Source organism: Lacerta agilis, chromosome 1 (genome assembly GCF_009819535.1).
Source record: "Lacerta agilis isolate rLacAgi1 chromosome 1, rLacAgi1.pri, whole genome shotgun sequence".
Classification (NCBI taxonomy): domain Eukaryota; kingdom Metazoa; phylum Chordata; class Lepidosauria; order Squamata; family Lacertidae; genus Lacerta; species Lacerta agilis.
This window is the reverse complement of record NC_046312.1, coordinates 941737-1013825: the sequence shown is the minus strand read 5'-3', so window position 1 is coordinate 1013825 and position 72089 is coordinate 941737.

Here is a 72089-nt window from a genome sequence, read left to right as displayed (position 1 = left end):
CCCACCCTGTGGAACGCGCTTCCATCAGATGTCAAGGAAATAAGCAGCTATCCTATGTATTTTTAAAAGACATCTGAAGGCAGCCCTGTTTAGGGGAGTTTTTAATATTTAATGCTGTGTTAATGCTGGGGAAACTCAGCCAGAAGGGCGGGGTATTATTATTATTATTAATAATAATAATAATAATAATAATAATGGATTGGCCAAATTCCTGGGGGAGAGGGCTCTTGATGGCTACCAGCCAGGATGGCTCTGCTCTCGCCTCCACACTCAGAGGCAGCAATGCTTCAGTTACTGGAAGCCAAAGGAGGGGAGAAGGGTCCTGTGATCGAATCCTGCTTATGGGCTTTGGAGTATCTGCTCAGCCACTGTGAGAACAGGATGACGGACTAGATGGGCCACTGGCCTGATCCAGCAGGCTTGTCTTACGTTCTTATGGAACTCCCTCCCACAGGAGACAGTGGTGGCCACCAACCGGGATGGCTTTGAAAGAGGGTGAGACAAATCAGGGAGAAGGAGAGGACTATTAATGAACACTAGCTAGGATGGCTACGGCCTGCCTTGACTCTTGGAAGCAGCAGCAATGCTTCTGAATACCAGTTGCTGGAAGCCACAAGAGAGGAGAGTTGCTCTTGTGCTCGGATCCTGCTTGTGGGCTTCCCATAATGGTCCTCTGGTTGGCCACTGTGAGAAGAAGAGGCTGGCTTAGAAGGCCCACAGGCCCAATCCAGCAGGCAATTCTGATATTCTCATGTTCTTGGATTCAAACATGAGACCTCATTTCTGCATGCAGATCTCCCTTACAAATCCATTAATGCGGATTGTGAATTAACAAGAAGTGCTGGGCTGATCTGAACAAAAGATTTGGAAGATAACTAATGGTCGCTGTGCACAGATCCCACCGAAGAACAGGTCCCATCACCCTATACAATTCCTGGGGCTGGATGAGGGCTGCTTTCCTGGATCAGAGCGGTGGGGAGATGTGAATAAATAAATAAATCAATACATTAAAAAAGAAAGAAAGAAATGGCCCTCCCCACCCCCAACTTTCCTTCTGGCCTCCATATCAGCTGTCACCTCTCAAGGGAATCTTCTTGCCTGTCCCTGCATTGTTGTTGTTCAGTCGTTCAGTCGTGTCCAACTCTTCATGACCCCATGGACCGGAGCATGCCAGGCATGCCTATCCTTCACTGCCTCTCGCAGTTCCTGCATTAACTGTCCCTAATCGATGCAAATGCCAAGAGGACGTCTTTTTTCCTGGCAGGCAGCCTGTCAAAGCAAGAGCAGCGTTTGCCCTCAGTGGAGTGACAGCCTGGCTTCCCCAATCCGTCTTTCTCCTTTGCAAATGGAGACTCTTCTACCAAAGACAAAAAAACTTTCCCCATGTCAGCCTGGACAAAAGCAGGATGAATTGGAAATAATTGGTGCATCACTGTAGCTGTTCAGCAGAACGAATGGCTTCTGCCTAATTAGTCTTTCCCTGAAGCTGGCCTCAAAGCCTCCTTGTTCTGCTTGAACTCAAGGTGGTTCTTGAAAGAGGAATGCCTTAGAATCGTACAAATGTGGTGTTAGAAGGGGCCTTGAGGATCATCTAGTTTAACCCCAACTTGAAGAGCTGCAGGCAGGTACCTGAGGCACTTCCCAAAGTCATGCTTCCCTTTTTCTGAGCAATGAGATGCTCACAGTAGCATCCAGAGGGCTGTTTTCTTAAGATGCAATGCTAGTTCCAGGTTTGGGCCAAGATGTTCTGAGAGGGCCTCTTAGTAAGAGGAGACAACAAGATATCATCATCATCATCTTCTTCTTCTTCTTCTTCTTCTTCTTCTTCTTCTTCTTCTTCTATTAAATTTATACACCATCTTTCATCTGAAGGGTGAGAGAAGCTTGAGACAAGCTTGCACAATGATGCATGACATGGGGAAAGTGTTTTCTCCCTGTTTTCTCACTGAGAGCCAGTGTGGTGTAGTGGTTAAGTGCGGTGGACTCATAATCTGGTGAACCGGGTTCGCGTCTCCACTCCTCCACATGCAGCTGCTGGGTGACCTTGGGCTAGTCACACTTCTCTGAAGTCTCTCAGCCCCACTCACCTCACAGAGTGTTTGTTGTGGGGGAGGAAGGGAAAGGAGAATGTTAGCCGCTTTGAGACTCCTTCGGGTAGTGAAAAGTGGGATATCAAATCCAAACTCTACTTCTTCTTCCTCTTCTTCTCTCATAAACCAGAACTCATGGACACCCAATGAAGTTGAAGGTTGGAAGGTTAGAACAGATAAAAGGAAGGACTTCTTCACACAGCACAGAGTTAAATTATGGAACTCATTCCATAGACTCAGAATTATAGAGCTGGAAGGGACCCTGAGGGTCAACTAGTCCAACCTGCTGCAATGCAGGAATCCCAGCTAAAGCATCCCTGACAGATGGCCATCCAGCCTCTGCTTGAAAACCTCCAAGGAAGGAGGGTCCACCATCTCCCAAGGGAGACGGTTCCACTGTCGAAAAGCTCTTGCTATCAGAAAGCTCTTCCGTACGTTTAGTCAGAATCTCCTTCCTTGTAACTTGAAGCCACTGGTCCGTGTCCTCCCCTCCAGAGCAGCAGAAAACAAGCTTGCTCCATCTTCCGTGTGACAGCCCTTGAGATATTGGAAGGTGGCAATCGTGTCTCCTCTTTTCCAGACTAAACATACCCAGCTCCTTCATCCAGGAAGCAGTGATGGCCACAAACTTGGAGGTCTTTAAAAGAGGTTTGGGCAGATTCTTGGGGGAGGAGAGGGCTATTGATGGCCAGGGGCGGAGCAAGGGGGCAGGGTGGGGCGGTCCGCCCTGTGTTCCAGGGGAGGGGGGTGACACTTTGGCCACCCTCTTGTAACCCCGCCCTGCCGGACGGGCCCCCGGATGGGAGCATGCCACCTTTCCCCCCTTCCAGTGGCTTTTTTTCTGTGCGAGGGGTGGGCCAGCGAGGAGGGTGTCATGCCAGCGACAAGCATGACACCCCCTCCTCGCTGGCCCGCCCCTCGCGCTGAAAGAAGTGGCAGAAAGGGGAGAAAAAAGGAAGCAAAACGGGCATGTTCCAGAGCCTGCTATGCTTCCCTTTTTCCCCCCTGTGGAGGCAGGAGCCACTTCCCGGCATCCCCGGGGGCAGGGCATCGTGCTGTGCACGTGCGTCATGATGTCATGACGCACGCACATGCTGCGATGCCCCGCCCCCAGGGGTGCCTCTTGGCTTACCGCCCCGGGCAGCCAACGGGCTAGAAACGCCCCTGTTGCTGGCTACCAGGCAGGGTGCTCTGCCTCCACAGCCAGAGGGAGCTATGCTTCTGAATGCCGGTTGGGACCATCTTTAGCTCTGTAAAATGCTTGGTTAGCATGCTTGCATTATTAATTATAATCATTATCATCTTCATCACCATTTCCTTTCTCAGGAAAGGCCAAGCAGCTTCCCTTTATTTCACTGCACTGGATTTATGGCACAGTGTAAAGGCTTTCCTTTGTGGAGGACGGCCGTTATCACTCCTCCAAGGCAGCTTGTGACAAGGATCTCATTCTCCCTTGAAAGTCCAGACCGTGTTCCCATTGGATGGAGCCAAAAGCTGCTCTTAACTCCGGGCCAAGTCAGCAGGGAGCGCGCAAGGAAAAAGTTGTCCATTTCTGCCGCTACGGCTCCCTGGTGGGTTGCAAAGCCGGCCGCCTGTAATTTACCGAGCAAATCCTTGTCCTTTGCCTCTTGTCCTCGTGTAATTCACGCTCCGCTGCTCTGTCGGCCAAAGAGAATGTGAAATACATAAATTGCGCTATGCAAGCCCTCAGCCGAGGCACAACACAATGCCTTCCCCGTGCAGTATAAATAAATGTACACAGAGGAACGTTGCATAAGTGGCAGTGATAAAATATTGGAGGCGCCCGAGAGAATTCCTCTGCAAATCCTTCTTCACGCAGCGCATAGGTAAACTGAGGAACTGGCACCCACAGGAAGCATGGATGGCTTCGAGAGAGGATTGGACAAAAACATGAAGGAGGAGAAGACCATCAATGGCTACTGTGTCCAGTTCTGGGCCCCACAGTTCAAGAAGGATACTGACAATCTGGAACGTGTCCAGAGGAGGGCAACCAAAATGGTCCAAGGCCTGGAAATGATGCCTTATGAGGAACAGCTTGGGGAGCTGGGTATGTTTAGCCTGGAGAAGAGAAGGTTAAGGGGGGATATGATAGCCATGTTCAAATATATAAAAGGATGTCATCTAGAGGAGGGAGAAAGGTTGTTTTCTGCTGCTCCAGAGAAGCGGACACAGGGCAATGGATTCAAATTACAAGAAAGAAGATTCCACCTAAACATTAGGAAGAACTTCCTGACAGTAAGAGCTGTTGGACAGTGGAATTTGCTGCCAAGGAGTGTGGTGGAGTCTCCTTCTTTGGAGGTCTTTAAGCAGAGGCTTGACAGCCATCTGTCAGGAATGCTTTGATGGTGTTTCCTGCTTGGCGGGGGGTTGGACTGGATGGCCCTTGGGGTCTCTTCCAACTCTAGGATTCTAGGATTCTACTAGCCATGATGGCTACAATCTGCCTCCACGCTCAGATGCTTCTCCATACCAGTTGCTGGAAACAACAGGAGGGAAGAGGACTGTTGTGCTCCAATCCTGCTTGCTGGTTTCCCATAACTGGCATCTGGTTGGCCACTGTGAGAACAGGGTGCTGGATTAGATGGGCCAGTGGCTTGATCCAGCAGGTTCTTATTTTCTTTTGCACATCCCTTGGGAGGATTTGGTGCTGTGCAATTCTCTGCGCTTCCTTTTTGATGAGGATGGTCATGGGTGGTTATCACATGCCCACAGGAGCCCCAGGCAGGCAGGCTGAGTGGCCCTTGGTGGGATGATGAGACCTGGGTGTGCACAGTGGGCTTCATAGAATCAGAATAGTAGAGTTGGAAGCGACCCCAAGGGCCATCTAGTCCAACCCTCTACAATGCAGGAATCACAGCTCAAAAATCCCTGACTGATGGCTGTCCAACCTCTGTTTAAAAACCTCCAATGAGGGAAAAGTCCATGACCTTCTGGGGTAGTGCTCAACCCCCACCTGCTGCTAAGTCCTCAACACCCAGCTGGGTCTCAGAACTGCAGGATGTATACAAATAACGCAACCGTGAAAGTATTCAATCATACACACACACACACACACACACACACACACACACACACTACCGGAGGGGTTATAATCCATAACATGTACAAATGTCTCAAAAGAGGCAATTAAGATTCCAAAAGTGCAATGTTCAATGTGCAAAAAGTTCAGTGCGATAAGGTGCTCAAGTCTCTTAGGCTTCCACGTCTGTTTTCCGACGGGCGGCTAGCTTGCATTGTCCTCAACACCCAGCTGGGTCTCAGAACTGGGCTGCACCCAGGAATCCATTCCAGCCTCCCGTGCAAAAGTTCAGAAAACCCATGCAGCCCAATGACAATATCTTCCTCTGCCTCCGTCTTTTCCATCTGCCAGACCAATCTGATTTCTTTTTTTGATAGAGTTACAAGATTGGTGGATCAGGGAAATGCTGTGGACATAGTATATCTTGATTTCAGTAAGGCTTTTGACAAAGTCCCCCATGATATTATCACAAGGAAGCTGGTAAAATGTGAGTTGAACGAGGTAACTGTTAGGTGGATTTGTAGCTGGTTGACTGACCGAACCCAAAGAGGACTCATGAATGGTTCCTCTTCATCCTGGGGGAAAGTGACAAGAGGGGTGCCGCAGGGTTCTGTCCTGGGCCCATTGTTGTTCAACGTCTTTATAAAAGACTTGGATGGAGGAATTGAGGGGATCCTCATCAAATTTGCAGATGACACCAAACTGGGAGGGGCAGAAGACAGAATCAGGATTCAAAATGACCTTCACAGATTGGAGAACTCCATGCAAGCTGCAATGCTTCAAGAGAAGTTGTGCATGGCATGGAGAAAACCTTTTCTCTGCGTGTCTTAATGATAGAACTCATTGGGGACATCCAGTGAAGCTGAAAGTTGGAAGATTCAGGACAGATAAAAGAAAGTCCTTCTTCAGGTGGTGCAGTGTTCAACTGTGGAACTCGACTTTGCAGGAGGCAGTGGTGGCCACCACCTTAGATGCCTTTAAAAGAGGATTAGACAAATCCTTGCAGGAGGAGAGGGCTATGGATGCATAGAAGGAACATGCTGTTGGGCCCTCGAATCCTGCTTGTGGGTTTCCCACAGATACCTCTGTACAGTTCTGCCACTGCAATGGGTTAGTGCAGCTTGCTGTGAACCAGAAGGTTGGTGGTTTGAGCCCACCGAGGGATGGCTGTGAGCAGGATTCCTTCATTGCGGGGGTTGGACTTGATGTCCCTTGGGGTCCTTTCCAGCTCTACAGTCCTATGATTCCATGAGGCACCTGCCTCACGACAGCTCTGGCCTACTCTTCAACGCACCCAACATCAGAAAGAAAATGACGTGCATGGTATGATGCCTCAGTATTTTGAGCTGCTTTGTTAAGCAGTCAAGTAAGAGCCAACTCCGACCCTGCTAAGTTCTCCCTTTCAAGACTGGCCTTGAGCATGGGTTTGCTAGTAAAGGTCAATAATATCGATGCAACTTCGCTGTTATTTTATGTTCTGCCTTGACATGTTTGATGGAGATGGATTGCGTTCGTTCAGCTCTCCCCAAACGATTTCCTCTGTTCTCCGCAGTGTGGGATGCTCAACGGCGATCATGGTTCTGGAAAAAGTTCCACAGAGTGGATGGATTTCCCCCTTTCCTTCCAAGTTTCAGCAGTGCTCATTTTTAATTCCGGTGAGAATGTCAGAGTCACACTGATCTCTTAAATGGGAGGTAAGATTTCAAAGCTGCCATGAGTGACTCTGGATACAAATTACAAGGGCAAGATTTCATTTCCCTTAAATCAAATTATGTGGGCAGTCAAAGGCTAACGTGTTATTCCCCTGAAATTTAGAAATTAAGATCATAATAATAATAAAAAACCCTTAAAAGAACATTTTGCTCTATTGGAGAAACAGAACAGAGAGTAGAACGCCTCCATGGAAGCTAATATAACCACCAGCGCGTGCGTTTAAAACAAAATTCTGTAACTATCTTGAGTTCCTGTGCCATTATATGCATTCAGACTCCATCGAGAAGATTTCTAAGAAGATTAAAGGTGGTGGGGTGGAGAGACTTGGATACTATAAATTTATCTAAAACTTTCAAACATTCACATGACAAGCGATGTTGGGTTAACTGGGGTGGTCTCCTCCTGTGACTTTGGGAACGTGGAGTCTGTTGACAGTGGAGCGGTCTCCCTTGGAAGGTAGCAGATCCTCCTTCCTTGGAGGTTTTTAAGCAGAGGCTGGGTGGCCATCTGTCTTGGATGCTTAGCTGGGATTCTTGCATTGCAGGGGGTTGGACTAGATGACCCTCAGGATCCCTCCCAACTCTATGATCCCGTACTGCTTTTTGGCCCAGTTTCAATGCAGAGGCAAAGATCAGATTCCTCAAAGAGCTCTACTTAAGCAAATAGGTTGAAGCTGTTCATGTCAGGTCGAAGGCAAATATTTATATGTAAAAGTTATTTTTATCCTGCCTTTTAGAAACTGCAATGTCAGCAATAAAAGCATAAAACATCATTAAAAACAGTACGCAAGAATCATTAAAAGGACTTGCTGGTCAGAAACAGCTGAATTGATCAGTTGGCACAGAAAAGTCTTTGAGAAATGCCTCGAAGTTAGCAGCAAGGAATCTCTGCTGGAAGAGTGGGTATACTGGCCAGTGGAATAGTGAGGTCAAGTGGTACCCGGTGCGGAAAATTTCTTGTCACTCCCCCCCCCCACACACATTGGAATTATTATTTTTCCTCTGCAAAAATGGTTGGACTTTATTCCTTTTTTTTTTGTTGTGCGGGGAGCCAGAGTTAGAGTTGTTGAGCTTTTTTGGAGAGCATAAGTTATTTATTGAGCTTTTTTTTAAACGGAGATTGCGTGCCTTGTGATGAGGAGTCCGCCTGCCGCCCTACAGCTGTGGGAAGTCTGGTTGCACCCAAGCCAAAGTGTCCTCTCACAGAAGTTGAGTGCAGCACAGCATTTTGTCACCCCGGTCGGAGGTGACACCCAAGGCGGAACGCACCTACCACACCCACCTTGCTCCACCCCTGATCCCGGCCACAGGATGGGGTGACAACACTTAATGTTCAGCTGGGTCTCTGCAGCATGGGGGACAAGGACCAGGACTTCTCATAAGAACACAAGAGCCCTGCTCGGTCAGACCAAGTCCCATCTAGTCCCGCATCCTGTTCTCACAGAGGCCAACCAGGTGCTGCAGTGGGAAGCAAGCAAGCAGGATTCAAGCACACCTGTGGTTTCCAGAAACAGGAGTTCGGAAGCATTACTGCCTCCAACTGTGGAGGAAGAGCACAGCCATCTTGGCTGGTAGCCGCCAACAGCCCTCTCCTCCTCAATGAATTTGTCCAATTCTTCTTTTAAAGCCACTAATTGTAACATCTTGAACTTGGCCCGGGAGCAACTCAGCAGTCAGTGCGGGTCTCTGAGCACAGTCAAGGCCTCCCTCCTGTCAGCAATTGTGCTGCAGCATTCTGCGCCAACTGCAACTTCTGGATCAGGCACAAGGGAAGCTCCATCTAGAGAACATTGCAGCAATCCAGTTTTAGAACCATAGACTCATAGAATGGTGGAGTTGGAAGGGACCCCAGGGGGTCATCTAGTCCAACCCCTGCAATGCAGGAATCTCAGCTAAAGCATCCCCAACAGATGGCCAGCCAACCCCTGCTTAGAAACCTCCAAGGAAGAAAGGAAGAAAGGAAGAAGAAGAAGAAGAAGAAGAAGAAGAAGAAGAAGAAGAAGAAGAAGAAGAAGAAGAAGAGAGTTTGGATTTGATATCCCACTTTATCACTACCCTAAGGAGTCCACCACTCTTAACCACTACACCACAATGGCTCTCCACTACCTCCCAAGGGAGACCATTCCATTATTATTATTATTATTATTATTATTATTATTATTATTATATTATTATTATTATTTTATTTGTACCCCGCCCATCTGGCTAGGTCCCAATGCAAGAACTACTGTCTCCAGGATTTCCCAGTCCAGGAATGGTTGTAGTTGTTGGGCCATGAATTAGACATAATGTTCTTAACTTGAAGCTTCCAAGCAGGGGCAGAGCAAGGGGGGGTGTGGTATGCAGGGCCAGATTTAGGTTTGATGCGGCCCTCAGCTACTGAAGGTAATGGGGCCCTTTATATGTTCAGCTGTCCTTTGAATATATGTTCTATGGTAATTTATGGACCTAATAGGTATGTCAAGCCATTTGTGCATTTTGCCATTTGCACCAGTCCATGCAGAATGTAGGCACCCTATATATAGAAAGGAGCAAACCAGTGATATTTGAAGGAGCAGGGTAGCAGGCGGGGCCCATGACTTACATCATAGGAGCCTACACAACACAAAACACTGTTGCTGGATGTAGGTTTTATTTTATTTGTTTTTTATCTTATATTTTGGAAATGTACATCCAGATTTTTTCCTTTATTTTTTTTGCCCCCCCCCCATAGAGTGGGGCCCTAAGCTATAGCTTGTTTAGCTTATACATAAATCTGGCACTGGCGATGGGGGCAGGACGCCCTGGGTGTCACCACTGAGGGGGTGACAAAATGCCAGGTGGCACTCACCGTGCGGCCTGCAGCGCACCTGAGCCACACGTCTCTCCTGGGAGTGTTGTGGTGGCTTGGGCACCCGCAGGCTTCGCGTTGCCCCAAATGGTCTGCCCTCCACCTCCCTCTGAGCTGTAGAGCGGCTGAGTGGGAGGAGGCAGGAAGACTCCTCGGAGGCCCCACGGAGTGTCCTGCTCCAGCTGGCACCACCCCTGGGCACAGGGCACGTGTGCCACCCCAGGCGCCCGATCGGCTTGCTCCACCGCTGCTTCCAAGCAACGCTGGATTGAGTGGGGCACCTGCCTGAACGCCAGAGAAGACATGGACACTGGCCCCTTCCACTGTCAAACTGCAGAACTCCCTCCCACGGGAGACAGAGATGGCCACCAACCAGGATGAACGCTCTGCTCTGCCTCCACAGTTGGAGGAAGTAATGCTTCTGATTGCCAGTGGCTGGAAACCACAGCAGGGGAGAGGGCTCTTGGGATTGAATCCTGCTTGCTGGTCTCCTGAAGACTGCTGTTCATCTACTGTGAGATCAGGATGCTGGGATAGACGGCCATTGGCCTGATCCAGCAAGCTGTTCTTATGCAAAAACACAGAGCCACCTGACACATTTCCTCAAGCACACCAGCTCTGCGCTTCACCCAAGAGCTTTGCCAGATGTCACAGAGAGTAACAAATGACAATTTCTGTCCGTGGTAAGAAGTGACAAAGAGATGCATCACCAGAACTCATGCAACTGTCACAAAGCCCAGTGATATAATGCTGATATAATATTCCCAGCTCTGCTGTGATGTGGTCTGGCTGCAGAACATCACTGTGTGGGGAGGAGGGAGGGAAGGGGGGGGGAGAGAGGAATCTCTTTCAAAACAAACACGCAGCCTTGAAATTAGGTGGCGCTTTCAGGAGCTGGTTTCTTTTTCCATCCTACCTGGACAGAGGTGGGAGAGGAGGGCAGATTCTGGAGTGTGGTGAACTGGTTGCAAGACTGCACCCTGAAGAAGGATCTTTGGCATTCCAGGGGTGGTTTGGAACTGAGCTTATGAAATCAGATTTCACATTTCTCTGAGCACTGCAAAGCGGTCCTTGGCTCAATAATGATCATAATCAAAATGTGTTTAAAATGCACATGTTAGAGGGAAAGGGTTGGAATGCATATTTGGAGAGAAATGTGTTCAGAAACCTGCACTTGAGTGAGGATTTCCATGCAGATTAATTCATGGACTTGTGAGCAAGCAGCAAATGAAAGGATGCAGACCGGCAGCAGAGTGGTCTGTCCATCTGTGCAAGAAGAGCATTAAAGTATGTGCCACAAATATTTTCCCCAAGGGTCTGAGTGGATAACAAAAATAAAGCTGGCCCTACATTATTAGGGCTATTTAAAAAAAACAACACAAAGCTAACAGATGAATAAACAACTGAATATACGAACATACGGGAGCCTTTGGATCAGGCCATTGGCCCATCTAGTCCAGCATCCTGTTCTCACAGTGGCCAACCAGATGCCTCAATGGGAAGCCAGCAAGCAGGATCCGAAAGCATTGCTGAATCTGACCTTGCAGAAAGAGCATTGGTAGCCTTCTCTTCCATTATATTCTCTGGTTCTCTTAAAAGAGTTCATGTATCCAGCATAATTGCTAAGTTTAAGAAGGATATTGACAGGCTGGAAGGTGTGCAGAGGAGGGCGACCAAGGGGATCAAGGGTCTGGAAAACCAGGCCTGATGAGGAATGGTTGAAGGAGCTGGGTGTGTTTAGCCTGGAAAAGAGGAGACTGGGAAGAAATATGAGAGTCATCTCCAGATGTCGTGAGGGCTGTCCCATGGAAGAGGGAGAAAGCTTGTTTTCTCCTGCTCTGGAGGGTAGGACTCGAACTCAGGGCTTCAATTTCAAGAAAGGAGATTCCGACTAAACATCAGGAAAAACTTTCTGACGGTAAAAGCCATTTGTCAGTGGAACAGACATCCCTTGGGAGGTTGTGAACACTCCTTCATTGGAGACTTTTCAGCAGAGGTTGGATGGTCACCTGTCAAGGATGCTTGAACTGAGATTCCTGCATGGCAGGGGTTGGACTAGAGGACCCTTGGGGACCCTCCCAATCTACAATTTTATGCAAGTCAGAGGCCGTGCATTCCTCCTCTGCTGATTCCAACTCAGCATCCCCTTCAAAGCCGAGAGTTTTGGCCTCGATACTGATGGCTAAAGGGAAATGGGATCCAAGGCAACCGCAAAGATCCAATCTCTGAGCAGAGGCGCTGAGTGCCACCTGTTCCACTGGCTATTTTTAGCCTCGTCCTGCCCTCCCGGCTTAAAATGAAGCTGACGTGAGGAGTGCCTGGCAGGGAGAAGATTCCAGGGCTTGAATTTCAGGTGTGCATTAGCCCAATCATCCCCACCTTGCCCCAGGAGCCGGAGAGGAGGGGCGCTCTGTCTGTCACCGCCACCGCTGCTGCTGCTGATTTCCCTCTTGCACAGGTGATGGATAAATAAAAGGTGGCAGCGTGTCACAAGCAATGACTGCGATGTGGGAGCCGCCGCAAACAGAGCGCAGGAAAGGCCCCCACGAGAGCATCCGTGACAGTCCGAGGAGGGAGGCAGCCGTGGAGCAGAGGTCAGGCGGAAGGAACTGGTCCCCTCTTGGGAAACAGGTGGAAGCAGCCTGACTATTCCGGCAGGCGACTGGCCCACCGGTTGGCATCCATCTGTCTCGAGAGACACTGGAGTGCGCCTCGGGGGGTGAAGTCAAAATGCTTTGTTATCAGCAATGAAGTGACTTCCTGGGGTGCAGACCTGGGCAGTGCGGGTGGAGGTCCTGAGCAGCCAAGGCAAGAAGACCCCCCACCCCACCCCGGCCTCACTGATGTCATTCAGTGGCTTAGCTCCCTTCTTTTCTTTCTTTTAATTTGATTTTTATTGATTCATTTTGTTTAACAACAAAAAGGAAGCATCCTAATCCAACTGTTATAAGTTACTAAATGAAATTTAACATCCCCACATTATCTTGTCTATGTCTTCTTATTGTATCTTGATAGAAGGAAAGGAAGGAAGGAAGGAAGGAAGGAAGGCAGGAAGGAAGGAAGGAAGGAATAAATAACTAAATAAATAAACAACCATACATAGATGTGGGAATGTTTAGGAGTGTGGATGAGTATATATTATTTATATATATCATCCCAGCTTGTGTGAGCAAGCTCCAAACTTAGCAGAGTCACATTCCCTTTTAAAACACAGCAGAAAACGGTTGCATAGGCTTGGTAATGCCTCTATAAGAATTATACTATTCCCTGGTATATTCCCCTTGTTCCCTCTTAAAAGTAAAGATACAATACAACACTGATTATTAGATATAAAAGTGGTTTACTCACGGACATCCAAGAGTCACAGTACAGGCTTCAAGGAGGCAGACAAACTTAGATAATGTATTTACCATGCAGTGAAGCTGATTCCATAAGGGAACAGGCTTCACCTCTGCTTCTCTCAGCTGCAGGCTGCGAGAGCATCCTGCTTCTTCAAGAGACAAGGCAAAATGGACAGTCTTCTTTGGGATCTTCTCCCAGGTAAGACCACACCTACTTCTGGTTCATGCAACTCAGTCCAGGTAAACAGGAAGTTAAGCCTGGAGGACTGAGTTACCTTCATGTCCTCTCTGCGGTGTTGGGTTGGCTGCTCTGTGTTTACATCCCACAATAGATACATACATCCATATACAAACATATACATACATACATACTACATACATACATACATACATATACCTGCTCCCACTTAACAATATTCACCTGTTACTTAACTCATATTTCACAAAAATTTATTCCACAAATCAGACTCCTGTCTATCCCTTTGCATCTCCCTCTCTATACAGCAATGTAAACCAAACAATGCAACCTTCCTTTATTATTCTCTAAACATCCTTGACACATTATACATCCATTGTTTTCCGACTCTTCCTTTAGCACTCGAAGAAGCTGGCATGGAAGAAAAGTTGTTATTATACTTTTGGGGCCTAGCTCCCCTTCAGTGATTGTGGGTTTTCTGGACACATTGAACTGGGAAATTCTTTGCAGCCCTAATCAATGGAGATATTATTATTATTATATTATTATTATTATTATAGTATTATATTATTTCTATATCGCCCTTCCATCTGATCACATAAAACCAAAAAAATGTATAACATAGTACTGAAAACATAGATTAGATTAAAATGCTTTGGCTTATATTTATGAAGTTGACATATTCCACGCATAAATATAAATATGTTGGCATCTGTCTGTCCATAGAGACAATGGGGTGAAGCCAAACCTCTGTGTTAGCAGCCGCAAAGAGACTTGGGAACATTTGTTAACTTTGGCACCTCTACAGCTGCCACATAATATGCGCCCCACATTGTGTAAGAACTTGAATGTTTAGTGTGGCAGCGCCTACACTTTGGAACTCCCTGCTATTGAGATCAAGCAGGCGCCTTCGCTGTTCTCCTTTGGCACCTGCTAAAAACATTCCTGTTTAGACAAGCCAAGCCAACCCAGATTGCTTTAAACGGTTGAGGTAACTTTAATCTCTTTTCGTATTTAACTTTGCATGTTTTAAAGTAGAGTGTGGATTTTTTCTTGATTTTACTGTTTTATCTGTTGGAAACTGTTTGGAGGTTCTTTTTCCAAGCAAGCATCATATAAATTTTATGAAACAAAAAAAAATATCTCTTTCCTATTATTATTATATTATTATTATATTATTATTATTATTATTATTACTATTTAATTCTCTGGAGACCCTCCAAAACACATTAGGAAAACCTGTACACACCACTTTTATATGTGGAAGTGGAATGTTTGGTTCTGGGGTCTGCAAGTCTAGGATTGTCCTGGTCTATTTTCTGTTTTAAAGTCGTGTTTCCCTTAGGAGGGAAAAAGAGAAAGTCAGCATGAAGGTTGGAGAAAGAAGGTGAAAGGATGAAGGAAGTGTGGAGTGCTAGTTTCTTGTGGTTTCTCATTAGCCTGCTTGTGATAACTTTGCCCTCCTATAAAACGCTGTTCAGAGAACTGAGCTTCTCCTGTGCCTGTGCCTTGTCTTCAGAAAGAGGAGTCTTGAACAAACCTTCACCTTAACCAGAAGGCGAAAGCCTGATTTCCTTCCAACGTAACACCTATTCTGCCTTGGTCAGACCGCACCTGGAATACTGTGTCCAATACTGGGCACACAGTTTAAGAAGGATGTTGAGAAGCTGGAAGGTGTGCAGAGGAGGTGACCAAGATGACCAAGGGTCTGGAAAACCAAGCTATGAGAACGGTTTGAAGGAGCCGAGTATGGTTTAGCCTGGGAAAAAGGAGACTGGGAGGAGATATGAGAGTCGTCTCCAAATACGTGAGGGCTGTCCCTGGAAGAAGGAGCAAGCTGTTTTCTGCCACCCTGGAGAGTAGGACTCGAACCCATGGCTTCAAATAACAAGTGAGATTCCAGCTGAACCTTAGGAGAACTTTCAGATGTCAGGAGCTGTTCAACAGGGGAACATATTCTTTCAGAAGGTGAATTTCTTAAACACAGGTAGGATGGCCATCTGTCAGGGATTGTTTAGCCATGATTCTGCATTATGGGGGGGGGGTTTGGACTAGATCAGGACCCTCCTAACTCTACGGTTCTACGATTCTATGGGGAAATGTGGCCACCTTTATACTATTCATGCTTTCTGTATTTCCTCCTCTTTTATTCTCATTTCTGTTAAGGGTCTTCTATCTCACTCTCTTGATCTCCACTGGAAAGGAGAGGAGGAGGAGGAGGAGGGTGAGGAGGAGGATGGGATCAATCACAGGCTGCAAAATCCAGAGTTAAGAGGCAGCATGAACGCACAGAGCAGGTTTTTGGAGGTGACCCCGAATCTCACCGAGGCCCATTTGCAAAACCCAAGCAGGAAGCTGGAAAAGCGCACAACGCGCCCTGCTTGGCTCTATAAATCATTTACCTCATTTTGCTCCATTGATTGTTTAAGGCAGGGTGCCTGTGACAAATCCACGCAGGGAAGAGCTAATTCACTCCTCTCCTCAAAGGCCTGAAACCTGAGTGACACGCCGGTCGAAACATCCTCCAGTTAGCATTAATAAACTCCAAAAGTTCCCGGGGAAGATCAATCCACTTTTGTGCCTGTTCTGAAGCCTGTTTATGAGTCAGTAAATAGCAAGGCTGGCTCTCTTCAGCCTGCCAAGTAGCCCCAGGCTCGAAGCCTCCAAAAGAGTCTGTATCCACAGGTAATCTTTGAAAAGCAACAGCAGCGCAGGGGCATGGGAAGAGGATTTGCAGAGCAGAAAGTGGAGGGGGCGGATTAATGAGTGGGCACAGCCAAGGCCAGCGGGCACATGCTCCGACTGCAGAAGCATGGGGGGGACCCTTCAGGCTCCAGATCTCCGGGAATCTGGGCTGCAGACTCTTTCGGAATGTGCAGACTCCGCATTCGGGGGCTGACAATGTGCTCCGAGTTGTGGGATGTAAAGCACAGGAGCAGTCAAACACAACATTGCTAGAGTAGACATAGAGGGGGAACTCCAGGCCAGCCAGTCGGAATTGCTGTTTCTCCTGGGCTGGGATGGACTTCCTCTGTGTAACTGGAGATGGGTGAGGTCTCACCTGGGCAGGTTAACACAAAGCCACAGGGACCAGACGCCATCTTCCTCTTTTGGACCATGCTCTCAAAGATGTGAGATCGCTACGATGTTCTATTGGCTTCCAGCCAAGAGAGGACAAAGGGGCTTTTTACTGCATGGAGATAGTCTTCATATGTATACCTCTTTCTAAGCTTTAAGTCTGCCTTCTGGATCCTTTGTGAACAGATGCGTAAGTAAACCTCTTTTTACACTTTATAGAAGACTGTGTAGTGTCCTTATTTTGAGAGGGATTATAAGGGGAAAATACCAGGACATTTATAAAGAGACGCTAGCGAGTCTGAGCAAGCTATCCGCTGTGTGTGTTTAAAAAGCGGAATGTTAACCTCTGCTGATATTGTTGAACTTGTAACACAAGTGGAATAGGATATCTTAAACAATATTCCTCGTTCCTGCCTCCATAAACATTCCCACACGCGTTTCATAAGAAAGCCAGCTGAACTCAGACGAAACAGCTGAGGAGTTGGGGGTTGTTAGCCCGGAGAAGAGAAAACAAGAGGAAATATGACAGAGCCTTCTTCAAATAGCTGAAGGGTGCTGTTTATGCGGAATGTACTACCACCTTACTGTACCAAAGGTGTCATGGGCTTTGAAGACACTCGAACTCAGAAACACAAGGGAGAAATGTGCTAAGAGCAATGGCCAGCACTTGGCAAACCCTCACCGTGATCAACTCCCACCTGGAAACCAATGTCCCCACTGTTGAAGGACGTGTGGACTCCAGAATTGCCTCCACAGTCACTTACGGATCTTTGTTAAGATTGGTTCATGGATGGCAATTTTACTCAGCTACGAGGGATCGCCAAAGAAGACACAGGAAGGTGGAGGACACTTGTTTCAGAGGGGAGAACCTGAACAAGTTACAAGGAAGAGATTCCAACATTTGTTAGTTAGTTAGTTAGTTTAGTTTATTAAACTTCTATTACTGCCCTAAACACAGGGAAGAACTTTTGAGGGTGAGAGCTGTTTGATGGTGGCAATAGATGACCTTGGAAGTGGTGGAGCTCCTTCCTTGAGGTCTTTATGCAAAGGCTGGACGGCCACCTTCTAGGGATATTCTTTAGTTGTGATTCTCTATTGCATTGTACAGATGGACCTCGGGGTCCCTTCCAACTCTAGAATTCTATAATTTTAACGAATGTGCAACTCCGCCCTGCCAAAGCTCAAGATCAGAGTCACTGCAAATCCAACCCTCTCCACCTATTGAATAACCCTCAGGCCACTCATAGCTGGTCAGAGATATTAGTGCTCCACAGGAACTCATTACCTGTAGTTTGAAAACAGAGGAAGGCTGCCTTGCCTCTCCATCCCATCACCACAGTGCATCTCTGAGCTACCTGGATTCTGCATGGAAGAGGGGCACGGAAGCATTTCCAAGACATTAGAAATCCCAAGTACATAATCACTCGTTGGCGTAAATGTCTTTGGGAAGAGGCCACGACACACCCATACACTCTAAAGCTGTCTGGAGGTTTCACTCTGTGTTCCTATGCCTTCTCTTCTTCAAAAGCTACAGAACATCGACTTGGCTTCCCATTTGGATTTGCTTTCCTCCCTCCCCCTTTGCTGTCCAACTGCAGTTTAGTCCCTTTCCTCCCCCCCCCCCTTCATGAGGGTTTGTTTCTCGAGGTATCGACCGGCTCCTCCGATGCCTTTTCTCGCTCTCTGCTGAGCTCCCTCTGCTCCGACATCATTGTATTTCATTACGCGCTTTTAGCTCTGCGGGTCTTCAAAGTGTCCTCTCTTGCTCCAGTGCCGGCCTTGATCACTTCCCCTTCGGGGGCTTTAGCCCTCATAATGGAAGGCACTCAAGCAAGCTCTCCGCTCCGCCTGCAGGCACCAAGGTTAAAAGGCAAGCCGTGCAGGAGGGAGAGGCGGGCAAACGCGCTTCTCGGGGGAAAATAAACTTCCCAAGGAAAGTTTGGGAAAACCAAACGCGACAAGTTTGTTTTCCAAAAGTTGGAACTGGAGCTCACCAAGCTCAGCAAGATGGTCCATTGGAGGGCTCCTGAGAAACCACCTGGCCGTGCTACCTGGTGGAGACTGTAATAATTGCTGGTGGAGCTGCAGGAAGCAGAGAGGAGGAATAAACGGATAGTTTGCCAAATGGAGAGAGGTAGCAAGCGGAAGGCTACCAAAATTTGTATGACGACCTGTGTTCAAATGATCTAGAGTTGGATGTGAGCAGGGAGGATGATGTGGGAATGCTGAGGGTGGCAGGAGAGGATATTGTTTATTAATACCCTGCCTATCTTGTGCTAGCAAGTTCCTTCACTTATCAGAGTGCATTCCCCTTCTTATGCAGCAGACAGCTGGTTGCAAACTGGTATGTGTTTCTTAAGACAATAAGCAATTCAGTCTGGCTTGTCCAGATTGAGAAATGTTCTAATATTCCTGGTAAGATCCCTGTGGTGTGAGAGCCAGTGTGGTGTAGTGGTTAAGAGCGGTAGAGTAGACTCGTAATGGGGAACCGGGTTCGCGTCTCCACTCCTCCACATCCAAATGCTGGGTGACCTTGAGCTAGTCACATTTCTCTGAAGTCTCTCAGCCCCACTCACCTCAGAGTGTTTGTTGTGGGGGAGGAAGGGAAAGGAGAATGTTAGCCGCTTGGAGACTCCTTCGGGTAGTGAAAAGCGGGATATCAAATCCAAACTTTCTTCTCTTCTTCTTTGATCCCTCCTAAAAGAAGATACCCCACAGTCTTATTCATAAGTAACAAAAAGTAGTTTTACTCACGTGATCCCCAAAGGCAGGCTTAAGGCTTATAGTTACAAACATGTACAAACAGCTTTACCCCATATGGGAGACAACCTGGGGAACTGCTGTGGCAGCCAGAAGTACAGTCCAGGTGATGCAGGAGAGCAGGCAGGACAAGCAGGAAGGTTGAAAGAGAGAGAGGTAGCAGTGTGACTTGGCCTTTTACCAGTCTGGAAAGGTCAAGCCCACCTTCTATCATAGCAAGAGGAAGGATGCTCCAAGCCAGGAGGAACAGGAAGTTTCAACTAGCTGGACCAAACATCCCCTTGCATGTCCATCTAGCAAAACAAGGAATGTTGTACTTGACTGCTCCCAGTGGATTACATCCCACAGATGACACTAAATTATTCAGAGTCAGGGGAGGAATGGAGGGGAGCTGAAGGACCCTGAGGAGAGTACTAGCAGGATGAAGTTGACATGGAGACCTCAAAAGTCAGAAAGGGGCAGTGTGGCGTAGTGGTTGCAGTGTTGGACTAGGACCCAATAGACCAGGGTTCAAATCTCTAACCTGGCCATGGAGGTCACTGGGTGACCTTTGGCCTGTCACTGCCTCTCAGTGTAGCCTACCTCACAGGGTGGCTGTGGGGATTAAATGAGGAGGGGAGACCCAGGTACGCCACCTTGAGTTCCTTGGAGGAAAATGTGGGATATAAATGCAATGAACAAAAACACAAATAAAGTGTCTGGTCCTGGGGAGCAGCTCAGGGCCCGAGGGATGGAAATCCAGCTCCCAGAGAGGACCAGTGAACTGTTCTGGGAGTAGGACACCTGATACCCTTACTCTGTCACCTCCTGTTGGCAGTAAGGGCCTCCCTCTTCTGTGGAGGTGAGTGAGAATAAGTCTGACATGGAGCTGGCTCTGATTCCCCTCTGTCTCCCAGGACACAGAGATGCCAGCACAGGTGTGGGGAAATCCAGCCAGAGCAGTGCCTGGCCAGACTCTGGCTGCTTGGTGTGACCACCCAACTCTTCAAAAGGAAGGTGTAGGGACATCTCGTCAACTAAAGTAGCCCTGACAGATGGCCATCCAACCTCTGCTCTCAAACCTCCAAGGAGTCTGCCAACTTCTGAGGGAACCTCTTCCACTGTCAAACAGTTCTTAAATCAGAAAGTTCACAGGACTGGTTCACATTTTGAATTTTAGAAGAAGACAGTTGTACCATCCCCATCACTCTTTGCTTATTATAGAGCACCCTCAACAGATGCCTGGTGCCTGAGGACACGTAATGATGGTGCCAGGCAAGCTTCTCTGGGGAGAGCATTTCACAGACGGGGAGCCACCACAGAAAAGGAGACAAATTTTTCTCTTTTCAATTTCTCCAGGCCTTGCATAATTTTATAAACGTCTATCATTTCGCCTGTTACCTAAACTAAAAAGTCCTAAATGGTGCAGCCTTTTAAAAAGCCAGACGTTATTGTGGTCTGTGTTAGTCTTCTTTTCTTTTTTGCATTTCCGCGGGGACAGCCTTCATTTGCTTCTCTGAAACTGGAATCCTCCCTCCCTCCCTCCCTCCCCCTCCCTCCCTCCCTCCCTTCTCCATGTGGTGCTGACTCAAGCACTGCCTCCGGACTGGCCGCCCTCCCTGCTCTCCCACTAATAATGCGACGGTGTCCTCTGACCTTTTGGATGTAATACTTGCTGCCTGTCCAAAGGCCAGTTGAGTGCTTTACTGCACCGCTGAGTGTTCCTGTGTAAGCTTTAACAGCTGACATTTATGAAACTGCTGCTGAACTGTGCTGATGAAGCCTGCCCTGAGATAGACCGGAGTTCGGCACCAGCCAGCCCTTCCGAGCACAACAGAGCAGCACGGAGGTGACCTTTCAGGGGTGCGGGGGACCAAACGAGGCCTCCTGCTCAAGAGACTTCCCCACCTCCTCTGCTTAACCTTTCATCAGTTTTGATCAGGGTTCCTCTGTCCAGTCCAAAGGTGCGAACATGCCGTAACAGGCACACATTAGTTCTGGATCTACAGAGTCTTTTTCAAGGTTCAAAGTGACAGGCGATGTGGGGAAATTGTAGCTCAGTGGAGTCATAATCAGCATATGCATGTCTGCATAGAATGGCATGGTCTGTTATGGAGAACATCTTCCAATGCTCATGGACGTGCAATGTTTTATTATGTTTTTAATATATGTTGGAAGTCACTTAGAATGGCTGGGCAACCCAGTCAGATAGTTGGGGTACAAATCATAAAACGATGATGATGATGATGCTTCATGAGCAAAGAACTGAAAACAAAACTGCCAAAATCATAATGCCATGATACAAATCGATGGAGTGACCGCATTTGGAAGACTGTACAGTGGTAATACCCTCTGGTGAGAACAAGATCGTTCCAGAGGCTCATTGCAACATGAAAAAGCCCACAGCCTGAAGTGCCATATCTGTGCATACGCAGCACGATTTGACGCTTGTGCGCATAGCACAAAGAGTGATTTACACTACTTGCGCATGCACGAGCGGCGAAACCCAAAGTAACCCTTTCCGGTACTTCTGGGTCACCGGCGGGATGCAACCTGAAAAAACGTAACCTGAAGCAAATGTAACAGAGGTATGACTGTACAGTTCTGGTCACCTCACCTCACAATGATACTGTAGAGTTGGAAAATATCAGAAAGGGGCAAGCAAAATAATCACAGGGATGAGAAGTTTAGAAGAGGAGAGCAACTTGATGAAAGTTAAAAAAAAATGCATGGCATAGAGAAAATGGATAGAGAAAAACTTTCTCATTCTCATGGCACTGGAAATCATGGCCATCCCATGAAATTAAATGTTGGAAGTCTCACAACAGATAAAAATAAATCTGTCTTCCCACAGTGCATAGTCAAATGGTGGAACTCCCGTTTCTCTTTCTCAAATCTTCTCCCTCACAACCTGGTCTGGCATCCAAAGACGACTTCTTCTTCTTCTTCTTCTTTCTTCTTCTTTCTCTTCTTTTCTTCTCTTCTTCTTCTTCTTCTTCTTTTTTTTTCCTTCTCTTTTTTCTTTCTTCTTCTTTCTTTCTCTTTTCTCTCGCTTTTTCTTTTCTTCTTCTCTTCTTCTTTTTCTTTCTCTTGCTTTTCTTTCTTCTCTTTCTCTCTTTCTCTTCTTCTTTTCTGTGTCTTCTTTCTCTTTCTTTTTCGTCTTCGTCTCTCTTTTCTTGTTCTCTCTCATTTCTTCTTCTCTTCTCTTTCTTTTTCTCCTTCTTTCTTTTCTTCTTTTCTTTCTTCTTTTCTCTTTTTCTCTCTCTTCTTCTTTCTTTTCTCTTCTCTTCTTCTTTTTTTTCTCTTCTGTCTTTCTTCTTCTCTTCTTCTTCTTCTTCTTCTTCTCTCTTCTTCTTCTCTTCTCTTCTCTCTTCTCTCTCTCTCTTCTCTCTTCTTCTCTCCATGACCAAGTATTTGTTTGCAACTATCCCACCTGGCCTCTCCTTCCCTCTTTCCCACTTGAATTTCATTTTCCAGCTTCACTTGGAAGCAATTACACTTGCAACAATTTAGTCTCTGGACTTGTTACAACAGTTCACAGCAGGGTCCTAATTCTGGACCCTGGACTGGGCTGCCTAACAGGTTTGTGCTGTGGTTTTTTAATTTGTTCAACAGGTGCTTGGAGGAAGATTAGAGCATGCTGTGCAGCAAAACCCCAAACTGAGTCTAGCCAGCCCCCAAGGCGGGATGCAAATGTGCCTGCGTGCCTACTTCTCAATTTCATGTCACCAGTTTGACTTAGGAGTGACCACTGATTCTCACCTCTCGCAATACAAGGGAAGCTTTCTCTAGATGAAGCTTGCTTGCTATCAGTTGCAAATATATGCCCACCTGTTCTTAATGCCCAGACATGGGAGTGGAGGGGAAATCAATAGCTTGGCTCCTAATACATGTGAAAAGGACCTCAGAATTGTAGTCTATCACAACGTGAACAGCAGCAGAAAAAGGCTATAAAATTATAGGCAACATCAATAGAACCAGTGCTCCATAAAAGATGAGAAGAGTCCCCTGCAGGGTTAGACCAGTGGTCCATCTAGTCCAGAATCCTGTTTTCACAGTGGCCAACCAGATGCTTTTTTGTTTTTAACCAGCAGGCAGGATCTGAACACAACAACACACAACAACAACAACCACCACCAACAAAAAATTATTATTTATTTCCCCAGCCACTCTGGGGCGCTCCCAATTGAATATTAAAAACAGATAAAATATCAACATTAAAACTTCCCTAAACGGGCTACCTTCAGATGTCTTTGAAAAAGACACATAGTGTGTTATTTCCTTGACATCTGATGGGAGGGTGTTCACAGGGCAGGCGTCACCACTGAGAAGGCCCTCTGCATGGTTTTCTGAAACCTCACTTCTTGCAGTGAGGGAACTGCCAGAAGGCCCTCGGCGCTGGACCCCAGTGTCTGGGCTGAGCAATAGGAGTGGAGACGCTTTTTCAGGTATACTGGGTCGAGGCCATTTTGGGCTTTCAAGGTCAGCACCAACACTTTGAATTGTGCTTGGAAACATACTGGGAGCCAATGTAGGTCTTCAGGATCGGTGTTATGTGGTCTTGGTGGCCACTCCTAGTCTAGCTGCCGCATTCTGGATTAGTTGCAGTTTCCGGTCACCTTCAAAGGTAGCCCCACGTAGAGTATAATGGCAGTAGTCCAGCGGGAGAGGAGCATGTACCACTCTGGCAAGACATTCTGCAGGCAGAGCCTTCTCCCCTCCTGCGGTTCCAGCAACTGGCATTCAGAAGCATTACTGCCTGTGACCGTGAAGGAAGCACATAGCCATCATGGCTAGTAGCCTTCGTAGGAATTGTAGGACTTGTCCGCCACAAATGTTCCGATCTGCTTTTAAAGGCATCTAGGCTGGTGGCAATCGCTGCCGTCCTGGAGGCGCCATCATTATAAGTCCTTTCTTTTATCAGTCCTGAATCTTCCAACAAGATGGGGGTGTGTCTACAAGCAGAAACTGGACAGGCATCAGTTCTGGGTGTCCTTCATTGAAGCGGAGGGAGGTGGAGTTGGACTTCATGGCCTTGAGGTGCCCTCAAGCTCTGCAATGCTCTGATAACTGCTCGCTCCTGCTGTCCTCGTCTAGAGCGAATCCTCTCTCCTTGCTACCACAGAGTTGGTGAAAAGACATTGCCAGGACTATGTCCTGTTGTGGGAAGGCCAAAGTTTGTGTTATCACACACACACACACACACACACACTTTTCTTTTTTCTTTTTAGATCAGGCTTGGAAACTAAATGGAGAGATGAAAATTAATTTTGTGGTCACATGGACTGGCAGAATATAAGGATGGTATAACATGGAATAAAGTTCCCTCGGAGTTTCTTTAATTTTTATGCATTTAGATGTAAATAAAAATTTCATTTTCCAGCAATTAATTAATCAGGAAATTTGCACCAGCCCGCTTCCCCCACTAGAATTGTTCTAAAGGTGCTGCTTCTTGAAGCAGGCATGAGCTGTGGCTTCATCAAGGACTTAATAATAGCTGCGATGCCTTCATCTGATACAAGCAGCAAAGGCTCTGCCTCCCCCCACCCCCCAGGGAGGCTAGAGTTTATCAGAGAACGCAATTTTCTAATCAGAGAATGCAAATGCCTTGGAGCTTTTGCATACACAAGGACATGCAGCGCCCTTTCTCCTTCCCCCCTCCCTCACTTTTTAATCTGTTGCAACAGAGTAGAGGAGAAATGCGGAATTGAAATGTCCACCTGCAGTTCACTTCCCAAGATTGGCTGGGCCAGAGATTTCTCCTGGTCTCCTGGTCTTACTGTCAGAACTTTCTTCCTGATGTTTAGCTGGAATCTCTTTCCTTGTCATTGGATCCACGTACCTTGCCTTTGCCTTCCATTCCAGAGCCATAGAACACAAGCTTCCTCTTCATCCTGGAGAGAAATGACTAGTGAGGTGCCACAGGGTTCTGTCTTGGGGCCAGTCTTATTCAACATCTCATCAATGACTTGGATGATGGGCTTGAGGGCATCCTGATCAAGTTTGCAGATGACACCAAATTGGGAGGGGTGGCTACTACCCCAGAGGACAGAATCACACTTCAAAATGACTTAACAGATTAGAAACTGGGCCAGAGCAAACAAGATGAATTTTACAGGAGAAATGTAAAGAACTACACTTGGGCAAAAAAAATGAAGGCACAAATACAGGATGGGTGACACCTGGCTAGAGAGCAGTACATGTGAAAAGGATCTAGGAGTCTTGGTAGACCACATGTGAAAAGGATCTAGGAGTCTTGGTAGACCACAAACTTGACATGAGTCAACAGTGTGATGCAGCAGCTAAAAAAGCCAATGCAATTCTGGGCTGCATCAATAGGAGTACAGCATCTAGATCAAGGGAGGTAATAGTACCACTATATTCTGCTCTGGTCAGACCTCCCCTGGAATACTGTGTCCAGTTCTGGGCACCACAGTTCAAGAAGGATACTGACAAGCGGGAACGTGTCCAGAGGAGGGCAACCAAAATGGTCAAGGCCTGGAAACGATGCCTTATGAGGAACGGCTTAGGGAGCTGGGTATGTTTAAGCCTGGAGAAGACAAGGTTAAGGGGTGATATGATAGCCATGTTCAAATATATAAAAGGATGTCATATAAGGAGGGAGAAAGGTTGTTTTCTGCTGCTCCAGAGAAGCGGACACGGAGCAATGGATTCAAACCACAGAAAAAAGATTCCACCTAAACATTAGGAATAACTTCCTGACAGTGAGAGCTGTTCGGCAGTGGAATTTGCTACCAAGGAGTGTGTGTGGAGTCTCCTTCTTTGGAGGTCTTTAAGCAGAGGCTTGACAGCCATCTGTCAGGAATGCTTTGATTGTGTTTCCTGCTTGGCAGGGGGTTGGACTGGATGGCCCTTGTGGTCTCTTCCAACTCTAGGATTCTATGATTCTATGATTCCATCTTCCATGGGACAGCCCTTCATCTATTTGAAGATGGTTATATCTGTCAGGATATGTCCTACACACAGTAGGACATTGGCAAGACACATGCCCAACTGGCATGTTCCCTCCCTCCTGGGCGATCATTCGGGAGCTTCATAAGCATTCCTGAGCCCAAACATCACAGCGACTGATGCCAAGAAACATCAGCACACTTAGGGATCCGCAAAGGTTTGCGCAGTTGCGCAACAAAACTCAGCAACGCAGCATCTTGGCTAATCTACTTTATTTACATATAAACACGCACGGAGCACTGCAACATGGCTCCCTCTCTCTCTATCATCAGCAGCAAAGAAAGAGAACAAAGGACAAAAGTCCCACTTCAGGGAACACAGTAGACAACATCCTGCCTTCATCGCATCCCATTCCTGTGGAATCAAAACACATACCCAGCCATGCCATAGGCAATAAACCCATGACTGCACACGGGAATGATCTCCAACAACAGCAGCACCTCTCAGTCTCCTCTTTCCCAGGCTAAACATGCCCAAGCTAAGCATACTGAATCCCCTCAACCATTCATCATAAGGCTTGGGTTCCAGGTGCTTGATCATGTTGGTTGCCCTCCTCGGCATACCTTCCATCTTGTCAATAATTCCTTCAGCTGTGGTGCCCATAGCTGGATATAGGACTCCAGGCGTGGTCTGACCAAGGCAGAGCAGAGTGGTGCTGTTACTTCCCTTGATGCTAGACTGTGGGATTCATATTAAGCTTGTGGTCTACCCCTAGATCCTTTTCACATGGATTGCTTGCATTGAAAACAAACTTTTCATGGGTAGTGGGATGCAGTGGGCTTGTTGCTCTGGTCTTGCCAGGTGTCCAAGGAGTGTTTGTGAGTCTCTATTTCTTTGTTCTACAAACCGGCTGGATTCAGCACTCAGCAGTATCTACACTTGGAGTTTTATGATCAGGGGTTGGTTCTGGGGGACTCCTCCTTGACCCGATGGCCATTGACCTATGCAGTTCCTCAGGGCTCTATCTTGTCCAGCCTTGGTATTTGACATATACATGAAACTGCTGACATGACAGCCATCTTCAACTACAGCGGTACCTTGTTATCAAACTTAATCCATTCCAGGAGTCCGTTCAACTCCTGGAACCATTTGGAAACCAAGGCGTGGCTTCCGATTGGCTTCAGGAGCTCCCTGCACTCAATCGGAAGCCGTGGAAGCCACTTCAGACATTCGGCTTCCGAAAAACGTTCACAAACTTGAACACTCACATCAGGGTTTGCGGCGTTCGGGAGCTGATTTGTTCAGGAGCCAAGCCATTTGAGAATTATGGTATCACTGTATCTGAAGGGCTGTTGCATGGAAGATGGAGCAAATTTAATTAATAATAATACTAATCAAAAACAATTAGCTTCTATTGCAAAATGTTATTTGTAGTTGGTGAGCTTTTATATGTGACTCAGACAGTTCTACTGGGGCATTTTGACCACTCAAAGAGTCTTCCTATTGTCCACTTACAGCTATGGAATAACTGAGTTGGGGTCCCTAAGCAAAGACCCAGTCCTGCCTTTCCATCTCATTATGAGATTGTAACAGCTACTTAATCAATCTGCATGACCCCCAACAGTCAGTGGCTCCACTTCAAACACCTGAAGGTGCAGGAGAAAACAAGGGATGCAGTTCATGCGCCACACATATATATTACAATGTCTGGCGATAGCGTGTTAAAAAAAGGGGCCAAGGAACGGCTCTGGGAATGGAGCTTCCAAGTTCTCCATGTGTTAAATTGCAGAAAATCCTCCCTCCCTCTGTGATGATAGCTGAATTCATAGAGCAAGGACAGCACTTTAGTTCCTAGCATGAATATAGGGAGGGAAAGGTCACTTCTCCACTTTCAGTGATAATTGGTTGTCTGGGAAAAGAGTTTGCAATGTTAGGCTCTTCCTCCCTCCAGCGATGCATGCTGTGTTGTTCTTGGGAGAGAAGCCATCCCTAGCAGAAAAAAAAGAATATTAAATTCATAGAATGGTAGCAAGGGGTATCAAGTAAAATGCCCTCAATGCAAAATTCATGGCTAAACAATCCCTGACAGATGGCCATCCAACCTGTGTTTAAAAATCTCCAAGGGAGGAGAGTCAACAACGTCCCAAGGGAGACCGTTCCCCTGTTGAACAGCTCTTATTGTCAGAAAGTTATTTGAAAGCTTTAGTTGGAATCTCCTTTCTTGAAGATGGAAACCATTGGTTCAGGTTTCCCTCTGGAGCAGGAGAAAACATTCCCTTCTCCCTGTGACACTGACAGCCCTTGAGATACTTGAAGATGGCTGTCATATCTCTTATCCAGGCTAAAAATACCCAGCTCCTTCAACCGTTCCTCATAAGGCCTGGTCTCCAGACCCTTGATCATCTTGGTTGCCCTCCTCTGCACACGTTCCAGCTTGTCAACATCCTTCTTAACTTTTGGTGCCCAGAATTGGACACAGTATTCCAGGTGGGGTCTGACATAAAACAGAATAGAGTGGGACTATTGCTTCCCTTCAGGGACCCAGGTGGCGCTGTGGGTTAAAACACAGAGTCTAGGGCTTGCTGATCAGAAGGTTGGCGGTTCGAATCCCTGCCACGGGGTGAGCTCCCGTTGCTCGGTCCCAGCTCCTGCCCACCTAGCAGTTCGAAAGCACGTCAAAGTGCAAGTAGATAAATAGGGACCGCTCCAGCGGGAAGAGTGAGATGAGCGCCGCAACCCCAGAGTCGGACACGACTGGACCTGATGGTCAGGGGCCCCTTTACCTTTTTATTGCTTCCCTTTACCTGCACACTAAACTTCTGGGGATGCAGCTTGGAAGACCCCTAGATCCTTTTTACATGTGCTGTCATGAAGCCAGATTTATAATTTTATCTTTTTTGTAATGAAGTGTATACCATCTGAGTTTTGTATTATTCCTTGCAAGTACTTCCAAAAAGTACTCAAAATTCCAAAAACACCTCAAAGGTTCTTAACTATTTTGCAGGGAATGAAAATGAGGTGAGGTTTTTTTGAGACAAGCAGGGAGATTTACACCCATCCTTCACCCATGCTGCCAAACAGAAGTTTCTACTCCAGAATCTATGAATTCTTAACATCAGCAGAGTGTAAGATGAATAAGAACAGTCATCCACCTGCTTCGAAAGAAAACCTTCCTCAGACAAATAAACCCCTTTCTCTGAAAATGGGACTTTTGTTCAGATTGGTTAATGCAGCCTGCATGAAAGTTGGTTATAATGGAAAATTAATTTCAAGCTTATTGAACTGAATGACTGTTATATTTTTGTCTTGTAAGAATGAAGGATATTAATAGTGAGCAATGAACAAAGGGAAGCAAGAGGTGTCAGGGAAACAGAATCATTTGTGCTCTAACAAGGAAGTGGGGGAAAAACAAAGGCTGATGCTCATTTCTCCCCAAAAAAACATTCACATTTAATCTCATGCAGCTCATGAATTCAAACAAACAAACAAACAAACACAACACAACACAACACAACACAACACAACACGGGCAGTAACAGTATCAATCTATTCCATCTTGGTCAGACCACCACAGTTTAAGGATGTTGACAAGCTGGAAGGTATGAGGTGGTGGGCAACCAAGATGATCAAGGGTCTGGAAACCAAGCCTTAGGAGGAAGGGTTGCGGGAGTTGGGCGACTGAGAGGAGATAGGATAGCCATCTTCAGATATCTAAAGGCTATCACATGGGAGATGGAGCAAGCTTGATTTCTCCTTCTCTGGAGGGGAGGGCTCGAAACAATGGATTAAAATGATAAAAAGGGAGATTCTGACTCAACTTTCGGAAGAACTTTCTGATGGCAGGAGCTGTTCACAGCAAAAATGGACCTTCTTGGACGGTTCTTCATTGGGAAGATTTTGAGCAGAGGTTGGATGGTCATCTGTCCAACTCTACAATTCTATGATTCTATGAAATGTATGGAGAGTTGGGTGTATGTGCTGTGGAAGCTCAGTCTGGTGGTTCAGCTCACCACAGAAAACAGCTGTTTAGCAGAGTTGTCTCCACTAGGCCAACAGCAACACACACACACACACACACACACACACACACACACACACACACACTATTGGCAGATGTTACAAGCAGTCTTCTCTCTCTGAGCCCAGAGAGGGTTCCTTGCTTCAAAATCCTTGCTATGTTAAAGTCCACAGCCAAGCCTCTGAGTACTGAAGTCTGGCTATTTTGAACTCCTTCCTCAGGTGATTTCTTCAAAACGTCTTCACTTGATTCCGCGGTTCCAACAGATAGCCTTCAACAATTCCTGCAACCCCCTACCAAAACCCACACAGTATTTGGAACAAGAGCCCTTCTGTACACAAAGTTGCTTGCCAAATCTTCCCAGTAACATAGGGGGAAAAAGACTCACAAGATGCCTACAGGTGCATTGTGTGAAGTGAGTCCTATCTGCTGACTCAGGGGAAATTAACCCATTACCTACATTCCTTAGCATGGTGTGTAGGTGTGTATATTCTGGAGGCCAAAAATTTTGGAGTTTGATCCAGCAGGGCTCCCCTTATGTCCTTATAGTCACACACCTTTGTCTTGTCAGATAAGTTCCCCTCCCTTTCCTTTGGATTACTGAAATGCGCTCTACGCGGGGCTACCTTTGAAGGTGACCCGGAAACTACAACTAATCCAGATGCGACAGCTAGACTGGTGACTGGGAGTTGCCACTGGGGACCACATAACACTGGTGCTGAGAGATCTACAATGGCTCCCAGTATGTTTCCAAGCACAATTCAAAGTGTTGGTGTTGACCTTTAAAGCCCTAAATGGCCTCGGTCCTGTATACCTGAAGGAGCGTCTTCACCCCCATCGTCCAGCCCGGACACAGATCCAGCGCCGAGGGCCTTCTGTCGGTTCCCTCACTGAGAGAGGTGAGGTTACAGGGAACCAGACAGAGGGCCTTCTTGGTAGTGGTGCCCTCCCTGTGGAACACCCTTCCATCAGATGTCAAGGAAATAAGCAGCTATGCTATTTTTAAGAGACATCTGAAGGCAGCCCTGTTTAGGGACGTTTTAAAATATCTAACGCTGTATTGTTTTAACATTCGTTTGGGAGCTGCCCAGAGTGGCTTAGGAAGCTCAGCCAGATGGGTGGGGCACAAATAAATTATTATTATTATTATTATTATTATTATTATTGCCTTTCTCATAAGCTTCCCCATCCCCAGAACACATGGGGTTCTAGCTCAATTCATGGAGGATAGATGCTATCGATGGTTACTTGCTACAATGTCTCTGCTCTGTTTCCACATTCAGAGGCAGCCGTGCTTCTGAATACCAGTTGCTGGAAACCTCAGGAGGGGAGAGTGATGCTCTTGTGCTTGGATCCTGCTTGCAGTTTTGCCATAATGGGCACCTGGTGAGTCACTGTGAGAACAGGATGCTGGACCGGATGGCCTGACCCAGCGGACTCTTCTTACATTCTTACACTGCATCTTGACTCTTCTCCCTCACTGTCTGATGCAGCATCAAGCAGCCTTCAGCCGAATTTGATCCGGACCTCGTGGGCTGCCCACCTTGCCCTGAAGCCAGCTGCGTGACTCACCCATACAGCAGATGCTTTCCTACCAGAGAAGACGCCACAAAAGGTCCAGAGTAGGTGTAACTTCAAGAAGCTGTCGCCCCTTGCACCGATTAGCCATGAAAATAGGGTGGAAATAATTAAACGGGCAGAGTTGCTTCTCACTGGAATGACATCGGATGCTCTGATTAGCTACTTTGCTTCATTCTGCAAACTCCTTAATAGGCTTAGGAAGCTCCAGGGGAAAGAGGGGGCTTATCTTAGCAGAGATAGTGATTTAGCCCAGAGGGAGGATCAACTGACTCGTTTTGCGTATGAACCCCCAGACCAGTCAAGGCTGAGTCCCAGGAGCAGAGTGCCTGCCTATTTCCCCCAAAATTGTGGATTTGAAGATAGTGATGTGAGAGAATCCTGACCAAAAAATGAAAGGGAGCAGAAAGAAGGTTTGGGGTCATTTATTCATCCCAAAAACAGGACCAGGAATTGGTTTGGGGAATAGGATTGGTGTTCGCTGTTGCTGTTGCTTTCAGTCTGGATCATGCCCCCCCTGCATTGGAATGTGTGAGGTCAATTCAGATGAAAAAAACCAGAGATTTGGACCGGACATCAGGGAGAACTTTCTGATAATAAGAGCTTTTCGATAGTGGAACGGTCCCCCTCAGAAGGTGGTGGACTCTCGGGAAATGATTTATAAGGAAATGAAGAAGAAGTTTAAAATAACCTTTGTTTTTTAGAAAAACTCAGAAGCTTTCCTATTAGGTATTTTAGGAGTGGATCTACCAAAATGAACAAAATAATTTATTTATGTATGCATCTATGGCTGCACGGACATTATTAGCACAACATTGGAAAGAAGAAGGTGTCACATCTAAAGAAGATTGGCAAGATAAACTAATGGACTGTGTTGAAATGGCAAAATTGACAATGAAACTAAGAGGTAGAGATGACAATGGATTTAAGGAAGAATGGAAGATGTTTATTGCATATATAGAGAGGCATTGTACACAGGTTAATACATCAGCAGGGTTTTAGAATTACTTGTGATTTTGTTATGATTGGATAACAAGTAACTTAAATAAGATTTTAAACTGAGCAATGGACATGCAGTACATTGATAAATAATGGAACCAAGGAAGGGACTAGAGGGAAGTCAATTTGTTTTGCTTTGTTTTGTTTCTGTGTTGTTGTTATTGTTTATTTTTGGGAAAAAATAATAAATTGTTATTATATAAAAAAGGAAGGTTGTGGACTCTCCTTCCTTAGAGGTTTCTTAGTAGAGGTTAAATGGTCACCTGTCAGGGATTCTTGAACTGTGATTCCTGCACTGCAGAGGGTTGGACTGGATGACCCTTGGCGTCCCTTCCAACTCTACAATTCTATGATTCAATGAATCATGTGAATTCAATGAAGTTGGAAGCTTTCTTCATGGGAGAGTTGCTCCATCCCTTTGAGATCTGCAACATCCTTTGTAAGCTGAGGTGACCAGAACTGGACACAGTATTCCAGTTATGGTCTTCCCAAATACCCCCGGAGAAGCTGTCCTGTCCCCTCTTCACGGAAACCACCCGCGGACCAGGTGAGGTTTGCAACAGTTAACTCAGCTCATAGGAGCAACCAGCTCCCAGAATTGTCAGGTCAAATACAACTTAGCTTTGCTTATCAGTCTCCAGAGTGCTTTGGTAAACAGCCTTTGGCAGTTGCCTCCAGGATGAAGAGATAGAGGCAGGCTCCACTGGAGAGAAGGCAAAAAAAAAAATGTCAGAAAGATGCAGAAAGCTTAATCTGGCTGTTGTAGCTCCTCTGCACAGATGAGGGCAGAAATTCAACAGGGCTTGCATTACTGGGGCAGGCTGGGTGCACTTATTCATACTACTGAGCTCCAGTTTTAAGACGGTTATGGGGGACGGTATAAGAACCTAACAAGAGCCTGCTCTATCAGGCCAGTGGCCCATCAAGTCCAGCTTCCTGATCTCACAGGGGCCAGCCAGATATCCGTAGTTCTCAGGGCAGTTCACAAAGTAAAATTACAAAATAAAAAAAAGCAGGATCCAAGCACAAGAGCAGCAATTACGCCTCCTGGGGTTTCCAGCAACTGGTATTGAGAAGCATTCAGCCTCCAGCTGTGGATGCAGAGTAGAGCCTTCCTGCCTAGTATCATTTGATTATTATTTATTAAATTTGTATACTGCCCTGTACCCACCGGTCTCAGGGCAGTACACAAGAACCATCCATAGTCGTCCACAGCCCTCTTCTCCTCCATGACTTGTCCAACCTGCTGCCTGAAATGGTACAGGAGAGCAATCCTGAAGCCATTTGGACTCTCCCAAATTGACCTCAATATATTTCTCTGCAAGGAAATGGGAAAAGCCTCCCCTTTGTCTTTTTGCTTAAAAATCCTGTTTTAAGGGCATATTTGTGTATGAATAGAGTGAGCCTGTGACCTGGATTCAGGGACTAAAAGTATTTAGCGTCTCAGAAGGAATGGCCAGGCTGCCCAGGTAAAGCAATCAGTGACCATTCTCAGGTATCCTGGCAGACAGGATTTCTGCTGCAGACCTGCCTCCTTCTGTGATGTATGCATGATGTTTTTTGGGGTGGTCTTGAGCTGCAAGGTGGGCAATTTCAAATGTCTATATAAGAGCCTGCACACCAATGTTCTGGGTTCCTCCTGCGTGTGGTGAGTGAGGACCCTGTTGCAACAGTTTAACAAAGGCCAGGCTTACGAGCTGCTTTGCTTCTCAATATTCCCTGGTTGGCCTCTGTTATTTTCTCCTGCCGAGAGGGAACCCACTAAAGGCTCTTGGATACCCCATAAGGGAAAAGGGACAGATTTTGTTTACCGTGGTGGCCACCCCTGCCTCCTGTGAGAGGCAGTTCCACAGTTTAACTATGCTCTGTGTGAATAAGTAAGTTACTTCTCCAACCCTGTGGCTGTGCGTGTGGAATTTAGCACCGCAGAGTTGGCTGGAAAGAGGTTTGTGCTTTTGTCTGTGGGCTCCTGGTCTCAAGGCAGAGGGGGCAAGCTAGCAGCGGAGCTCCCCTGCTTTGCTCGTGTGTCTTGCCGGACGCGCCTGGCTTTGCCCCTCTGGCGCTAGTGGAACGGCTCCCTCGCCTGCTCTTGCATAATTTGCTAGATTCCTGCGCTTTGCCTGTTTATTGAATGTTTATAGCACAGGATGCCTTTGTGCTGATGGAAGCTGGCAGCTCTTTGCTCGCAGGTGCACTTCCCCCCATGAAAGATGTGGAAGGGAGAGGGAGAGGGAGAGAGGGAAAGGGAAGGGGGGTCTGGCAAGAGGTGAAGCGAAAAACATCAACAACAACAACACCCCCATCAAAACATTCTCCATTGCAATTAAGATCTCAGGCAGCCAAAATACAAGAAAACAACAGAAACAACAAGCAAACAACAGCGACAGAGGCATCGCTGGCTCCTGTCCTTATCTAGACCCCGAAGTAATGAAAGGAGGGGGAGGGGGGGAGGGAAGCAAGAGGAATAATTAAAAGAGCAACAGGAATAATTCATGCCGGCAATTTTGTTTGTGGTTATGGCTGAGACAAAAAATGGGAGGTGGGAGTTCAGATTGGTCTATATTTTAATACCAGCCTACCTAATTTGCACAGCCCAAACCAATACACAAATCGAAATGCAGGGCTGTCCATCAAAATTCATATTTAGTTACTGCGGGGGGGGGATAACACCCAAGTTATGGCTCCCTAAGGGACAGGGATATCCTGGCAATTTCTATTCAGCATGGTGGGACTTGATTTCTTATTTACTGCTCCCTGCATTGTCTGGAGAAATATGATTTTAGGTTGGGTGTTGTTATGTAATATGTTTAGGTTCTTTAGCTGGATAGATTACTTATTTTTCTTTTTGGTTATTGTTTACGTGTCTTTATGGTTCCATAGTAATTTTAGAACTAATAGAAATAAATGGAAAAAAGAAGTTTGCACTTCTTTGAATTTTGCAATGGAAACCCACCCACCCCCCCCGCCAAGTGTTAGGAAATGCATATATTCAAGGGGGGGTTGCATTAAAAAGCCATCCATTAGTGAAATTAACATGCAAAAGTCACATAATATTTGGGGGGATTGCTTGCAAAAATGTGTACATTGAAGAAATACTCAATAAGGTTTGATGGATTTTCATGGGAAGCTCTTTGAAAAATTCAGACTGGTGGAGGAATGTGGGAGCTGAACTTATGATTTGGAAACTGAGTGGAAACAGAATTCACAGACTTGTCCATCATCCCTTGCCTTGGATAAGAGGTTCTGGGCCTCCCTCCTCCCTGCACCCCTTGCAACCATCTCAGTTCAGAATGTCCTCATTCATCTGCTATGTTTTTCTGAAAATTGGATTTCATTATGCTCTGAAATGAGAGCCAGTGTAGTGTAGTGGTTAAGAGCGGTGGACTCGTAATCTGGGGCACCGGGTTCGCGTCTCCGCTCCTCCCCATGCAGCTGCTGGGTGACCTTGGGCTAGTCACACTTCTCTGAAGTCTCTCAGCCCCTCTAACCTCACAGAGTGTTTCTTGTGGGGAAGGAAGGGAACGGAGAATGCTAGTCGCTTTGAGACTCCTTTGGGTAGTGAAAAGCGGGATATCAAATCCAAACTCCTCCTCCTCCTCCTCCTCCTCCTCCTTCTCGGGGCAGGGGGTTGGACTGGATGACCCTTGTGGTCTCTTCCAACTCTATGATTCTATGATTCCTCCTCCTCTTCTTCTTCTTCTTCTTCTTCTTCTTCTTCTTCTTCTTCTTCTTCTTCTTCTTTTTCTTCAACTTTTGCTATGAGCTGCCTTAAACATTTTATTAGAAAAGTGGGGCTGGAATTGTTTTCAATAATGAATGCACATCTGTTTTTAACTTGGACTTGGGAATGGAGGAGGACCCCTAAATCAGCCTGATTCATCTCACCATTTGGCCCTCACACACACCAAAACATTCCTCTTCTGAGAGTACTGTATTGGCCCAAATAGAAGCCGCATCCGAACATAAGCCACACCTTTAAGATTCAAGGGGGGGGGGTAAGAGAAAAGGACAATATCCGAATATAAGCCGCTCCTTTAAAATTCCACAGGCACCCACACTCATCCTCATATTACTATATCTTTATTCATAACCCACCTTTCCTCCTAACAGAATTCTAGGTGGCTTACATATAAAACCAAAAACACCTAAAAACAAAGAAAAAGCAATCATTAAAATACAATTAAACGCAGAATCGAAACTACATAGACATATAAAATCTGCTTTAAACATACCAAGAATTACAATAAAAACAGCACGACACTAGCTTTTTTATTATAATTATTAAAAGCAGTCAATTCCCCAAACCCGGTTGGAACAAGAAAGCCTTCAACTTCCAGTTATTCTTAATAAAATTTGTATTATAAAAAAGAAGAGAGATTCTGACTAAACATCAGGAAGAACTTTCTGATAGCAAGAGCTTTCGTTCAGATTCCTGCACTGTAGGCGGTTGGGCTAGCTGTCCCTTAGGAAGCTCATCTAACTCCACAATTCTGTGAATTTCCCCCCACCATTGCAATTTATCATCTTCATTTTATCTGGTCAAAACAAAAACAAAAGAAAAAAATCTTTCCAGTAGCACCTTAGAGACCAACTAAGTATTTTATTAAAAATTCTTTTAACAAATCCTCTACATGTAATTCCCACTTTCTCAGTCCTCTTCACTGAGCTTTACAGTTATGAACCTGCGATCACGTCATGGACCAGAATCTCATATCTCTTTCTCAAATGGGACTTGTGGGACTGTGACTTCCACAGATGTGAATCCTAGAATCCTAGAGTTGGAAGAGACCACAAGGGCCATCCAGTCCAACCCCCTGCCAAGCAGGAAACACCATCAAAGCATTCCTGACAGACGGCTGTCAAGCCTCCGCTTCAAGACCCCCAAAGAAGGAGACTCCACCACACTCCTTGGCAGCAAATTCCACTGTCGAACAGCTCTTACTGTCAGGAAGTTCTTCCTAATGTTTAGGTGGAATCTTCTTTCCTGTAGTTTGAATCCATTGCCCCGTGTCCGCTTCTCTGGAGCAGCAGAAAACAACCTTTCACGCTCCTCTATATGACATCCTTTGATATATTTGAACATGGCTATCATATCACCCCTTAACCTTCTCTTCTCCAGGCTAAACATACCCATCTCCCTAAGCCGTTCCTCAAGATTTTGCAGCTGCTCGGGGGGGGGGGCGCTCTGGGCAGGAAGGGACCTGTGGCATGGAGGCTGGCACACTTGGTGCAGGTTGTCAATAACTCCTGTTTCCAAAGGTACGATAACTTCACTGCAAATTAGGCATGTCAGCCGAAAGAGAAAAGTGGGGGAGAAAGAAAGGAAGAGCCCCGGAGCTACAAAGCAGCATAAATTTGCCACCTTTATTTACGAGAGCTCTTTTCATCAATAATGCTAATAGCTTGATTTACAGCCAGCTTCCTGGCTCCGAGTGCTGATAAATCAGGGAGCTTAAAGAGCTTTTTGTGAGTCAGCTCTTAAGGGCAGAACCAAGAAATGCACGAGACCCACATTCGATTCCCATCTATTTTCATTGCAGCTCTTTCATTGTAATCCAGTCTAGGAATCAGAGAGAGAGAGTGAACCCAATCCGAAAGGCAAGAGAAACAGAGAAGGAGAGTCAGGTATTTTTGTTCAAACCATACAGCTCTGTTCGGTTTCATTTCCCCCCCCCCCCATTGTATAATTTCTCATAGAATCATACATTTGGAAGGGACCCCAACGGTCATCTACTCCAACCCCCTGTAAGGCAGGAATCACAGCTAAAGAATCTCTGGCCCGTGGCCGTCCAACCTCTGGGGTCTGGCCAAGGCAGAACAGAGTAGGCCTATCACTTCCCTAACAACTGCTTCCCTTGTTCATTTCTGTTTGCTAAAATAATAAGGCAATGTGCTAAAAACAGCTCAGTTCCAAACCTTTCTGAATGCCTCTGAAAGAGCTCATTCACACTTCTTTTTCACAAGGTGAAGCCTGTGTCAAAATGGAAATAACCCTGTTCAGGCACCAGCAGAAGGATAACATAAAGCATGTATCTGATGGGACTGTGGGACTTTGCCCCCCTTCACAAACCCACCACTTCAATCACCTTGCAACTTGCAGAACAGAGCTTTCCAAACTTTTCATTTTGGTGACACGCTTTCTAGACATGCATCGCTTCGTGACACAGAAATTCAGTTTCCTAGCAAACTGGAGGTTAAACTAACCCCTTTCCAGCACTGGGAGGGGTGTAGGAAGCATTTGCACAACACACCTGCACACTGCAGCCAGCACACTAATGTGTCGCAACACACAGTTTGGAAAGCTCTGTTCTAGGAGCTGATTGTCTGAAGCTGATTCACCTCTGGTTTTTGCTTAAAAGCATCCTGTTCTCACAGTGGCCAGCCAAATGCATGTGAGAAACTTAGGTCCAGGCTATCTGAGAGAAGACCATATTCCCTCGTATGAATCTTCCCAGATCTTGAGCTCTTCATGTTCTTCTCTTGGTCCTGCCACCCTCCCAGGCATGCTTGGTGAGGACACAGGAGAGAGTCTTCTCGGTGGTGGCCTCTCCCAAGCAACTTTGGAACTCCTTCCCTAGAGAAGCCAGATGGGCTCCCTCCTTGCTGCCCTTCTGCTGGCAGGTGAAAACCGTCTTATTCCAAAAGGCTTTGGGGAACCGACTGTTTTTAATGAAAGGGCAGGTGCTGTGCTCTTTTTAGCTGTATGTTTTAAATAGGTGTGTGTGTGTGTGTGTGTGTGTGTGTCCATTCTTGTTTGGGCAATATGGGCTCCCTAAGTTCTTGTATGGGCTGGCCCACAAGAGTTTTCTGCCTGAGGCAAAGGGTAAGTTTGTTTCTCTGTTCCATCTCCAGAGTCTAGATTTCAGCCCTGGGATAATATTCCTCCAGCACAGCTGAAGGTAGCAAACTAGCTAAGGAGGCCCAAATCCTGCTAGTTTAGGGGACTCAGGAAATGATTTTTTTTTGGGGGGGGGGACTACTGCCACCCCCTGAAGAAGCTGCCTCACTCTGAGAAATGGTAGGGCCAGCACTGGAGGGCTTTCTGTTTCAGCTGAGCCTTCTTGGAGCTCAAACTCTGGACTGCTCTCGGATTGCTCTTTGACCCTGACTCCTGACTCATCCCTCGCAGTCCCATTCTGAGCACTGACATCCCTCAAAGCCCCTGAGACTGAGCTCAGGATACTGCCCTGGCCCTCTTTGCCATATACTCCATCCTGTCTGAATTGTTTCACTCTCGTGACACTCTTCTCTGCAATTGTAGCTGATGAGACTAGACGACCCTTTGAGCCCTTTCTGCAGTTCTATGATAGCATTCCCTGGCTCCACCCAAAGGCTTCGTCCGATGGGCTAGCAATTTCAAGCGAAAAACAAAACCCTTCAGGGTGGGAAAGAAAGGAAGAAAGTGCAAAGAGACAGGGATGACTCAGGACGCGCCAGGGTGCCCCATCAACAGCCAGCTGTAAATATCAGTGTTGTCTGCAGCCCAGGCACAGGAGGGAAAATGAAGTCATTTTCCCGTAGGTTCTGCAGGAGCTCCTCGGTGTGTGTGTGTGTGTGTGTGTGTGTGTGTGTTTCTTCTCCCCCTGCTTTCTTTTCTTACTCTGAGACAAGAAGTAATTTGACACCATTTCAGAAATGACCTAGTTCTTCTCCACTGGGGTGATGCAGTCCCTCTGCGCCCGGCCCTTGGCAATTACGCCCTGCTCCTCCAAGGGTTAATAGGGGGCTCTGGCGATTCTGCAGACTGGAGGCTGCAAGGTGTTGTCCTTCAGTCTTCCTGAAGGGCAAATGGAGAGGCATCAGGAGACTGGCAGGGGAGCGAGCGAGGAGGCTGAGCAGGGGGAGATGGAAACGGCGGGCAGTCCAGCAAGCAAACCTCCTCTCCGCCTCCCCTCTTTGGAGCTGGAATATCAAGCCCAGTGTGTCACCCAGGGGGTGCAGGGACCCCCAGATCACAGCCAGCTGTCATTTTTCTTCAGATTCAGTGGCAGGTAGGGGGTGCTGATCTGCACCCACAGCACATCTGGACTGAAGGCTGGGGATGGCGATGCGGATGGCAGAGCAGGGCCAGCTGAGTTCCTCAGCCAGCCAGCCAGCCTCAGTCACGTGGGGGAAGCCTCCAAGGGATGGGACGATTTGAGCACAGCTGTCCTTACCACTGACCTACTTTGGCACTAAAGCATTGAGTTAATAAAACTGAGCGGAATCTCTGTTTGGAGGCTGCCAGGGACAGAAGCATCTCTCTGCAGAATGGGAGATCACAGCTTTTCCTGGAAATATCTATTCCAACAGCCAAAGGGAATGTCGGCTCACCTTAGGATATACGCCATGCCCTGGGAACTTCCAGGTTGGACTACTACAATGCACTTTATGTGGGGCTGCCCTTGAGTGCAACTTGGGAACGTCAGGTGGTTCAAAACGCAGCAGATGGGGTTCTGTTTTCCTCTTATATAACTCTCATTTTACAATAGTTGTATTGGCTGGCTGTCCAATTCTGGGTCCAATTCAAGGTGCTCCCATTGGTATTTACGGCTGTAAATGACTCAGCCCCCCAATATTTGAAAGACTTCCTCCTTCTCTACAGAGCTTCTCAGGTGCTGAGATTGATCACTGAGACCCTCTCAGTAGCTCCTGTTCCCTTAGAGGCTCAGGGGTGTGTGTGGTTTTTAAGGGTGTAGCCTTAATGGGTGCAGTTTTCCAAAATTTAGGAGCTTGAGTGGACTCGGAAAGTCATTAACCGACATATTAAACTGTTGGGTTTTTTTTAACCCACTCAGCTGAGTATATCAGCTTGGCAGGTGAATCTCTCTCTCTCTCTCTCTCTCTCTCTCTCTCTCTCTCTCTCTCTCACACACACACACACACACACATGTCATCCTGACATTTCAGCCCCTGCCAAATCTATTGATGTGCCCACATCAAGTCTTACTCTGAGTGATTTTAGTTAGAAGCCTTATTTCCACTTAGCATATGGTAAATCGAAGTTGACAGGCAACTCGGCTGCCTACTAAGTCGACGAGGGATTTGAACTCAGCGCTAATGGTTCTGATTCCAACATTTCACCCGCCAGATCACATTGGACTGAGGATCCTATTTCATAGCCAGATAGAGACTCTTATTCCAAGAAAGGTTGATGGCCGGGTCGGGCAGAAACTGGTCCAAAGTCCTTGTGTGCTTCATTTAAACATCTTACCTCTGTTTGGAAATGGAGAGAGAAGGACCTCTTGCCTAGACTCTGCTGAGCTGTTTGAAGGCTGCCTCATTCTAGCCTACGAGGATGTGCTGGAGCCACAATTCTTCCACCTTTGGCATGGCGTTCCTTCCCTATTTCTTGCAAACGCTGCATCTGGATGGTGCTGAGGCAGACCTCAGACTGCTCCAGGCAGCTCTCAAATAACTCAGTTTGAAGTTTCCATCAATATGAGCAGAGACATTTAAAATATTCCTGTATCTTTGTTGTCAATACTGAGTGGCAAAAGGATAAGCAGAGTGGGTGTGTGGGTGGGGAGAGATTACAGTATCTTGGGGGACAAGAATCATACTTATGAATGTCAAAGGACTTGGGTAATCAGTGTATCCCCAGAGAGACTGGAGACAGACAGGTAGGGACTGCATGGGTTGGAGGCCAGGCACATCTTGTAGGAATGTGAGAACAGGATCAGGCCAATGGTCCATCTAGTCCAGCATCCTCTTCTCACAGTGGAAACCCACAGGGAAACCTGAGTGCAACAGCAATTCTCCCCTCCTGTGGTTTCCAGCTACTGGTATGCAGAAGCATTTGTTGCCTCCAAAGGTGGAGGCACAGCATAGACACCATGGCTAGCAGCCATTGACAGCTCTCTCCTCCAAGAACCTCCTCTCTGTTAAAGGTCACAGTCCATCACATTTTTGCTGCATGAGAATACTCACGTGTAGGCACCTGGTTAGAAGCTTCCATCCATTTAGCAGAGTTCCTGGAAGCAGTGGTCAGCAGTTGAAGCTACACTTTGAGATGAAACACTCACAGACCCTGCACAACTCAGTCAAGTGATTTATTGCTTGACCGGTCATAAACGCATCACGGTAGCACTATTTACAATCATTATACCAATAGCTGTAACGGCACACTTAAGTTTCAGTCCCTCTTTCTCTTTAGCAATGACGTAGGCAGACACAGTCGCTATCGGCGGTCATGACGCAGCAGTTTGCAGACAGCATTTGTTGGTCAGTTGTCTGCAAAAAGTGAAAGTTCTCCTTTTATCGGCACTTCCAGCTGAAGCTGCACAGAGTGCCATGCCCACTTACATATGTCTGTTCTGCAATCTTCCCCCTGTTTCTGGATGAACGACTCCCTAGCACTCTCCTCCTGCGGTTTCCAGCAAATGTTATTCAGATACATGGCTGCCTCTAACTTTGAAGGACAGGGCATGGCCACCAGTCGCCCTCTCCTCCTCCATGCACCTGTCTAATCCTCTCTTAAAGCCATCTGGTTTGGTGGCCAGCAATGGCTCCTGGAAGAGTGAATTCTGTAGTTTAGCTATGCACTGTGGTATGCGAGAGACTCTTGTGGCATGCGTAGCCAGGTGTGCTCCTTGGGTAAAGTAAAAGAGGAGGCCTCCCGCCACAGTTAATGAACCACCCAGTTAATTAAGCATGTTGTTCAGTCGTTCAGTCATGTCCGACTCTTCGTGACCCCATGGACCAGAGCACGCCAGGCACTCCTGTCTTCCACTGCCTCCTGCAGTTTGGCCAAATTCATGTTGGTTGCTTCGAGAACACTGTCCAGCCATCTTGTCCCCTTCTCCTTGTGCCCTCCATCTTTCCCAACATCAGGGTCTTTTCCAGGGAGTCTTCTCTTCTCATGAGGTGGCCAAAGTATTGGAGCCTCATCTTCAGGATCTGTCCTTCCAGTGAGCACTCAGGCCTGATTTCTTTAAGGATGGATGTTTGATCTTTTTGCAGTCCATGGGAGGCTCAAGAGTCTCCTCCAGCACATAACATTAAGCATAAATTGTATAAATAAATTGTATAAATCAATAAGAAGTTGTGACCAAATTTCATCTATCATCTATCTATCTATCATCTATCTATCTATCTATCTATCTATCTATCTATCTATCTATCTATCTCTATATCTCTATCATCTTCCTTCCTTCCTTCCTTCCTTCCTTCCTTCCTTCCTTCCTTCCTTTCTTTCTTTCTTTCTTTCTTTCTTTCTTTCTTTCTTTCTTTCTTTCCAATATTGATGCCTGCCTTTTTGTCAACCACAAAATATGCTCATTTTCCTCTAGAGCAGGCATGTCCAACAGGTAGATTGTGACCTATCGGTAGATCACTGGACGTCTTGTGGTAGATCACTGGCTCCCCCCCAAAGAAGCTCAACAACTTTGGCTCTCCTAAAAAAAAGCTCAACATTTTTGCCTTGTACCCCCCAAAAGCAGGGCTTTCCTCCTCCGTCAAACAAGCTCAACTTCTTTTACCTGAACCCCTAAAAATGGGCCTTCCTCCTTCCTAAAAGAAGCTCAACAACTTTGACCTGAACCCCCAAAAAGGGGGTAGATCACTGCCAGTTCTTAACTCTGTGAGTAGATCGCAGTCTCTTGGAAGTTGGCCACCCCTGCCCTAGAGGACCCCATTTCTGCTATCCATGGTGCTGAATCACACATATCTTGTCTATTCTCATTGCACCGTTTCCTATCCATTCAAAACCTATGACAAAACCACCCGAACAGAAATTGCCTTTTTGTGCCTTGAAGTGCCTAAACATATATTATCACAGCACTCTTTAATTATGACCTTGAACCAGGATCATTTCCCAGAAGCTGCAGATGGCCAGCTGAGCTTGGCAGGCAGCAATTTGCCTGCAGGCACCCGGAGACCTCACGACTTAAGCAGAGGTTGGAGATGGCCATCTGTCAGGGGTTCCTTAACTGTGATTCCTGCATTGCAGGGGGTTGAACTCAATGACCTTTGGGTCCTTCCAACTCTACAGTTCTATGATCCTATGTTCCTATGACTGGGAGGGAGGGGTTTCGGATGAGCTGGAGCTTTGCTAATGCCACTCTGGCTTGGTCAAAAAAATGCAGGTCACATACGTAGATGTTGTGTGTGAATTGGGTCCCTATCAAACAGCTCCTTCTCCCCAACTCTTCGTGCTTTAGAAAAGTGTTTCCCCAAGTGCATGGTGTTATTGCCTTGGGTGAGGGGCAGTGGGATTGCATTGGAAAGTGCTAAAAGGCCAGGAGGCAGCAGTGGGCACTGGAGGTGTAAATCACTGCCAGACTTTGAAAAGCTGGTATCGCCGGATCATGTTTATCCATTTTGTTTAATTGTTGAAATTGGATTTTGAATGTATGTGGAATGAAGAGTGGGTAGGGTGTAAATAATAAATTATTATTATATTGTTAGTGTTATGAATTCTACTGTGTTATTAACTTCTTTAGTGGGTTGTACAAACTGCTATTCTGAATTATGGAACCATGGGGGCAGGGGTCTGAAATTTTTTCGGAACCACAGCTATAGAAGATAGATTGGTAACCATTTGGGTAGATCAAAATAGTGGTGGGATGTTTCTATAGAAAGTGCAGACCACCCCAATGCAAGGGGAGGGACTTGAAAACGTGGTGAATATTGTTGCATACCATCCCAGTCTCTGAGTTGTGAGAGATACCAGGGGCTCATTTAGCTTAGAAGAAGAGTTTGGATTTGATATCCCGATTTATCACTACCCGAAGGAGTCTCAAAACGGCTAACATTCTCCTTCCCCTTCCTCCCCCACAACAAACACTCTGTGAGGTGAGTGGGGCTAAGAGACTTCAGAGAAGTGTGACTAGCCCAAGGTCACCCAGCAGCTGCATGTGGAGGAGCGGAGATGTGAACCTGGTTCACCAGATTATGAGTCTACCACTCTTAACCACTACACCACACTGGCTTACCCAAGGTTTGGTTTCCTTGGAGTGAGGGACAGCAGAGACTGTGGTGCCTTTATGAAATATGATTTGTTTACACATATTTGCAACATGAGCATAGGATGAAGGAACATTAATGCCCCGAAGGTCTTGCTTCTCTCGTAGTGGAATCAAGCAGAAATCAAGCGTGCCTCTGTCTCTCAGCTTCTCTCAGCTCAGCTCACGCACAACTGCCTTGTCCATTGCCTTTCAATACTCAGTCAGGTGAGGGTAGGTGTGCAGGGCCCACCCATTAGCCTATGGTGCTTAACTAGGGACAGGGGTGGAACTGTGGTCTAAACCACTGAGCCTCTTTGGCTTGCTGATCGGAAGGTTGGCGGTTCGAATCCCCACGACGGGGTGAGCTCCCGTTGCTCAGTCCCAGCTCCTGCCAACCTAGCAGTTCAAAAGCACACCAGTGCAAGTAGATAAATAGGTACCGCTCTTTCCAGAAGCAGCTTAGTCATGCTGGGAGCATGACCTGGAAGCTGTATGCCGGCTCCCTTGGCCAGTAAAGAGACATGAGCACCACAACCCCAGAGTTGTTCGTGACTGGACTTAACTGTCAGGGGTCCCTTTGCCTTTACCTTTATGGTGTTTAACTGCTCGGAGCAGCAGCCATTGCCTAAACAAGGAGACAAATGAGTGCACTTAGGTGACCAACTATGGTCATTGTCTCACAAAGGATCTTGTCTGACTGGTTCAACAATAGACTCCTCCACTAGATTTTCACTCTTGTTGGATCCAGGACCTTCCAAACCAGAAGGGGCTCAGGACACCATGCAGACTGACCCCCAAACTCACCACAGTATAGTCACCCGCTCAGAGTGAGGCCAGGAGCACTGGCGTCTGTTTGCAGGAAGCACAGTGCTTCTTGCCTTCCAACCACTCTGGCTTTGGGATCACCTTTGATGATGGGCTGCATGATCATGGACTCATAGAACTGCAGAGTTGGAAGAGACCCAAAGGGTCACCTAGCAATCACAGTTAAGGAATCCCTGACCGATGGACACCCAACTTCTGTTTAACAACATCCAATGAAGGAGAGCCCACTACCTTTTGAGGGAGTCCATCCCACTGTCAAACGGCTCTAGCCATCAGAAAGTTCTTCCTAGTGATGGTGGAACATCATCACACCATGGTTTTTTTTGATGATTAATAGGCTGGATATATGGATATATGGATATAAATGTTGCATTGACACCATACAGTACTTGCTACTCAGAGAGGGGAAAAATGCAGCTGAAATATTTTGTTAGCACAGCCATCCAGAAAAAAACCCCTCTCTGCTGACGTATGAAGCTTTATGTGCGATAAAACACAGCTGAATTAGATTATTGCTATGTGTTGTTCAGAAATGGCATTTGTGTGTCTTGCTTTGTCTTAGCCTCGTACATTTGTCTTATTGGAAAGAGAATTACACGGTGCTCTTTCGGCAGAGGAAGCCGTGGTCGTTTGTTGAAATGAGAAGCAGAGGAATAAAAGGATTTTGCTCCTTCCATTATTTTCTCAGAAAAATGGGCGAGACCTAGAAGGGCAAATTAAATCTTGAAAGTTGAAATTTATAACACTTTGAGTGTCTTCCAGCTTTCTGGGTAAGAGGAGTGTGTTGGCTTTGCTCATTACAGCCTTGTGTGCCCACCCAAAAAAATGACACTGCTGTGTGAGTTGCATGATAGTCACAGCTGCAATGTAATAACCTGGCTGCTGGGAGGGTGCAGGATCCATCCATGGGGTCCAGCAAGCAAGCTTGTCCCTTCAAATGTGCTGCAGGGCTGCCAATCCAAACCATGTCAGCTAAGAGGGTGCTGCGGAACAGATGAGGCTCTGCAGGGCATGGACCAAGGTTGAATTTCTGGAAAATCCATTATAAGTGATGCCAGGGTCAGGTATGCAAGACAGTGGCCTGACCCAAAAAGTGGTGACCGTGAGAATGAAAAGCAACTCCAGATGAGGTGGAAGGAGGGCTCCGCATGTGCAGTAATAAACAAATAAATTGGGGAGGAAGTATTAGCCCAAATAAAAGCAATTCTTGGCCAAAATTTCTCTAAATGTCCAGAGCTGGTGCGCTTCAATCTTCTCATGGGAGACAATATTACGATAACTTACAGTCTAAACCTTTAATAAGTTCTCTCCTACTAGTGGCTAGGGTCATAATAGCAGAATACTGGAAGAACTTATCTGTGCTTCTCTGACAATTTGCTAGAAGGAAATATGGCAAATAGCATTTCTGGAAAAAAATAAAATAAAATTTGCACATGGCTTGAAGCACAAATGCCCTTATAACTGAATGGCACAGCTTCACTATGTGCATAGCAATAAATGAAAATAGAGTATTCCCCTCACATTGGAAAACTTTTTGGGTAATGTAAACTGTTTATCACCTTCTATATAACTAGTTTCTTCTTTCTTTGGTGATCCCTCATAGCCGAGTAAGATTGTCTTCCATGAACATGGTTTTAAAAGTGAGTCCGTAAGTGGCTGTGGAGGCCAGTTCTGGATCCACACATCCTTCCACAGTGAGCACATGGGTTTCTGGGTGGGAGTTGATCATGGTGTGGATTTGCCAAGCGTGCCTTCCTCTTAGCACGTTTCTCCCTTGCGTCCTGAGTTCGAGTGTCTTCAAAGCCCAGGACACCTTTGATAAAGGCTGTTCTCCAACTGGAGCGCTCGCAGGCCAGTGTTTCCCAGTTGTTGGTGTTAATACTGCATTTTTAAAGATTTACCTTGGGAGAGTCTTTAAACCTTTTTTTATAGTCCACTGGTATTTCACTTTCCATTCTTAAGTTTGGAATAGAGTAGTTGCTTTGGAAGACGAGAATCAGGCATCCGCACAACATGACCAGTCCAATGAAGTTGATGTTGAAGAACAAGGACGTACCGGTATGTTATTTGCTTCTTATTTTGCATGTGTTGTTTAAACAACAGCCCCTGGGTTAGGTGGGTTAACAACAACAACAACAAAAACAACAAAAACAACAACAACAAAAACAACATCAGGGTTGATGTAAGTTTTTCCAAGGACTGTGGTTGGATGAGAGATGGAGAAGTGCTGGGGTGGCAGAAGGTGGCTGCCCAGAGGATGAAACAGCACAGGTGAGGCATATTTGCTCTGTACTGTGTGAGTCTTAATGGAACTATCCTGGCAGGCCCTTTGGTCTCTCTCCTGTAATGCATTACTGAATAAGGTCTGGGGATTCGGCATGAGCCTCCACACTTTGAACCCCCAGGGGAAACCACAGGGCCAGGGTTGCTGCATTGGCCATCTGCCCATATCCAACACTGAAAGCTGCCTTATACCGAATCTGACCATTGCCCCACCTAGTTCAATATTGTCTACACTGACTGGCAGCCCCTCTCCAGGAATTGAGACAGGAATCTCTTCCAGCATAGAATCGTAGAGTTGGAAGGGACCTTGGCTGTTCTGCTGCTGAGCTGCCACCTTTCCCCCCACCTTGCTCGGCACTGGCGACATCTCCTGGGTTTCTGGCAAGGGTCCTTCTCATCCCCACCTAAATATTCTGGGGATGGAACCTGGGACCTTCTGCATGCAAATCATGCTCTCTCCCGCTGAGCTCCCATTCTCTCTGCCTCCACTAGATGATGGAGCAGGCAGGGCGGAGGGGGTGGGAACACATTCTGCCGAGCCATTTGCAAACAGGTCTCTCCTTTTTCCAAAGGCTCCCTGTTAACATATTCATCTCACAGCCTGAGAGCGAAAGAGGCCGTTGAACGGGGGCTGCTGCAGACTGCTTGCATCCTGGCTCATTAAGCAGGCCACGTTTGCTTCAAGTGTGCGTTGGAAAGAGAGAGGGGGGGGGAAACAGCTGCTCTTCAGGTGGTGAGCCGTTTCCACAGCGATCGATCTTCTCGCACACTGGCATGGGCTGGGCCACAGGGTGGGCTCCCTTTGGAGGAGGTGGGCGAGCGGAGGGAGAGGAGGAACAGCACTGGGACTGGGGGGGGGAGGAGAATACGCATTTCCAGGGTTGTCCTTCTGCAGCGATTCTGCATAGATATGATTTCGGCCAGGATTTCTTTGCTGGGTGGGTTAATCCTCTCTATCCCTGAATTAACAGCACTGGTTCTTCCCCATTTTGATTTTTGGATCAAAAGTAGGGCTTTCTCAGCACAAAGGTGGTGGTGGGGCATTTAACTGCTAAAAAGTATTCATCTGACTGTACGTGGAATACTGTGTCCAGTTCTGGTCACCTCAACTTACAAAGATCTCAAAGGGATGGTGAAAACGCTCCAACTTCATTGAATTCACATCATCCATTGAACCCTAAAACCATCAAGAATCAGCCAGTCCAACCCATCACAATGTAGGAATCACAGCTGAAGAATCGCCAACAGATCCGGCCCACAGATGGTCTGGGAATCAGCGTGTTTTTACATGAGTAGAATGTGTCCTTTTACCAGTATTTAAAATGCATCTTTGGGTTCTTTGAGGGGCAGAGGAATTATTCTTTTTTTCCAAAATATAGTCCGCCCCCCCCCCAAGGTCTGAGGGACAGTGGACCGGCCCCCTGCTGAAAAAGTTTGCTAACCCTTGATTCTAAACTATCTTCAGAAAAAAAACTTGTTCCGTCCTCCCTTTGGCTATTTAAAGATGGGTATCCTATCACCTTTCAGGTTTCTCTTCTCCAGGCTAAATATCCCCACCTCCCTTAATCGCTCTCCAAAAGTCTTGGTTTCCAGACCCTTGATCATCTTGGTTGGCCTCCTCTGCAAACTTTCCAGCTTGTTCATGTCCTTCTTCAACAGTTATGCTCAGAACTGGACATGGGACTCCAGGTAGGACCTGATCAAGGCAACGGGTCAATGGAATTAGTCCTCCTCATGACCCCCCCCCCATTATGGATCTCATTGTGAACAGGGACTCCGATCTGGCTCCATGATGAAGTAAACAGGGACAGTTGAGAAGGGAGGGAAATATCCCCTGAACTGGTGGATGCTCTCAAATAAGCCACTGAAAGGGAACCAGAATGTGGGAGGCAATTTTGGATCCTGCCACGAGAAGGAAAGAGACCACTGAGCACTAGGGACACAGCTTTAGGGACAACTTTAATCCAAGGACTGCCTTGGATTTTGAAAACAAAGTGAAACCAGTGAGATGACCCAATGTCAGAAGAGCCTGCTGGATGAGGCCCATGGCCCACCTAGTCCAGCATCCTGTTCTCACAGTGGCCAACCAGATGCCTGTCAGAAACAGGGCTTCAGCAGAGGAGGACTCTATTCTCTTGTGGTTTCCAACTCATGGGATTCAGAGGCTTTACTGTATATCTGTTTACATCCCATGCCTCCAGTCTTCTAGGATATGGGCTGTGCCATCTCTCCTAGAAGGGCTATTTAGTGTCCTCTTACACTAAAGATTACTTTATTGTGCATAACTATTTACAGTGCAGAGCTAGCTAAAAACATGACCGCTCAGTCACTTGCAGAATCCGGAAGTGCCCCTCTCCTGTTTCCCGCCCAGCACCAAAGCCTTGGCACCCTGAAATGACGTCTTCTGTGTCCCCTGACCTCCGATGCTGTGCTGGCGCCGGAAGCTGCAACTCCCCCTCTGATCGCCTCTGGCTGGCGTTGCTGGGTCTCTGCCCAGCATCCCTGACCCTCGGCTCCTCCTCCTCTTCCGCGGGAGAGAGCTCTGGCGATGGGCTTTGAGAGGAGTCAGGTGACAGCAGTGGCTGGGGCTCCCAGGCTCTCTTCACAAGTAGGAACTCCCCCCCCCTCCCGGCTCTCCTTGTGAGGAGAAGGCAAATCCCTGACAGCTATTGATGGAGGACTTTGCTCTGCCTCCACAATCGGAGACAGCAACGCTTCTGCATCCCAGTTGCTGGAAACAGTGAGAGGGGAGAGGGCTCTCGTGCTTGGATCCTGCTTGAAGGTTTCCTACTGGGGCATCTGGTTGGCCACTGCAAGAACAGGACGCTGGACTGGATGGGCCATTGGCCTCATCTAGCAGGCTCAGGGTAGGCCCTGCTCAGGTTCCCGTCTCCATTTGATGCAAAGTAGTTGGATACAAGCAGAGCAAGCCTGGATGGATCTTTCCCCCTCCCCAGGGACCTTCTTCTTCTCCTCTGGTCCACCTTCCATTGGCAAATCAAAGCAGTGCCATTGGAGCGAGTGCAGGATCGGAGCAGAAGCCCAGGGTTCTCCATTCCCTTTCTAGTCTTCTCTCTTTCCAAACTGCTGCTGTTTATGCCGTTCGGCTTCAATGCTCTTGTTTTAAATGGTTTTATTGCTTGTCACATTTTAAATCATCATTGTTCGCTGCCTTTGTGATCCCGTCTTGGGACAGGAAGGTGGGCTCTGAAGGCTTTAGCAAATGTGCACAAATAAATCTTCTACTTTGGTGATTGTGGCATCATGTGAAGTGGGGAGCCTGAGTCGGATTCTATGTCCTGGAAGTGCAGATCAGATGCAGCCCCCCCCCCCTTCCTCTCTTCCTTTGCATGTTGCATCGGCAGCTGGGAGTCAGAGGCGTGAGTCACTTGGGCAACAGAGAAGCAGCCCAACCTTCGTCTCTCAGAGATCAAATCAAGAGAATGGAATAATGAGTGGAATATAAAACAGAGGGGATGACACGGGCCGTACTTTCAGGGAGAGAAATGGAAATCCAGTGGTGAAGCTTCTGCTTTGTATTCAGAATGTTCCACCCCAGACATCACCTCCAGGCAGGACTCAGAGAGCCACCTTTCCTGAAACCCTGCAGAGCCATTGCTGCCAGTCAGTGTGGACAATATCAAGCAAGATGGACCTCCCTGGTCTGGCTCAGAATAAAGCAGCTTCCAACATTCCTCATTAAGAACCATGAGGACTAGAATCTCACCTTTTTTTAAAAAAAAAAGTTTTATTGAAAATTTCCATCGAGAAGATAAAGTGAAAGAAAAGGCAAAAAGAAGAAGAAGAAGAAGAAGAAGAAGAAGAAGAAGAAGAAGAAGAAGAAGAAGAAGAAGAACTTGAAGTGGTAATACAATATGAAATACCGGCATATAAGCATATGGTTATTCCAGCTAAAATAAAATAACTAGCAAGACATTATCATTCTTATGTATGCATTCCAAATATCCTAGTATTTATCCATATACAACCTGTGTCTAAATGCAACCCGTTTGTCTATGGCAAGAGTTGCCCTACCTTCTCTCAATTGCTCCAAGGGGCATGGTGTTCTCTTTCCCATGAATCCATCTCAGTCTTTGGGCAGAAGTTGGGGCGTGGAGAACGCATCTACGTTGACCCTCTGCCAAACCCCACATAGTTGGTCTTTGGTTTGAAATAATATTATCATCAGAGAATTTTAAATTCTTCCCCAAAGTAATATTTTATACACCCCGATTCTTTCCTCCAGACATTGCGTGGACATGGGCTTCAAAGAGGCATTATATCATCACGACAGCTTCAGCAACATGTTCTTGCACATGATCCCATTCTATATGTAATGGGGGGCAGTCCACTAAATTCTAAATATTATTATTCTTATTGTAAATGACATAGTTCACATCCTAACGGCACATTAGCTATAGAGGCTAAAACATTTCCCCATAGGACCATCCAACGCTTTATTCCATTCACTTCTCAGATGCTTTATGTCAAACTGATTAATTGAGACCTGATATCTGTAGAAAACTATCACTGGCTTTTCAGTCTCAAAAGATTTAACCAATCCTTCCAACATCTCGTGCAAATTAGATACTGCGAAAGCTGCAAGGAACTTACTTATTTTGATGAGAAGGGCCTCATCTTCAGTCACAGAGCAGCCACTTTGCTTGCTGGAATGGACTGAGAGGAGATATGAGAGCCATCTTCATGTCATGAATGAGCCTGCTCCCGGGGAAGGTTTGCAGCCAGGTCCCAGGGAAGGGTTACAGTCAACTGAAGAAAGCATCCAGGAACAGAGAGGGTTAACTGCCGTGCAGGATGAGCATCGGCTAGGGCCAATTCCCCTGCCTCTTGGAATGCTGGTTGATAAGGGAATGGCTGAGAGCAGACTAGGACACAGTCAAGGCTCACCGGAAGCCCAAACAGGCGGGAAAGAGCTAAGAGACGGCCTCTCAGAGAATGGGGAAGAGGAGGGAGCTGACCCCCCCAGTCCGAGGTCTTGGCAAATGGGAGGGCTGCAAGACAGGAAGCAAAACAAAAGACGTATGAAGCGAAAGTTCAGTTGCTTCTGGTCACACCTGAAGCAGTCTTCAGAAGGGTCATCTTGACTGACTGCTGTCTTAAAGCCATCCAGAGCTATCTGTTTGCTTTGACAATAAATCATCCTTTTTAATTAACTACACTCACTGTGTTATCAAGCTGGGAACTGGACTCCCGACACTTCAAATATCTAAAGAGCTACACATGGAAGATGGAGCAAGCTTGTTTTCCGAAGGAGATTTTGACGAAACATTAGGAAGAACTTCCTCTTGCAAGAGCTGTTTGACAGTGGAATGGACTCCCTCATAAGGTATTGGGCACTCCTTCCTTGGAGACTTTTAAGCAGAGGTTGGATGGCCGTCTGTCAGGGATGCTTTAGCTGTGATTCCTGCATTGCAGGAGGTTGGACTAGAGGACCTCCAAGGTCCCTTCCAACTCTACAGTTCTAGGATTCTATGATTTCTCCATGGTAGGCACTGAGTTTCCAACATTGCGCCAACCCAGTTACACATTCCATGAGTCATTTCACTGAACAACGGGGTAAAGGTCCCTCAATTAAATGAATGAAGGCTCTAACGAAGGCTATTATGTCACACTCAGTTCCCTACTTGTGTGATGCTGTCATATAGACTGGGTCCCCTTGCACCTACAGGCAGGTGCATCCCCTGAGGCCCAAAGAGCTCCTTGCAACTTCGCAGGAGAGAAAAGCAGCGTCTGTTGAAACATGGGCAGGTGAAAGCCTCGGAGGGAAGAGAGACGGATGGCCCCGACAGCCACAAGGGGGCAATAATGTGAAGATAAAGCTCCAGGAGGAAATTGAGCATTTTTTGTTCATAGGAGGAGAGTAAGATATGCTACTATTTATGACTGGATAATTGAAGATGTTATTTAACCCCTGAAGGGCAAATGGGCAGGAAATGACAGAGTGGAAAATCCAGATCTGATGTCGCTGTGGCCACAGAGCAGTCATAGCAGGTGGAGGCAATTTTGCTATGACGTCCTACAAACACGCACACTTAAAGCCATTTTGCCAGATATGGTAAGGAAAGCAGGGTGGCATTTGACAAGAGCTTCTGGTGTTCCAGGTTTGACCTATTATATCTTAAACAGCTTGGATCTCAGAGTTCCCTCTTCCCTTCCGGCTGCTTCATCCATTTCCGCAGGTGTCTGTTTAATTTCATTTGCTTCTTCTGAAAGAAACTGGATCCCAATTTATAATTCGGGGAGTTTTCCAGGTGTCTCACATACATCAGAGAATGAATAAATGCAACGCAACAATAATTAATGCAAAAGAACATTAGAATAATCTCCCACAAAAAACACACACAAATAAAAGCAGCGAAAAATAATAATTGCCAGTAAAACTCAAAAACAGCACAAGAGATTAAATCTGAAAAGGCAAATGGGAGGGCAAATGAAGAGGTCTCACGTGGATGCCTAAAGTTCACCAGATCCAGCACCAGGCAAGCAGTCCGGGGAGAGCAAACCAGAACTGGAACACCATCTCAAACAAACAAACAAACAAACAAACAAACAAACAAACAAACAAACGTTGCTTCCTCCCAGGGGTCCCCAAACTAAGGCCCAGGGTCTGATGCGGCCCAATCGCCTTCTAAATGCGGCCCGCGGACGGACCGGGAATCAGCGTGTTTTTACATGAGTAGAATGTGTCCTTTTATTTAAAATGCATCTCTGGGTTATTTGTGGGGCATAGGAATTCATTCATTATTTTTTTCCCAAAATATAGTCCGGCCCCCCACAAGGTCTGAGGGACAGTGGACCGGCCCCCTGCTGAAAAAGTTGGCTGACTCCTGCAGTTTGTGGTGTCTTTGCTGAAGCAACTTAAACTATAAAACTTCCTCTCTTGGGTGGCAGTGATCTCCTTCCTTGTAACTTGAATCCATTGGTTGCTTGGGCATAGCTGGGGGTGGGGGGCAGGAAGAGGCAGCCCCCCCTAAATCAATAAAAACCCATAAAAATACACAGCAAACTGAGGTTCTGCCCCCCTAACAAAAGGCCTGCTGGCCCAATAAAAATTCTGGCCACACCCATGATTGATTGGATCCCATCCTCTGGAACAACAGAAAACAAGCTTGCTCCATCTTCTATGTGGTAGCAGGGGCAGAAGAAGCCTCTCGGGCACCTGGGGCGGCATGAGCTGCCCATAGGGTGGGGCACGTGGCACCCATAGGGATGGAACGGGGAGCACGGCCCCCATAGGGACGGGACTGGACAGTCGTCCCTATGGGTGCCACATGCCCCACATGCCATGTCATGCTGTCCCGTCCCTATGGGCGCATGCACCACAGGGCGCCCAGGGCGCATAGGGACAGGGCGCACCACGGGGCCTCAGCCACCCTACAGCTGGCGGGGAGGCAGCAGGCAGCCAGCACAGAGCCTGCAGGTGCTGAGACACATGGCTTGTGCATGCTGCAGGCCCCACGGTGAGTGCTGCCCGCCATTTTGTCACCCCCTGTCAGGGTGACCCCGGGAGTGCCCCCTGCCATCCTTCCTATGCTCCTGTGTGGTAGCTCTTTAGATATTTGAAGATGGCTCTCATATCTCCTCTCAGTCTTCCCTTATCCAGGCTAAACATACCCAGCTCCCTCAACCATTGGGTAGAAGGTAGCAAAATTATGGATCCTGCTCCCATAGGAGGCAGTGGTGGCCACCAATTTTCATGGCTTTAAAGGAGGCTTAGAGAAATTTGTGAAATCCTAGAATCCTAGAGCTGGAAGAGACCCCAAGGGCCATCCAGTCCAACCCCCCGCCAAGCAGGAAACACCATCAAAGCATTCCTGACAGATGGCTGTCAAGCCTCCGCTTAAAGACCTCCAAAGAAGGAGACTCCACCACACTCCTTGGCAGCAAATCCCACTGTCCAACAGCTCTTACTGTCAGGAAGTTCTTCCTAATGTTTAGGTGGAATCTTCTTTCTTGTAGTTTGAATCCATTGCCCCGTGTCCGCTTCTCTGGAACAGCAGAAAACAATCTTTCTCCCTCCTCTATATGACATCCTTTGATATATTTGAACATGGCTATCATATCACCCCTTAACCTTCTCTTCTCCAGGCTAAACATACCCAGCTCCCTAAGCCGTTCCTCATAAGGCATCGTTTCCAGGCCTTTGACCATTTTGGTTGCCCTCCTCTGGACACGTTCCAGCTTGTCAGTATCCTTCTTGAACTGTGGTGCCCAGAACTGGACACAGTATTCCAGGTGAGGTTTGACCAGCGCGGAATACAGTGGTACTATTACTTCCCTTGATCTAGATGCTATACTCCTATTGATGCAGCCCAGAATTGCATTGGCTTTTTTAGCTGCTGCATCACACTGTTGACTCATGTCAAGTTTGTGGTCTACCAAAACTCCTAGATCCTTTTCACATGTACTGCTCTCAAGCTGTCCATGGCTGTCCATGTTCTGTCTCCACGGTTGGAGGAAGCTATGCATCCCAACACCAGTGGCTGGAAACTGGGGGGGGGGGGAGTTTCATTTGTGCTGGGATCCTGCTTGCTGGTTTTCCACAGGCATCTGGTCAGTGACTGGGAAAACAGGAGGCTGGACTAGAGGGTTCACTGGCCTGATCCAGCTGAACCTTCTGACACTCTTCTTCTGGATCCACTTTGAATCGATTGCTTTCTGTTTCAAGATACTCCACTGAAGAAGATGACTGGGCTGGAAGTTCAAAACACTTTTGGCAGCTGTCAGTGGCGCTCACCTGCAAAAGACTGTTTATGCCGACTGGCTTATTGGCAACAGGCTGTTAAGCTGTTTTCCTCCAACTTCCAATTCACACTTTACGGTGTTTAGAAACTCGAGTATTTTACTGTTTGGCAGCTGAAAAAGTGTTTGCACGGGGCTGTTGCATTTATTCTAGTTCATTATTGTTGTTCAGGTGGCCTTCTATTGTATTGTTGCACTTTGCACGCAAAGGGCTGGGGAATTGCTTACGGACTTTTGCCGGGGGTTTTGTTGCTGATATTGATATTAATTTTTTTGTATCTCTGCTTTTAGATCTTACTGCGATTTATGTGGAAGCTGTTCCATTTGGTTGTGTACTTTCGGATATGTTTTCTTTATTCTTTGCAACAAGATTAGTTATGTTCATAATTATATGTTTTTTCATGTTGTAATCTGCCTTGAGCCTGGTTTTCTCTATGGAAAGAAGGCATACAAATGATAACGATGATATATATTAAGTGCAGATCCCGTCCCCCTGACTTATTATATTGCCTTTTGGAGCTGCAGACATTAAGGTTGGGAATATAGAGCCAATAACTGGACAGTTGCAAGTCCTCACTGGTAGCGCAATGAAGACCTTGACCCAGGGCGCTGCAGCTGTGAAAAAGGCAAAATCCATGCCAGGAATCCTAGGAAATGAACTGAGAATAAAACTGCCAGTGTGATAATGCTACCATTCAGTGGATTTGTAACTGGCTGACTGACCGAACCCAAAGGGTGCTCATCAATGGCTCCTGTTCATCCTGGAGAGAAGTGACTAGTGGGGTGCCACAGGGTTCTGTCTTGGGCCCAGTCTTATTCAACATCTTCATCAATGACTTGGATGATGGGTTTGAGGGCATCCTGATCAAGTTTCCAGATGACACCAAATTGGGAGGGGTGGCTAATACCCCAGAGGACAGGATCACACTTCAAAATGACCTTAACAGATTAGAGAACTGGGCCAGAGCAAACAAGATTAATTTTAACAAGGAGAAATGTAAAGTACTACACTTGGGCAAAAAAAATGAAAGGCACAAATACAGGATGGGTGACACCAGGCTTGAGAGCAGTACATGTGAAAAGGATCTAGGAGTCTTGGTAGACCATAAACTTGACATAAGCCAACAGTGTGATGCAGCAGCTAAAAAAGCCAATGCAATTCTGGGCTGCATCAATAGGAGTATAGCGTCTAGATCAAGGGAAGTAATAGTACCACTGTATTCCGCTCTGGTCAGACCTCACCTGGAATACTGTGTCCAGTTCTGGGCACCACAGTTCAAGAAGGATACTGACAAGCTGGAACGTGTCCAGAAGAGGGCAACCAAAATGGTCAAAAGCCTGGAAACAATGCCTTATGAGGAACGGCTTAGGGAGCTGGGTATGTTTAGCCTGGAGAAGAGAAGGTTAAGGGGTGATATGATAGCCATGTTCAAATATATAAAAGGATGTCATATAGAGGAGGGTGAAAGGTTGTTTTCTGCTGCTCCAGAGAAGCGGACACGGGGCAATGGATTCAAACTACAAGAAAGAAAATTCCACCTAAACATTAGGAAGAACTTCCTGACAGTAAGAGCTGTTCGGCAGTGGAATTTGCTGCCAAGGAGTGTGGTGGAGTCTCCTTCTTTGGAGGTCTTTAAGCGGAGGCTTGACAGCCATCTGTCAGGAATGCTTTGATGGGCTTTCCTGCTTGGGAGGGGTTGGACTGGGTGGCCCTTGTGGTCTCTTCCAACTCTATGATTCTATGATTCTATGATCTACAATTTTATGATTCTATAAAAAGAGAATTAGACAAATTTATAGAGGACCCCAAGGGCCATCTAGTCCAGGCATAGGCAAACTTGGCCCTCCAGCTGTTTTGAGACTACAATTCCCATCATCCCTGACCACTGGTCCAGCTGGCTAGGGATGATGGGAGTTGTAGTCCCGAAACATCTGGAGGGCCGAGTTTGCCTCTGCCTGATCTAGTCCAACCCCATGTAGTGCAGGAATCTCAGCTAAAGCATCCCTGACAGATGACCATCCCATCTCTGCTTTAGAATCATCCAAGGAAGGAGAGTCCACAACCTCCCAAGGGAGACCGTTCCAACGCCAACAACTCTTATTGTCAGAAAGTTCTTCTTGACGTTTGGTCAGAATCTCACTTCTTGTGACTTGATTCTATTGGTTTGGTTCCAGCAGGAGAAAACAAACTTGCTCCATTTTCCATGTGACAGCCCTTATTGGAATGTGATAAATAAATGCTCTCTCTGCATTGGACGGAACGGCCCTTGGTTTTCCCAGAGCAGAGTTCTTTCCTATCGCTTCTTCCTTTGCAAGCACTTTGGAGTCCCCCAAGGAAGACCCTGCAACTTTCTTGTTTACTATATAACCCATCTGCAAAGTGTCCTGGGTGAAGATGCACACGGAGAAGTAAAAGTGAAAACAAACACTCTAATGGAAGGCCTGTCTTGGGGAATCTCCCAGCAGGACTCAAAACAGCAACATGCAAGTAAATGCTCATTTCTTCAATTATGCATTTGCCTTTGCCTTGTAATAGATTTCTCTGCTCTCTTACTCCAAATAACTTGGTTTGTGGAGCAAATGTCCCACCACCTCTTTCTTTCTTTCTTTCTTTCTTTCTTTCTTTCTTTCTTTCTTTCTTTCTTCAAGCAAGGAAATGAATTAAAGATCTATTTGGCAATTGAGAATGACACTCCTGCCTGCAATTTCCTCGAAAATGAATTTTCTTGTCCAATTAGGGAGCCTCTGTCTGAACTGAATGGAAGCGGAACTGATCATCATTGTGTCCCGTGATGGAGTTTCTGCAACAGATGAAATCCTGAGCGAATGAAAGAAGGAATGGCTTGTGAAAAAATATCGGCAGTTAGAGCATCTGCGGGTCAATCCAAGGTTCATTCCTCAATGGCATCTCTTGTTAGGGCTGGGAACAGACTCCTGCCTGACTTAAAGTCCTTCTTCATGTAGTACATAGAATCCTAGAATCCTAGAGTTGGAAGAGACCCCAAGGGCCATCCAGTCCAACCCCCTGCCAAGCAGGAAACACAATCAAAGCATTCCTGACAGGTGGCTGTCAAGCCTCCGCTTAAAGACCTCCAAAGAAGGAGACTCCACCACACTCTTTGGTAGCAAATTCCACTGCCGAACAGCTCTCACTGTCAGGAAGTTCTTCCTAATGTTTAGGTGGAATCTTCTTTCTTCTAGTTTGAGTCCATTGCCCCGTGTCCGCTTCTCTGGAGCAGCAGAAAACAACCTTTCTCCCTCCTCTATATGACATCCTTTGATATATTTGAACATGGCTATCATATCACCCCTCAACCTTCTCTTCTCCAGGCTAAACATACCCAGCTCCCTAAGCCGTTCCTCATAAGGCATCGTTTCCAGGCCTTTGACCATTTTGGTTGCCCTCCTCTGGACACGTTCCAGCTTGTCAGTATCCTTCTTGAACTGTGGTGCCCAGAACTGGACACAGTATTCCAGGTGAGGTCTGACCAGTGGAACTCCCTGCCACAGGAGGCAGTGAGGACCATCTCCCTAGATGGTATTTTAAAAGTTGGCCACTCTTGTGGGACATGATATATAATGAATTGAAAAAGATGTTTAAAATAATGTTTGTAAACAACAACAACCCAGAAGCTTTCCTTTTGGGAATTATAGGGGCAGAACTACCCAAAATCAATAGTAATTTATTCATATATGCGACTACAGCAGCAAGAATGTTACTTGCACAAAAATGGAAAGAAGAAGAACTCAGCGAAAGAAGAATGGATACAAAAGCTTATGGAATATGCAGAAATGGCAACTTACCAGAAAAATAAGCAAAACAAAATCGAAAATTCTTTCTAGTAGCACCTTAGAGACCAACTGAGTTTGTTCCTGGTATGAGCTTTCGTGTGCATGCACACTTCTTCAGATACACTGAAACAGAAGTCACCAGATCCTTAAATATAGTGGGGGAGTGGGGAGGGGTATTACTCAGAAGGGTGGTGGGAATGGGTGATAGGCTGATAAGTGTGGAAAACCTGATGACGACTCTAAACGGCTGCAATTAGTCTTGCAGGGAAAGGCAAGGGGTGAGATGGCTAAAGATAGCTTTGTTATGTATAATGAGATAAGAATCCAATGTCTTTGTTCAAACCAGGTTTCTCCATGGTTTTAAGTTTGGTGATTAGTTGCAATTCAGCCACTTCTCTTTCCAGTCTATTTCTGAAATTTCTTTGTATTAAGACAGCTACTTTGAGATCTTTTATAGAATGTCCTGGGAGATTGAAGTGTTCTCCTACTGGTTTCTCTGTCTTGTGATTCCTGATATCAGATTTATGTCCATTTATCCTTTGGCGTAGGGTTTGGCCTGTTTGCCCTTCAGCTCTCTATATTGGACAAACAGGCCAAACCTTATGCCAAAGGATAAAAGGACATAAATCTGATATCAGGAATCACAAGACAGAGAAACCAGTAGGAGAACACTTCAATCTCCCAGGACATTCTATAAAAGATCTCAAAGTAGCTGTCTTAATACAAAGAAATTTCAGAAATAGACTGGAAAGAGAAGTGGCTGAATTACAACTAATCACCAAACTTAAAACCACGGAGAAACCTGGTCTGAACAAAGACATTGGATTCTTATCTCATTATACATAACAAAGCTATCTTTAGCCATCTCACCACTTGCCTTTCCCTGCAAGACTAATTACAGCCGTTAAGAGTCGTCAACAGGTTTTCCACACCTATCAGCTGATCACCCATTCCCACCACCCTTCTGAGTAATACCCCTCCCCACTCCCTCACTATATTTAAGGGTCTGGTGACTTCTGTTTCAGTGTATCTGAAGAAGTGTGCATGCACACGAAAGCTCATACCAGGAACAAACTCAGTTGGTCTCTAAGGTGCTACTAGAAAGAATTTTCGATTTTGTTTTGACTATGGCAGACCAACACGGCTACCCACCTGTAACCAGAAAAATAAGAAATCAAGATAACAAACTTTTTCTTTAAAAAAAAATTGGAAATGGTTTATTGAATATTTACAAATAAACTGTAAACAGATAAGAACATTGGCAGGATTATTGTAATAACCTGCGGTTTTATAAGAGTATATATTTAAAGTAGACGAATAAACGAGCAAATTAAGTTAATTTCGATGTGCAGGAAATATTAAGAATAAATTTAAGGAACCGCAGAAAGAGGTGGAAGGAAGTCAAGTTTTGAAATGTTAAAATGAATGTAAAATTATTGAAATGTACAAAATTGAAAATAAAAAATATAATAATAATAATATTTATCATCATCATCTGGTTGGCCATTGCAAGAACTGGATGCTGGGCAGTGTGGGTCATTTGCTCTTATGACGGTATAAGGAACTTTGTATATTCCCTAAAAATGTGCTCCAGAATGTGCCCCGTGGAAGGGGAAGGAGATTAGTGGGTTATCATAGTGCAATAATATTCAAACTGTGCATCAGGAGACTTGGGGTTGTTTGGAAGCTGATCAGGAGTTCCTCACAGAGAAGATCACAGATGGCAGGCAATTGTCCCTCCAGTCCCGAGTGTGCCCTGAAAAGCACAATTGCAGAATGAGGAGTGCTTGGTGCATTTTAGATTGTGATCTCTGTTCCCAGAGGGAGCCATGAGACCCAGCCGTCTGGCTGCTTCTGTTCTGGGTGAGCTGGCTAAACACCCCACACCAAAAACAAATCTACCACAAGGATCTGGTGTTCTGTAGCAGACATACAGGGTTTCACCTGAAGATGAATTGTTTTGCACAAGGTTCCTTGAAAGCAAAAATATTAAAAACCACAACCATATGCTGGAAGAAGGTGATAGGTGTTGGATTCTCTCTCTCTCTCTCTCTCTCTCTCTCTCTCTCTCTCTCTCTCTCTCTCTCTCTCTCTCTCTCTCTCTCACACACACACACACACACACACACACACACACACACACTTACTTTCTGGTTCAATACTTGACACCTCCCTGTAAAATGAACGTCAAAAATAAGAAAAAAGTACTTTAATGATCGGTGAAGAACCACTCGGTGGGAAACAGGACATACCTGACTCCAGCTAAAATGGATTCCAACAAAAAATAATAATTGATGAGGAAAGGGAGCTGTCCTGCAGCCTAAGAGGCAGGTTTGGAGAGCAGCTACCACATCTGCTTTGCATGCAGAACTTTGCAGAAGGTTGAATCCTTGGCATCTACAGGTGGAACAGAAAAAGACCCCAGCCGCAATGAGGCAGGCTGTCTGATTTGGAATAAGGTTTCTACGTTTCAGGAAATAAAAGGTTTCTGAGTCAGCATAACTGTCCAGCAGTAGTTCTTCTTCTTCTTCTTCTTCTTCTTCTTCTTCTTCTTCTTCTTCTTCTTCTTCTTCTTCTTCTTCTTCTCCTCCTCCTCCTCCTCCTCCTCCTCCTTCTCCTCCTCCTCCTCCTCCTCCTCCTCCTCCTCCTCCTCCTCCTAGTACCCCGGCCATCTGACTGGCTACGGTTAGAGTCAAGGAGTTTGTCAAAAGAAGCATTGCACTGGCAACATCCAGGCAGCAAGTGAGGCCGTAGAATCACAGAATTGCAGTGTAAAGTTGGAAGGGACCCCAAGGGTCATCCAGTCCAACCCCCTGCAATGCAGGAATCTCAGCTAAAGCTTCCCTATCCCTGACAGATGGCCATCCAAACTCCACTGAAAAACCTCCAAGGAAGGAGAGTCCACTACTACCAGGTGCTGCTCATACAACTTCCCAGAAATTCTCCTCTTGAGTATATGAAGGGAGATTCTGTTTTCCTCCTTGGGGGAGCTCCCAGCTGGCCCCAAAGGCAAGTGAGAATGGCCTGGTTCTTGGTGGGCAGGGTGTTTGCGAAGGCAGCTCTAGCTCCACAGCTGGCACCGAGCCCTCGCTAGAGTCTCTGCGGCTCTCTCCCCCCCCCCATTGAATTCGGAGTGCTTAAATAAAAAGAAATTATCTGATAGTGGAGAACTGTAGAGCCCATCCATTAAAATGCTGAGCGGCGCCTGATATTCCAAGGATTAAAGCTGACAGTTTAGATCTCTGAATGAATGGCTGGCTCAAAAAAAAGTCGCTCATGTAAGGTTTAGGGGGAATGTTCTCCGTCAAACTCTTACAGCCTGAATTTGCTTGCAAGATTGAAAATCTCAGGCTCCTCATTTGAATTTTTACTGCCGTATCCAGCTTTGAATGCATATGGGTAAATAAAAGAACAGGGTCCAGTGCAGCAGGCTGGGAGGAAGCCAAGAGGCAGAGGGAGGAGGCAGAATCATAGACTCACAGATCTGTAGAGTTAGAAGGGACCCCAGTGGTCATCTAGCCCAACCCCAGGCAATGCTGGCATCGGAGCTAAAGTGATGGGCATGGAGGGAGACTGGTGTGATAGATGGATAGATGACAGATAGCTAGCTAGTTAGAAAGAAAGAAAGAAAGAAAGATAGATAGATAGATAGATAGATAGATAGATAGATAGATAGATAGATGATAGATATAGATAGATGATAGAGATGATAATTAGATAGATAATTGAATAATTAAAATATAGATAATAGATAATTGCTATTGAAACTACTGAAGAAGGAGGTTATGCCAGCATAAACAACACCAAAAACAGCAGAAGATGTGTGCATGTACACGAAAGCTCATACCAATAACAAACTTAGTTGGTTTCTAAGGTGCTACTGGAAGGAATTTTTTTATTTTGTTTTGACTATGGCAGACCAACACGGCTACCTACCTGTAATTAGATAGATAGAGATAGAGATAGAGATAGAGATAGAGATAGAGATAGAGATAGAGATAGAGATATATATATATATATAGAGAGAGAGATGATAGATAGAGAGATAGAGAGATAGATAGATAAGAGAGAGAGAGAGAGAGATGATAGGCAGGCAGGCACACAGATAGATGATAGAGATATAGATAGATATGCTAGATAGATGATAGATAGATAGATGATAGATAGATAGATAGATATTCTCAAGGGAAATTAGCACCCACATTTCAAAATGGAGAGCAGTTGATCTTTCTAATGCTACAAGGAAGGAAGAGCTGTTTGATAGTGGAATGAATGGACTCCCTTGGAAGGTGCTCAACTCTCCTTCCTTGGAGGTTTATATGCAGTGGCTGGGTGGCCACCTGTCAGGGCTTCTTCAGCTGTGATTCTTGCATTGCAGGGGGTTGGACTAGATGACCATTGGGCTCCCCTTTCCAACTCTATAATTCTATGATTCCACAAAACTTGGCCCATCTAGTTTAGCATCCTGTTCTCACAGTAGCCAGCCAGATGCCCCAATGGAAAACCTGCAGACAGGACCCAAGCACCAGAGCCCTCTCCCCTCCTGTGGTCTCCAGCAACTGACATTCAGAAGCATGGCTGCCTCTGACCGTAGAGGCAGAACAGAGACATCCTGGCTCATAGTCCTCTCTAGACTCTGAAGCTCTCCTGCCTCAGAGCCGAGGGGTGTGTGTGTGTGTGTGTGTGTGTGTGTATGTGTGTTTTCATGGGTGCCTCTTCCCTGTGCCATCTCCCCCCCTACCCCTTCCAGACTTTTCTCTGCATTAATGGAATCCCACGCTGGGAGAAAGGCAGCCAAATTTGATTCTATCAATATCTTTGCCAGTATCTCTCTTGCAGGAAACATATTGCAATGCAATTATGCTCACGCTGAACCTTTTACTGGGTCACAAATAAATCAAACTCTGAAAGGTCAGAGCTGGAAACTATTAGAGGCCTGGCCTTCAGCTATTGTGATGCTAAATTAAAGCCCAGCAGAAACCGTGTGTGTGTGTGTGTGTGTGTGTGTGTGTGTGTGTGTGTGTGTGTATTTGCATACTGCTGCACAAGAATGCACACCCATGTGCCTGGTACCAGCACTCTTTGCTTCTCCAGTCAAACTTAATGGCACACATTAGCCAACAGTAATTTTCACAGACAATGGGAGTATTTCACCTTAAGGGTCCCTTTTAGTGACTGTTGCCGAGGCTTCATTACCTTTGCAGGCAGATTAATCCTGCCTGTGAACCAGATTCATGAAGATCAGCCTGTGCAGGGTGCTTATTCATGGATATATATGTGTGTGTTTGTGTGTTTGTGTGTATTATTCTGAAAACAGGACACCTCTGCAGCACCACATATCGAACTCAATGGTGTAATGTTGGAAAATGTCTATCACTTCTCCTACCTGGGCAGTTCTCTTTCCACAAGGGCCGACACTGATGCCGAATACAGCATCACCTGAGCTCTGCAAGTGTGGCTTTCTCCCAATTGAAGTGCAGAGTGTTTGACAACCAGGACATTCGCAGGGAAACCAAAATGCTTGTTTACAAAGCTATTGTACTACCAACCTTTTTGTTGTTGTTCAGTCATTCAGTTGTGTCCGACTGTTCGTGACTCCATGGACCAGAGCACGCCAGGCACCCCTATCCTCCACTGCCTCCCACAGTTTGGCCAAACTCATGCTAGTCACTTCGAAAACACTGTCCAACCATCTCCTCCTCTGTCGTCCCCTTCTCCTTGTGCCCTCCATCTTTCCCAACATCAGGGTCTTTTCCAGGGAGTCTTCTCTTCTCATGAGGTGGCCAAAGAACTGGAGCCTCAACTTCATGATCTGTCCTTCCAGTGAGCACTCAGGGCTGATTTCTTTAAGGATGGATAAGTTTGATCTTTTTGCAGTCCATGGGACTCTCAAGAGTCTCCTCCAGCACCAGAATTTAAAAGCACCCATTCTTCGGTGATCGGTCTTCCAACTTTACTATACAGTAAACACCAACAACTGTGAAACAGTGGCCTGCAAGTGCTCCAGTTGGAAAACAGCCTTTAAAGGTAAAGTTGAAGGACCCCTAACAATTAAGTCCAGTCGTGAATGACTCTGGGGCTGCGGTGCTCATCTCACTTTACTGGCCGAGGGAGCCAGCGTTTGTCTGTAGACAGTTTTTCCAGGTCATGTGGCCAGCATGACTAAGCTGCTTCTGGCGAAACCAGAGCAGTGCATGGAAACGCCGTTTACCTTCCCACCGGAGCGGTACCTATTTATCTACTTGCACTTGACGTGCTTTCGAACTGCTAGGTTGGCAGGAGCTGGGACCAAGCAATGGGAGCTCACCCCATCATGGGGATGTGAACCGACGACCTTCCGATCGGCAAGCCCTAGGCTCAGTGGTTTAGACCACAACGCCACCCACATCCCTGAACAGCCTTTACGCAAGGGAGAAACGTGCTCAGAGGAAGGCACGCTTGGCAAACCCTCACTGTGATCAACTCCTGCCTGGAAACCAATGTCCCCACTGTGGAAAGACGTGTGGATCCAGAATTGGCCTCCACAGTCACTTACGGATAAGGTTGGTAGCCGTGTTGGTCTGCGGTAGATTAAACAAAAAATAATAATAATAAATCCTTCTAGTAGCACCTTAGAGACCAAGTAAGTTTGCTCCTGGTATACGCTTTTGTGTGCATGCACACTTTCCTATCACCCTTCTGAGTAATAACCCTCCCCACCCTCTCACTATACTGTATATAAGGGTCAGTGTATCTGAGGAAGTGTGCATGCACACGAAAGCTCATACCATGAACAAACTCAGTTGGTCTCTAAGGTGCTACTGGGAGCATTTTTTTAAATTTATTTTTTGTTCTGTCACCTACGGACTCACTGTTAAGACCATGTTCATGGAAGACAATGTTACTTGCCTACAAGGGATCGCAGCAGCAGCAGCAGCAGCAGCAGCAGCAGAAGAAGAAGAAGAAGAAGAAGAAGAAGAAGAAGGAATTTCCACACATGTAGAATCTTAGACTTGGAAGGGATCCCCCAAGGGACATCTAGTCCAACCCCCAACAGTGCAGGAATCGCAACATAGCTCCACCCCCCTCCCAAAAAAGCGGGGGAGCAATATCAGGACCACTGAGAGTGGAGAAGGGGAGAATAGTCCTTGGTTCCTTAGCCAGCATCCTGAATCAAGATCCCTGACTCTGGTGTATTCTTTTGCATTGGGAGGGAAGGTTCCATTGCTGCCTCTGGTTTATACCGTATATCTCCCCCCTCCCCACAGGAGGCAGTGAGGGGCACCAGCCCAGTTGTCTTTCTTCATCCAGCTGCCAGAGAACTTTTATTTGTTTCACAACCCGAGGGGCTGGACGTAGTTTGGAATGGTGTTATTTACTTTGATTGCTGGCTCCGTCAATGCTACTTATCGGTTCATATGCAAATTATATCCAATCACGTTAAGTTACTTTAAACCTAATCGTGTGTAAGTTACTGCCTTTCCAAATGTTTTATCTCATTCTGTATTAATTCCTATAAATTCCATTTTCTATGTAATTTCTGCAAATTCTATATCATTTATAATCCCATTTCATCTCATTTTAATATCATTTAATACTATTAAGGTTGTATATTAATAAACCAAGTGATTTGTTTCAGTTTTAGTCAGGGGTCTGTCGTGGCTGCATAAGTTTCACTCCCGTTGGGTTCCTACTGAACAGAACAGAACCCTAAAAGGAATTGCATTGGATTGGTAGGCACTCATGTTGATTGCATCATCCAGTCACACTTGGTGCTCAAATCTGGGAATCTAGCCGAAAGTCATCTAGTTGGAAAGCTGCACATGATCTGAGTTCAGAACTTGTGAGAAAAGTTGACTAGTGCAATCCCCCCCCCCTCTCTCTCTCTGTCTTTGCAAATGTTTTACCTTATTCTGTATTAATTCCTTTCTCTTTCTCTTTCTCTTTCTCTTTCTCTTTCTCTTTCTCTTTCTCTCATCTCCCACCAATTTCTCCAAGGGGCTCAATATAGCATCGCTGGCTCTCCCCCTTTTATTATTATTAATTATTATTAATTTATTATTTATACCCCACCCATCTGCCTGGGTTTCCCCAGCCACTCTGGGCGGCTCCCAATCGAATATTAGAAACACAATACAGCATTAAACATTAAAAACTTCCCTAAACAGGGATGCCTTCCCCTTTAATCCCCACAGCAACCCTCGAGGCAGGTTAGGCTGACAGTGAGAGGCTAGAGATGGAAGGAAGGAGAAGTAACGACAAAAGAAGAGTGGCAGACGAAACTGATGGAGTATGCAGAGATGGCGAAACTGACGAGGAAGATCCGAAACCGGGACCATCAAGTATTTTCTAAAGACTGGAGTAAATTTGTAATTTATTTAAAAGACCACTGTAAACAGTTAAAATCATTGGCAGGGATGTAATGACACTTGTGGAATTATTTATGATAATTATGGTTATTTAACAGATAGATAATGGTAAAAGATGCAGCAAATTTAATCTTAAACATGGAACCCTTGGAGGGAGGGGTATGAAGGTTCAAAAGAAGCCTATACTTTAATATTTGAAATGGTTATGTTAAAATGTATAAAATTATCAAAAAAAACCCCAATAAAATTATATATAAAAAAGAGAGAGTGACCCAACTTCACCCAATGAACTTCATGGCCCAGTGGGTGGATTTGAACCCTGGTCTGTCAGGTCCTGGTCCAAGGTCTATACCACACTGGCCCTCGCCTTGTTCATTGTTGAACTACATAACTGGGAAACAGGGGCAAAGCAACTACTTATATACATTTTTCATAGCCCGGGCCGCTCCCACTCCCAACGTGATTGGCTGTCTAAACTTCCAAACTGCAAATCACGACTCAGAGTTCAAGGGCCAATGGCAGAGGCCCAAATCCTGAAATGCTCTGTGATTGGACATCATGTATCGAATCAGAACACAGGAGCTCAGAATCTATCTATCTATCTATCTATCTATCTATCTATCTATCTATCTATCTATCTATACAGGAGAAGAGAAACTTGTCGTTTCAGGTGATGAAGAGCATGGAAGGGATGTTGAGTCACAGGCTCCTCCTGTGCTGCCAGCCAGTCCTGCACCAGCGGATGATATCTATAATTTACTCCATTTAATGAAAAGCTAAGTTTGGTACTTTCAGAGCAGACATTTACCCAAGGCGGCCCTTCAGTTGCTTTAACTTTGAACAGCCTCAGGAAGTCATAAATTGCAGGTCATTCAGCAAGACCTCGGAGGAAAATCAAGTCACTTGTGTGTGTGTGTGTGTGTTTAAAAAAAGCAATCCATTATTAGCATTTGCTCTCAGAAGGAAGGAGCAGATCCTGGTGAGGTTGGGCCACAGAAACCACGGAAGCCTCAGGCCCCTTTTGACCCTTTGCTGAAATGAGGAGGGCTGTCCCTGGCTGTGGATGGTCACTCGAGGCTCAGGTAGCCTTGGCGGCTGGAAGTGCCTCGGACCAACTGCTGCTGGTGCCACAGCGATGGCCATTTCTGGACGGAGAAATCCTGGCCGCAGAAGTTCACACAAGGGTTGCTTCAAGATTGGGTGGCTGCCACGTGCTCTTGGTGGGGCTTCCATCCTGCTGGGTGTAGAAGCTGCAGTTTGTGCACAATGCCGAGAGGAGGGAGACCTTGCCAGCCTCAGAGATCTGACTGGCTGCTTCCAGGCCAAGTTCTTGTGCCCACTCAACTGGCTCAAAGGGGGAACTGGCACTACAGCAGGTGCCACATGACCCCCGTTCCACATTTGTAAGAGCTCAGAACATTTGGTGTGGCAGCGTCTGCACTTTGGAACTCCTTGCCTCTTGATATTAGGGCAGGTGCCTTCATTGTACTCTTTTCGGTGCCTGCTAAAACCATTCTTGTTCAGGTAAGCCTGAACAGATTCTTAGAAAGTGGATGTGAATTTTCTAGTAATTTTTTTTCTGGATTATATGTTTTGTTTTATCCTGTGCTTTTTTCCTGGGGGGATGCAGGGATACACATACCCCTAAACATTTTGTGAATTTACTGTATTTCCCCCCTATTTGAACTAAAAAATGGTGATTTTCTTGAGTCAGAATGAGAGTACCCCTAAAAAAATTTTAAGAAAAAAGGCACTGGTTTTTACCTTTTTGTAAACTGTTTTGAGGGTGTGTGTTTGTGTATAATATAGATTCTTAGCTTTTTATCTCACCAAATCCTAGAGTTGTAAGGGGTCCTGAGGATCATCTAGTCCAACCCCCTGCCATGCAGGAATATACAGCTGCCCCATATGGGGATCGAACCTGCAACCTTAGGGTTATCAGCACCAGGCTCTAACCATCTGAGCTATTCAGTTAGATCTATCAGGTGCTTCTTATGTTCTTATGTAGAGAATACCAAGCTAGAAGGAGCACAGGTCTGACTCAAGGATGAGGCAGCTCCTGATACTCTTGCATTCCAAGCACTCAGGAAAAGGCTGAGCAGCAGAAAAATTGTCCCCTTGCCTCCTCCATCACCCCTCAGATCAGCCTCTGTGAACCAGCATGAATCCCTTAAGACAGGCACGTCCAGCTCCCAAGACTGTGATCTACCCACAGTATAAAAATACTAGCTGTGATCTACCCATTGTCATTGCCAGGCAAAGTTGTTGAGTTTTTTTCTAGGGGGGGATGCTAAGGATCATGTGATCGACCGCAATTGACCATGGACGTCCCTTGATCGACCAGTAGATTGCAATTGACCTATTGGACATGGCTGCCTTAAGAGATGGCAGTGGAACTGACTCCTTCAGAAAGTGCTGGACTCTCCTTCCCTTGAGGTTTTTAAACAGAGGTTGTGTGGGAATGTTTAGGAGTGTGGATGAGTATATATTATTTATATATCTCAATCCCAGCTTGTGTGAGCAAGCTCCAAACTTAGCAGAGTTTACATTCCCTTTTAAAACACAGCAGAAAACGTTTGCATAGGCTTGCTTAAGCCAGCTATATTCCTGGTATATTCC